Genomic DNA, 69,443 nt, shown 5'->3' with positions numbered 1-69,443 from the left:
TTCAAGTTAAATGTTTCAAGAGTTTATACATACAAAACACATTTTATAATAACAAAATATTTATAGCATGACAACTGATTCTGTTCTTTTTTTTTTAAATTTTCATGTCTTTTCTTAATTACTCTTTTTTCATTAAAACGTTTAATTTTAACCACTTAGTTTGGTTTTAATTTTAACCACTTAGTTTGGTTTTAATTTTAACCACTTAGTTTGGTTTTAATTTTAACCACTTAGTTTGGTTTTAATTTTAACCACTTAGTTTGGTTTTAATTCTAACCACTTAGTTTGGTTTTAATTTTAACCACTTAGTTTGGTTTTTTAAAATATTTTTTTCTTTCAATTATTACAATTAGAAAAATGCCACATTTGCATTTTTTTGATGTTATATTCCACTTTTATTTGATATACTATATATATAAATATTTTTTTTTATTTGGTTAACTTATTTGACTTCAATACATTTTCTTGCTTTTACTGTCAGTGTTTATATGTAACTGTACAAAAAATTACTGTTTAGTAGACAAACATATAAATTTCACTTCCTAATATTAATTAAATTTTCAAATAATATTTTATATATAAGTTAATGTAGCCTGTCAAAATTTTTCTAAATTTTCAAAAAGTGTTTAAAGGTTTAAGACGATGTTTTATAAGAGTTATGCAATAAAAAAATAAATCAGTCTTCTCGAAACTATGGTTGAAACAAAACATGAAAACAAAATCTCCTCAGAGCTCATATATTGACATGGAACATGTAAGCTAGATTTGCAATCAGTACAAATTTTCTTTGTTTAAAAACTCTAATGTTCAGCTCAAAAAAAGAAGTCGAGAGAAATCGAGAAAAAACTCCGTCGGAGTCGAGAAATAGTCGGGGTTTCGATAATGCTTTGTTATAAGTTAAAAACTTAAACTATCAAGTTAATAATTAAACATTGTTTTTTGTATTTATTTTTTGATATTGTATATTTCAATTTATAATTCATAATAAATTAAAAAAAAAAATTATATCTTTTTGTTTCTTTGTAATTAAATATTTTTTTTTTATCACAATTCTTTCACGAACAGGTTTTATCTAATAAATGGCTTGAATTCTGTGGACGGCTTGTCCATTTTAAAATTGCTTTAGATTTTACACCAATTGTTTCATATTATTTTAACTGATCGGTGAAGGTCTTGATTTTTTTTGGCTTTTTAGCTGCTGATTTTGATTCAAAGTTTTTTGATTTTCGGCAAAAAACGATGTCGATTGTGATGGTTCTTCTTGTTTGCTTTTAGCGCGATCAACTAATTTTGGTCGGAGACTATTTTCTTTTATTGCAAATATTTGATCAAATAATTTTGCAGCAGCAACTTTAATATCTTTTTTCGAAGCGTTAAAAAATGCGTGTTTTTATTTTTTTTTAAATTTCTAATTTAAAAAAAAATAAAAACACGATTCAAAAAAAATGTTTTTACGATTTTCGCATCTGGAGATTAACGCCTCTGCAAATTTAGAACTGATGTCAATTTCTTCATCTTCAATTAGCTACAGTGCTGGCAAAAAGTCTTGCAACAAGGCACAATTTTACACAAATCAATGTTTGCAATGTGTACACAAATGAAAAAAGTCTTGCAACATAATTACTTTTCATAACTACTTCCAAAAACAATAATACTTCCAAAAATAATATATTTTCACCAAAAACAAGTTCAATTATTTTTATTACATTGTCTAATCATTTTAAACAGATGTACTATTAATTTTTGGTAGGATATCCTTTGTTTTTTAACACAGCACTAATTCGTTTGGGCATGGATTCGGCAAGATTTTCACATAGTCCTGATGTAATTTCTGTACACCATACATGACGAATAGCATTTTTTAAACCATCTAATGAACTGCAGTTCTTAGCAGATACACGCTTCTTGATTAACATCCAAAGATTTTCAATTGGGTTGAGATCTGGAGAATTTCCAGGCCAATCAAGCAACTGTATGTTTTTTGATTCAAGCCACTGCTTCACAGACTTCGCAGTGTGGCATGGTGCTGAATCATGTTGAAAAATTGTGCACTGATGAATAATCATGAAATTGATTAGAGATTCATCCAAAACGTTGAGGTACTTTTTTGCATTCATAGTTTCTCCTTTGGGCAAAAAGTATCCGAGACCATGAGCAGAAAAACAACCCCACACCATTGCAGAAGGTAAATGCTTCACAGTTTTGCATGTGTATTTAGGATTGGTAGGATTAGAACTAGTAGGTCGACAAACAAAAAGCTTAACATCAGAGAACTGACGAAACATGGACTCATCACTGAACATCACCTGTGTCCACTGCTCTTCTGTCCAATCTTGATGTTTCTTGCAGAACTCAATGCGCTTTTTTCTCATCTTTTCAGTTACTAATGGCTTCTTAAATGGCCTTCATGCAGGTAAATTTAATTCCGCAGAAAGTCTGTGACGGATTGTGCGCTTTGAGACATTAGAAAGTGTTGGTATGCTGTTCTGTAGGTCACCAGAGGTTATTGAAGGATTCATCTTGACCATTGTTACCATCCTGAGGTCAGTACGCTGTGAAGTGACTCTAGGACGTCCAGACCTCTTTTTAGGAGACAGGGGGATAACCTGCTTTACAACACGCCAAATTGTAGTGCGTTCAACCATGTAAATTGTTGCAATGTCTGCATGAAACATACCACTTTTAGCAAGACGTTGAATGCATGCTTTTTCTTCTTTACTAAGCTGTCGAATCTTACCCATGATTTTCACTGAATCAACTGTTTAAGCTACAAAATTGTCTTTATAAATATATTTATACTTAAAGATAAAAATATAAGATAATAACACTAAGCCTACTGGGGTGGAAACATTGATTTGTGTAAAATTGTGCCTTGCAGCAAGACTTTTTGCCAGCGCTGTAAGTAACCTTTCCATTAAAATGTCACACTCCAAAATTGTTGTATTTTGTTATTCCAAACGAACTACAGCAGCAATGACTTCCAATAAGTCAGACAGCAATTTCAACAAATCCAAGTCAATGTCATTTAAGATGTTTAGGCAATTTAGTTTCTCGGGTGTTATTTTTACTCCTTCTAAGCTGTAAAAAAATCCACATTCAAAAGTCTTTTATTATCTCAAAAACACTGTGAATTTACAATTATATGCAGGGTCGGACTGGCTTGAAAAAACGGCCCGGAAAATTTGGTCACGGCGGCCCACTTCATTGTATGTTGCATAAATTTAATATATATATATATATATATATATATATACAAAGCAATTGGTTTATAATATATATATATATATATATTTATATATATATATATATATATATATATATATATATATATATATATATATATATATATATATATATATGTATATATATATAGGGGCGCCGAAATATATATATATATATATATATATATATATATATATATATATATATATATATATATATATATATATATATATATATATATATATATATATATATATAGGGGCGCCGAAATATATATATATATATATATATATATATATATATATATATATATATATATATAAATATATATATATATAAATATATATATATATACATATATATATATATAGGGGCGCCGAGAGCCTTCACGTCGCCCATGGCAGCGACTATGATTAACGCCCTTATTTTTCTAAATTTATCTATGTTATATTAGTAAAGGACTTTTTATTTTTAGGCGCATTATTGTTTTTTATTATTTAAAGTATAAAAAAAAATTTAAACTTCCCAGCCTAAATATTGATAAAAAGAAATATTTCTAAAATACTGCTGTAAGTTGGAGTTTAGAAATAGCAGACACAATCGCTATTCAATATTTACTAGTATAGCAACTTTTTCATCCTTTGACTAGTCAATGCTAAGACATCAATTATGGCATCGTTATTAATTCTCGGAAGAAGGTCTTTTTCATAAGACAGCAGCATGAATGACTGTAAGCTTGACTGGCTCATCAAATTTCTTAATCTGTTCAAAGTATATTTCAATTTCGAAAATGACCTTTCACAAGCAACTTGTGATGAGGATAATGGCAGCACAAATTTGTAAGCCAGAAACAAATTTGAATACGCAAGACTATGCAAGTTAAACTTCAGGAGGACAAAGTAACAACAAACAATACATTTTTTGCAAGATTTGCATTTATTTCTGTGGCTGTCACTGTTTTCCACTTCTGGGATTGTAAAGATAGTTTCAGATTCTTCGGATTTATATTGTTGTATGTTGTCCGAGACAGATTCAAATACTTTTGTGTCAAATATCAAATTATATTCATCTTCAAAAGTTATTTCGAAACTTTCCCATTTCCTTGCAAAGTCCGATAATTAAATATACTGCACATGTGTTCAAAACGCCAAATAACAACTTCAACAGCTTTTTTAGTAATGTCACCCATTACCAAATTTACAACATGGGCATAACACCAAACATGAATCTGACCTGGGGAAACTGTATTTAACCAGGTATTGAATCCATTGTATTGATCTTGCATATTAGAGACTCCATCGGTTGCATTGCCAATACATTTACTTACATCAATGCCTACCTTTTCAAAACGCCACGAACCAAATTACACATTCCTTTTCCAATTGTTGATGTGCAATTGACTATCGATATTACACGTTCATGTACAGATTCGGTTACATATCGGATCACAATAGAACACTGATCCTGTACATTATTATCTTGTGTGGTATCAATTTGAACACTAAACATACCGGCTTCTCTAATTTCTTCCACCATCATGCTTGTTAAAGATGTTGTTATTGCATCAATAACTTTATTTACAGTCGTTTTTGACAGAAAAGTGACCAAGTCGCCGCGACCTCTTCTGTTGCCAACTGAACCATGCCGGGATTTACTTTTTTGAACCACCTCTTTGATATGTGCTTCCAACAACGGATCAAATTTGCCAATTAGCAAATGAATCTCAAAAAAATTCCCATGATCTACATCTGTCATCAAGCAATGTGTATACAGACTCTATTGCACCTCTGTTGCTAAGTCCACGCTTACCAATAACTTTTAAAGTTTTTATGATTCTTTCTAAAATTAAACGATACTTTTTAACCTCTTCACCATGTTGGCGCGTATAAATACTTATAATATCTTTGGCATTGATTTTTAAAACATCCAACTCTGTGCAGGCTGCATGGAGTGCACTTCTTTCATGTTCTGATATTCTTTGATAAATATGCTTGGAATTTGCAATGTTATATCCACTAATGAACGTTGATTGATCTGAAGGTTTGCTAAATGCCAAACAAAAAGAACAAAATAACTTTTGTGTGTTTTCTTCAAAGGTCAGCCAATGACGAGGTTTATTATTTCTGAAATAAACGCTCTGGTAATTAATTTTACCGTTTAGATCAAAATTGTTTTGCTTCGGATGAAATTTAAAAAATGATTTCAAAATGTCTGCTTGTCGTTTCAAATAATAATAATAATTGTTTAGAGTTTCTTCACTTGGCTCGCATTGATTACTGTTCAATTTATATTACATGTCAGAGTTAGGATAAGAGATTGCATTGTCATCAAAACTATCTGCCGTTTGAAATTTAGAACCATATGCATCTGCCTCATTAGGTGATAATAATACCGCATCAGCGGCATTGCAAATTGGATGGAGATCAGTAATTATTTCTGTTGTTGCTACATTAGCCATATTGATATTAACAATTGAGTTAGTACTAAAAGATGTTGCAAACATGTTCGTTAACATTTTACATTTCTAGCCATCGTTCTCTAAACGTTTTTTCTTTCTTATTCGTTCTTTCTCAGCACCTCCTTTTCGTTTATTCATTTTCTATGGGGTAGAGTATGTATGCCGGTAATAAGCTAAAATAATTTGAAATTTTATTTAAACTGTTTTACACACACAATAATTATTAAATTATTTTAAAAGTAGGAAAAAAAATAATTCATTTTATATTAAGTATATGGCTTATTTTAAGCTTATGCGCAACATTTACAAATAAATTCTGTTTTTCAGTTCATACAGATGCTGATTTAACAAGGTGGAACCCATAGGATAAAGTTTAGACGGCATCCCCAGCGCCCCTCCTTTTGCATTTAATCATAAAAATCAAGAACAATATTTGTAATACACAATATTAACATAAGTAAGCGACATTTTTTAGAATTATATAGAAGTCTTATAAAATGAAAACATAAAATTAAAATGTTAATTTAATAATAATAATAAGGTTAAACAATAATATAATATTGTTAAACATTATTTATTTACAGAATAATGATAAATAGTATTCGAATTTCGAATACTAAACATTTGTAGAATTATTAGACAAATAAATTTGGTTTGAAACTGTAAATTCAAAAGAAACTCAAGCTGTAAATAACTTTACTTTTTCTTTTTCATTTTTTTCTTTGTTTTTTTCTCGTGGTACGTTGGGCCTCGTATCTCCCATAGGCCTGTAAGGTCATATAACCTATTTTAGCTTTTGCCTAAATCCGCCATTGAGTTCATATACTTGCCGAAACAATTTCAATGTGCAATCAACAAAATAAATAGCACACCAAACATAAATAGTAAAATAGTTTTTAACAACAAAATATTATCAATAATACCAACCTGTGACTTTTCTGTCAGTAAACAATAAAAAATTTAAAAGCTACGTCATTATAAAATACAAAGTTTATGATTTGTTAACTAATTTGGTTTGTTTACATAAGTGAGTTTTAGCAAATAAGCGTTATCTTGAGGCAGTGCACAGTGGGCCAGTAGGTGGACAAAATGGGAAAAATTTTAGTTGTCTAATCTTGAAAACCTATTTAATTTTAGTATCTACATATATTAGGAGAAATCTATTGATAATTTATTTATATTAAATCCCTTAGTTACCAGGACTCTAAGCATTTGAATATTGAGATAAAATAAAAAAAATAAAAAATTATAAATAAGTAATTAACGGTGACATCAACGTTGTGTTATATTTCAATTACATCTACGTTTTTGAAACAAAAAATTAGTACATGTTATTCTAGAGTATTTAGAGAAAAACCAATGTGTGAAATAAATTTGTCATAGCATGTTATCTCAGTTATACTTTGAAAATCACAGATTAAAAAAAAAATTTCTTAAGAAACTTATTTTTTGCCGCACAATAACTAATATTTACCACAATTTGCCATGTGTTGTCTTATATTTATTTGAGCTATATGATGCTTCAATCGAGTTTTAATTGATTGCTCGTCCCCTTAAATCCCCGTTCAGATTTTATGTATGTTTTAACTTGGTTGCTATGGTACTAAATTTTGCATAGCAACAACTCATTTTTACATTAACGTTGTTTTAACAGTATTTTACTTGCGCTAAATACACAATATTGGGGGTATGTATTAAAATGAGATTCAGAATTCTTATGAGGTTAACTTTTTTTGGTTACTATGGATACCTTACTTTGCATAACATAGCAACAACATATTTTCGGTAGTTGTTAGTAATTTAATTACTAACACTGACAGTAATTTAATTACTTTTAATTTTAATTACTAACACTTGTAATAACTTAATTACTAACAAGTATTAGTAGTCTAGGCGGCATATATATTATAACATTTTACTTTTAAATACAAAATACTTGTTACGATAATTATTTAGATATGGTTTTGTTAAACTTAGACATTCATAATTTTCTCCAAAAACACAATCTTAGTATTTCAAAACAAAATATTACTGAAGATATATTAAAAATTATTCAGCCAAAATTTGCTGCTTTTAAAGACGTTGATTTTAGACATGCTGTTCAACGGCTTGTTTACTTGTATAAAAAAAAGTGGAAATCTGCAAACTATACTGTGAAAAATTTTGAAAAGAAGTTTGTGAACTGGCTTAATGAATATTTAATTGTCAGAAAAAAAGACAATGAACCAACTGCAAGTAGACGTGGTCGAAAACCAGTTGCATTTGATAATAGTTCTAATAAAACTAAAAAACGGCGTGTATCTTGTTTAATTGAATCTCATTCATCCAATGAATTATTTTTTGCTGCTAATAAAAAATTTAGAGATGAATCTGTTGTTATTGCTGCCAAGAATGTTTTAAATATATCAAATACAGATAAAGCAACTAAATATTCAGCAGACGAAGCACTGGCTTTAATAATTGATGCAAGTCTGACAAAAGCTTCCTATCAATTGATTAGAAGCGGAGCCTTGGAGAAAGAATATAATATCTACCCCGCTTACAATGATGTCAGAGATGCAAAATTGAAGCGTTATCCTGCAAACATAACAGTGGAGGACTATTCAGCTTCAGTTCCTTTAAAAGATTTAATGACTCATACTTTGCAAAGAATCTGTGCAGTTCAGGAACCTGTGCTAAGGCACTTGATATTGAACGACAAAGCAATAAAAACAATGACACTAACGTGTAAGGCTGGTTTTGATGGTGCTACTGGCCAAAGCATTTATAAACAAGTTTTATCAGAACCCGACATTAACAGAGATTTAAAGCGTGAAGAATCATTATTTATTACTTGTCTTGTCCCATTGGATTTGACTGGATTTAACAACAGCAACGAAAAGGTGCCTATTTGGAGAAATCAAAAGTCGTCCTCCGCAGCCTATTGTAGACCCATAAGATTTGCATACAAAATGGAATCCAAGGAATCTGTGATTGAAGAAGATCAGTACATTAAAAGTGAGATAGAAAGCTTGGGTATGATTTTATTAGAGGTTTGCGGATCTTCTATTGAAGTGAATTGTATTATTGAACTTACAATGATTGATGGGAAGGTTCAAACAATATTATCTGAAAAAAATAACTCATACCAATGCTGTTCAGTGTGTGGTGTCTCTCCAAAAAATATGAATAGTCTTGATATCCTTAATATAGATTATACTAACAGAGAGTTCAAATATGGTCTTTCCAGTCTTCATGCATGGATTCGATTTTTTGAGATGTTATTGCACATTGCATATAAAAATGAAACAAGAAAGTGGCAAGCAAGATCTAAAGAACACAAAGAAAAGGCATCTGTAGCTAAACAAAAGATTCAGACTGATTTTATGAACAAAATGGGACTTGTTGTTGATTTCCCTAAAAGTGGTGGTTCTGGAACAAGTAGTGATGGCAATACCTCAAGGCGTGCTTTTGCAGCATATGAACAAACAGCTGAAATTCTGGGTATTGACCAAAACCTTATATTCAGATTTTACATTATCTTGGTAACGCTCTCTTCAGGATATGAAATAGACTGCTTAAAGTTCAAGGATTATTGTTTTGACACTTTTAGACTATATGTGTCCCTTTATCCATGGTATTACATGGCTCAATCAGTTCACAAAGTATTGATACATGGACATGACATAATTAAAAGCCTTACATTACCCATCGGACTTATGTCAGAGGAAGCTCAAGAGGCTAGAAATAAAGACTTTAAATCTTATCGCGAAAATTTCAGCCGAAAAACATCCAGAAAAGCAACAAATACTGATCTTATCAATAGACTCCTAGTTTCCAGTGATCCTGTTATTTCATCATTGCGTAAATCAACATCACATCAAAAACAAATCATAAAGCATTTCCTTCAGATGTTTTACAATTATTTAAACAATCTTCAAACGATATTATTGTTTTATAATTTTTTGATGTAATTTAAAATTGATAACGTTTTCTTGCACTAATTTTTGCTTTTATTATTCCAAAAACATTATTTACCTAAATACTCAATTTTTATTCAATATAGGTGGGTCAAAAATCCGATAAGATATTCAAATATCAATTTACCACTTTGTAACTAAGGAAAGTATCCGGTAACTAAGCAATATAAGTATCCATAACAACTAAATTTAAAAAATTATCACTTTTGTAAGAAGTGTGATCTCATATTGGTACTCATGCCAAATTTAGTGAATATAGCACTTATAAAATATCTGCAGATAACAAAAGTAGGTTGTTGCTAAGCAAAATAAAGGTATCCATAGCAACGAAATAAAAAAACATTACCTTCATAAAAAGCGCAGACATCATATTAGTACTCATACTAATTTTAGTGAATATAGCTCTAATATTAAATTAGTTATGAATTTTGTCCAGTAAAAGTGCATTCTGGCCCACTGTGCAGTGGCAGAAATACAAAAGAATTTCTCGTAAACAATTAATAAGACTCAGGGAAATACCCTTTCTAACGCATCTAAAACGTACGCTAGAAATCTTATTTCTTACCACTGCTTAAAAACTTACGCGACATGAATAATTAATGAATTTAAAACTCAAATTTTTGTTTCGACACACTCGAGTGGAGTCGAAGCTCTCTGCATTTTATAAAAAAGATTTTCTTACCCTTGCAAGTACTCGTAGATAAACGGTTATATGTCTTCATAATATCTGGAATTTCTAAAGCTTCTTTTAATCTATAAATATCTACTAGAATCGAAACTCTGACCACGCTTCAGCATTATCTAGCTCGTCTAGTTCAAAATGTTTTTTTTTTTTTTTTTTTAATGAATGTTTATTTTACAACTACAAAGTAATTACAAGTAACCAATCATTGATTATTGTAGTTTTTAGCTTTTTTTTCAGAGAGTGTTTGTTGTTTAAGTTTAATAGTGATTCGTTTCTGGAAACTAACTTGTTAAAGAAATAGGGACCACGATATGTAATAAAATGTAATGTAAGGTATCTTAAAGTTGCCTGTTGCTTTTGTATTGTACTTATTTATATTGTTTTTAAAAAAGTGTGCTGTAAAATGTTCTGGAACCAGAGAAAGTATATTTTGAAAAATATTTATTTGAAATATATTTAGAGCGTTTATTTGTTCCAGTAGGGGTTGAGCATGAGTAAATTTGTTTTTGTTGAATACTAGTCTTGAAGCGTGTTTTTGACGTAAGTAAAGTGGTGGTAATTTAGATTTGTGGGTACTTCCCCATGCTATATTGGCATGCATGAGATAGCTATGTATGAATGAAAAGTAGATAAGTTTTAGACTTTTTTGAGACAAAAATGGTCTTGTCTTGTAAATTAAGCCTATGTTCTTTGATATTTTTGTGTTTATGTAGTTTATGCGGGGTTTTCAGGAGATGTGTTCATCAATTAGAACTCTTAAAAACTTTGTATTCAAAGCTCTTTTGAGGTTATATTTTCTATATTAATTGTTGGTAGGTTCAGGGGTATTTTTTTAATTTGTTGATTAGAGTGAAATAGTATATACTTAGTTTTTTCTATATTGAGTGACAATTTATTTGATTTAAACAATATATTAACTTTTTAGTTCAGCATTTGTTTTTTAATAGAGGTCTTCGATTGTCTTTGACGAGTAAAATAAGTTTGTATCGTCGGCAAACATTATAGTGTTAAAGATGTTAGAGGCGTTTGGAAGATCGTTTATATAAATAAGAAACAAAAGAGGAGCAAGAATGGAACCCTGGGGGTACACCACATTTTGTTTTTAGTAAATTTGAGTTGCTTTTCCTATTTATAATAACACACTGTTGTCTGTTATTAAGTTAGTTTTTAAACCAATTTAAAGCTTGATTTTTTATACCATAGTTTTTAATTTTTGTTAGTAAAATCTGATGGTTGACGGTGTCAAATGCCTTTGACAAATCAATAAAGATCCCTAATGTGAAATTTTTTTTTTTAAATGATCTACTTATTCTATTTGAGAGGTCAAGGATTGCATGCTCAGTTGAGTGTAGCTTTCGAAAACCATATTGACCTTTATTGACAATTTTGTTAGTTTTTAAATATTTAATTTTTAAATATTTTTTTTTTTAAAATAGATTATTCGTTTTAGAAGTTTTGAGAATACCGAAAGGATAGAGATTAGTATCTAATTGTTTAAAGAATTGGTTTTTCCTGATTTATAGATTGGTAAAATGTTTGTAATTTCATTAAGGGTAATCATTTTTAGATTATCAATAATATCGTATGATAAATCAAATTCTACGTCATCGATAATATTTCCATCTTAAGCTATAAAAAAAGCGTCTCTCGTAACTCCCTAACATGTCATCTTTAAATTTAATGTAAAATTTGATGCAAATTTTCTTGTAAGATTGTTTTAATTGTTTATAGCACAGATATTTTTTGGAAATAATTTTAACTTAAAATTAAGTTATGAACAATTAATGACTTAAAACGCGCTTGTTGAAGTTTTTACGTGCTTAACGTTTTTTAAACTTGCAGTGGTAGCACACTTGCTAACGCTTGTACTAATACCGCCTAAAGATAACGCGCGCATGCTTAAACTCACTATTAATATAATACTACTTTCGATCAGCTCAAGATGGCCGCCAAAATTTATATAATTAGCCGGCAGATGGCCTATAATTAGATGTAATTAGAGGCCAGAAAAAGAGTTATTATATTTTTAGTTAAAGTTTAATTTACATTTTATTTGGAAAATAAGATGTAGCCTAACTAAAAATATAATATAATTTTTTATGCTAACTGGCCCACCGGGCCCACTCGGTATCCCGGTGGCCCAGTCCAAGCCTATATATATACATATATCGTAATATATCGTAGTATGTATATATACATATATCGTAGGAGTTGTGTTAATATTTCCAGTAAAAGTGCTCAATACAGCGTGTTATATAATTGATAGAGAAAATAATATAATGAAAGTTAAATAATTATTAAGATATATTTTATTTACATAATTTGAAGTTTCGCACAATAGCGATCATGTGATGTAACAACAACAAAAAAGTAACGTCAAAAATTATATGTAAAAAATGCTATGGAGTGTCCGCTTTGATGACATTAAAGTTTTTTTATTCGAAACTTATTTTCACTGCGGCACTTTGATGCAAGCTCGGTTCATTTATTAAGCAAATTTAATGGTGACAAAATAATGTGGTATTTTTCTGTCAAGCATAAATTGCAAAATTTACCACCAGGTTTGAATGACTCCAACACGAGTTTCGAAAGTTCAGTTGGCTTTGCTTTTATAAACAAAAGAGTTATGTTTATATCACCTGTTATTGAAAGTTTTCTCAGTAAGCTCAATGTAATAATACCCTTTTTTTTTTAAATAAGTTTTTACGTTGCGAATATAAATAAGATTTTTTGTAAGGCAATTTCCATTTTACCCAAGTGGGTATTTAGGTGGTTTGTCGACAATTGCATAATTGATTGGCATTTTTATGAGAATTAAATAGTATATTTTTGCTATGAGAAATAAAAAATAATAATAAATAATAATAATATGAAAAGCAATAATATTCTTGATGTTTGGAAGGCAGCTATAACTAACCAATAAGTTGTTTTGATTAAAAAGTTTGTAAAATTTATTGTCTTTAAGGAAACATTTATCAATAAATAAAACTCTAAAATGTTTTTGCTACGTTTGTTCTGATGTTGAGTGAATAAGGTGGGTTAAACCAGACAATGTTTCTTATTTGAGATTTTGAGAAATAAATTTATGTGTGTGTGTGTGTGTGTGTGTATATATATATATATATATATATATATATATATATATATATATATATATATATATATATATATATATATATATATATATATATATACACGCTACATTGAGCAGCCGTGGCGCAGTGGTAGCGCACATGCCTCAGAACTCAGAAACATAGGATCCGTGGTTTAAACCCCACCTTTGGGCAAGTTTTACGACATCGGTTAGGAAGGAGGCGTGAAACTCCAATCAAATGCTCGTCCGCGGTGCTCTGTGATAAGACCGTAAGGGACATCTTGGGGTACCTAATTAAATAAATTAAAAAATATAAATGTATACATAGTATTACATACATATATATATATATATATATATATATATATATATATATATATATATATATATATATATATATATATATATATATATATATATATATATATATTTTCAGAAAGTTATCGCTCTTCTCCAATTTTCAGAAAGTTATCGCTCTTCTCCAATAAAGCTCATGCTACTCAGCATAAATCTTGCAGACCAAATATTTTATAAAAATAAATTTTTTTAAGCGATTGAGATATTTCCGTAAAATATCTGGTACTGATGTGGTGTACATCTAAACGTAATATGGTGTAGATGTTTATTATACTACTAAACATAAATTCAATACTACAAAACTTTATAATGTCACCACTTTTATAAAAACAATTGTACACCACATTAGGATGTCACAACATTTACCAAAATTATCATACACCACCGCTTTTACCAAAATTATCATACACCACCGCTTTTACCAAAATTATCATACATCACCGCTTTTATTAAAATTACTAAAGAAAACTTTTATTTTTTTCAACTTTATTTTACGCTACATTAGTAAATAAAAATAAATTTCAGCAATTTTAAAAAACTAGGAAACAAAATCAGCCAAATATTTATTTAAATAACAAAAAATTTCTTTTTTATTCTCGCATAAATTATAATTAATATACAAACATAATAATTGGTTTTTATTTTCTTTTTTTTCCTGTTTAGGTTCTTGTTAATTTTCGTTTACCTGAGTGATCAGAACCTAGTTGACGCAATGTGCAACAGTTATGATTTTTGTTATAGTTGTTTGGTGAATGGCTTAAACACGTTTCTGTAAGCGTTAATGCAGCAATAGATATAGGATTTTGCAACCATGTGAATAACTCTTCTGGGTTACAAAAATTATTTGGTTGAGTGAGATCAAAATAAGGTTCTATGTTTGATATATTAGTAGACTGACGTTTTTTTTGGGAAATAACTTCTGATGTTTTCTACACGAATAAGAAAAAAATATGCTAACTTATATATATATATATATATATATATATATATATATATATATATATATATATATATATATATATATATATATATATATATATATATATATATATATATATATATATATATATATACATATATATATATATATATATATATTAGTAGAAAATCATTTAACAAAAATTTTTTTTTGATGAATTTTTCTGATGAATCTTTGTTGATGAAAGACAGTATAAAATGAAATTAAATTTTTGTTAAGTGATTGTCTACTAATATATATAATTGCTCTGTTCTTTTAAGATCATTGAGCACTCTATAGTGTAGAATACATTTATAGTTTTTTAAATATATATATATATATATATATATATATATATATATATATATATATATATATATATATATAAATTATTTCTTTTTTAAAAAATCAACTTTGTAAAAGGTACTTTTCAAACATTAAAAAAAAGCAGTCTGTATTGCATATACTTGTAAATTCACATGGTGCTCGTCGAGGTCATTTAATGGTTCTTCTTTACTTAAATCAAGTTCAATAACTTCGTCATGTTTTTCATTCTTTCGATGCATATTGTTGGGTTTTAATGAATTCAATTCACGTGTTGTAGTTGCTAACTCTTCTCTAATCCTTTCTAAAATGAAGTTTATTAGTTATGGAAATTTTCTAAGATGCGATTTTTAAACAATAATTCATTACTAATGAGTATAAAAGAAATTCTGATAAAATCATGAAACGTATATCATGAAAATAAAACTAGAAAAAGAACAGTATTAAAAAAATATATATATATAAAACAAATTTCCAATAAGTTCAAAAAAAAACAGTACCTAGTTCAAAAATGAGATCTTTGTTTTTTTTTTCGTATTGAGAAGATATTTTAATCTGCTTTTGTACAGTTTCTTCTTTTAAATCTTGAAGCACTTTGTTTTGTCTATGTAATTCATTTAGATCTTCTTGCATTCGATCTCGATCGCTTATTGCTTGTTGTCTTTCATTTAAATAGAATGTTTTCTCCTCTTTGTGCATTTCTATTTCTTGTTCGAGTCGATCTATTTTTTGTTTTAATGCTTCAACTTTATTGCTCAACTCCTTTTTTGTTTGTTTCAAAGTGCGAATTTCTTCCTCAAGACGAATATTTTTGACCGATACCTAAACAGATCAGTTGTTATAAAACGTAATCAAGATATATGTATTCTGTATTTTCAGAGGGGGTCTTATAATTTTAATGTTGTTTTCTTTCTATGTGTTTTTACTTAGACTTTTCCACAGGTTTAAAAGAGGCTATTTTAAAATCTAAACCAGGATTATGTAAAATATACTATTTTTCAAATATTCTGCTTTTTCAAAGATTCTTTTTCTGACTTTTCTTTAACTCTTTCACACTATATTTTATTATTTTTCTTTTCTATTTTTTTAAAAAAACTTAACCTTTTTAACTTTTTATTTTTTTTTAAAGACGTTTTTTGTTGGCGAAATCATTGTGTATAAAAACAAAAAAAAAAACATTTAAAAAAACTAATAACTTGTTTAAAATGCATTTTATATGAATAAAAATATATAATACTAGATATATTATATATAAATTAATAATGATACTATACATGTAATACGAGAAAAATACAAATCATCAGAGCACGCATTATAAAAAAAGACGTAGGCATAAATAAAAAAGTAATAATCAGGCCCGTAGCAATAGGGGGAGGGCAGTAAAGGTCCTTAAAACTATTTCGTGGCCTCTTAATCCAACATCAAACCCCCCCCCCCCAATATAATTTTTGTTCCTATGGGTCTGATAATTAAACCTAGGCAGAAAATATGTAATATTAATTAGTACTATGGAAAAGCATTAGCATTTTTTTAAGGAAAAAAACTGGTAAAGTGGAGGGGAGGGGGGGGGGTAGAGGGGAAGGAGCACGTGCCCCCGGTCTCCCCCTCCCCTGGTGTTGTTGGCTCTGTATTATTTCCACAAAAATGAAAACAAAATTTTCTATAATTTCTTAATTATTTATTATTATTTTTTTACAGAAAATTAGTATAATGGAGAACAAGTAAAACAGTAAAATTGGAGCACAGATCTTTACCTTAAATTTCAGTGAGATGTGCTACTGTTGAGAAAATTAATATCAGAATAAATAAGAAAAATAAATTTTAAAATAGTATTTAAAAAAATAATATAGCCATTAACAAAAAAAAAAAAAGAAACGATGAAAATGTCATTACAAAGCTTAGGCAAAAATCAAACTTATTCAATGAATGATTAGCTTAATAAAAAAAAAAAACAAGAAAATATATATAAAAAAGTTTACCCAATAGTGAAATTTATATTATAGAAAAAAACTGACTCTTGAGACTTTAGTACAGTGTTTCCCAACCTTCTTAGTGCAATGCCCGACCAAAGCTCATAAAAACTTAAAATGTCCCCCCATGTTACGTATGAATAACTTATAATATTATAAATTTTTAATAAGTAGCATAAATGATATACTGCAGGAAGAAATCACAAAAAGTTACTTATTTAACAAAAAAATTCGAGTTAACAAAGTATAACAACTAATATATAAGTAAATAAAATAAAATACATCAGGTATTTAAGTCTAAAATTATTGAAATTTAGTGAGATCCTTGTGCTTGATGCTAGTTATAAAGAGATTTTATATTGGGTTCCAATTTTGTTTGCTTCATTCTTAGATCTCCCCGTTGTGTTATATCCAAAGGATTCCTTTTTTTAAGTTACAAATCAGTTATGGCACTAAGTCCGCATTCAGCTAAATATGAAGAAGAAAACGGTAATAATAGTTTTCTTGTACATTCTGTTGTGCTTGGATATTTAATTTTGGTCTCTTAAAAAAACCATGCAATCAATCCTTTTATATTAAATAAAGTTTTAACTGACTCATCATTCTGCATTTTTCTGCTAATTCTACTTGGTGCAGCATATTTGAAATAGAAGATAAATTAACTAACATTGGCTGCATCAAGTAAGTTGGAAAATCAATTTCTTTCAAATCGGAAAATCTTCCTGTTAAATCAGCTGATAAGTTTTTTAGATGCTCGACAATATTAAATATAGCGGTATCAGTTACTTCACATTTTTGAAGACAATGAAACTTTTCAAACTGTTTTTTTAAATAAACGTCTTTTTCAAATAGTTCAACAGACGTAATAAAACCAAATATTTTTGCTTTTGTATCGACAAAAGTTTTATTTTCTCCTTGAAGTTCTTCATTCAGTATATTTTGTTTTTCAAAAGTACCGGTTAAATAACTCAAATATGCGGTAAAATCGATTGTTAACAGATATTGCATTACAGTTTTGTCGCTTAAAAAATCACTAAGAGTACCAAACTGTTCCATAAATCTTTTTAAACAGTTCCCTTTCGAAAATCATCTTACCTCAGTGTTAAGTGAAATTCTCACTTCGTTGTTTTCTTAACAAAATAATTTAAAAATGCGCTTTTGTTTCGCACTTGCTTTAATAAAATTAGTGCATTTTACAACCAAGTTAATCATTTTATTTAGAACAGATTTTCATCTTTCATCAGTTAGAATCTTTTTAGAATCTATATAGAACTGGATTTTCATCTTTCATCAGTTTTAAGCAACCATTTTTTTTGCCTATCATATCAGGAGCACCATTAGAAGCACAGGACGTCATATTTTTCATTGGTATTTTATTCGTATCTAAGTAACTTTTTAGAGTACTATATATATCTTTAGCGGTAGTGCTGCTTTTTAATGATTTGCAAAATAACATTTCTTCAGCAAAATCATTATTATCAATTTATCTGACATATGTAAGTAATACTGCTTCGCTGTCTCTCAATGTTGATTCGCCCATTTGCACCGAAAAAAGTCTTGTTTTTGATTTTTTGATAAGTTGTATTTCATCATCTTTACTCATTTCGTCAATTTTCTGCTGACAGTATTGTTACTTAGTGGCATGGTTTTCACGTCTAGGTCATCTTTTCCAAAAACAATTTTAACAAATGTTGATACTGAAGGCTTGATTAACTGCTCTCCTATTGTATGATTTTTCCCAGATTTAGCGATGAGTAATGAAATTTGATAGCTAACCTCAAGAGTGCGATTTATATTATGAGCAGTTAAAGAGAGACTTTAAACTTGCTCTTTTTCCATAGATTTTCTTTAAAATTTGAAAATAATTCAAATTTGAATTAATTTGATCTTTATTTTTTGCCTTCAAATGTGCTTCAAGACGACCTCGTTTCATTGATTCATTGCTCAAGCATTGTTGGCATAATAGACAAAAAGGTAACCGTGCATCATAGACACCAGGTATAAAACCAAATTTTAAATACTCATCCGAGTACTGCCGAATTTTTTTCTTGCTTGCACTACTCATGAGCTAAAAAATGGATTTTAAAATCAATTAGGAAATTAAAAATATATATTTTGTGATGTTTCGTATTCTTATTTATTATTGAAAGAGAATCCACGTTGGTTTTTGTACTACATTTATTTGAATATTTAATTATAAACAACTAGTTATATATAAACTGTGTGTAGTCTTCTCGACTTGTTTCTTCCAACTGTTATTTTGTTTAGCGCTATGGCTATTAAGTGAGAATTCCTCTTGCGGAATTAGTCTCTCAGGGTATACTTTCGCAATAAGTTTTCGTGCAATTCTCTTAAGGCAATTGCTTATTCCGTTATCGCTAATAGTTATTCTGAACTAGCGTTTGGAATAATTGTCCAGAGGGAATTGTTTTCGTAACAATCATTACATATTTCTTTATTTTTCTATGAGGCATCTAAATTCTAAATAATTAGTTAAATATATTTACAATTATATTTACTTACCAATTATATTTAAATATCAATTATATTTATTTATAAAATGTATTAAAAATTTGAAAACAACGATAAATTCGAACAACTACTTTTATTTCTAGTAAGCACAGCACTGCGTTTATAACCACAGCACTACTTTTATTTCAAATTAACGGTAACGCACATTGACAGAACGATACAAGCAATTGATAATCCTAGTCCAAATTCTAGCTTTCCGAATCAAATCCTAGTTTTCCGAATTAGTTTTCCGAATCCTAGTTTGCCAAAGCAAATCTTAGTTTTCCAAATGCATTCCAGTGAAAAAATTTTGCATGATGCACTTCATAATGGACCTTTCCTGGAAATTCAATTATGTGGTTAAATTTAGACTGAAAAAGTCCTTTTTTTTTCCATTGCCCCCGAACAATCGAATTGCCCCCTGAAATTTCCTACGTCTTTCGTTGGAAAACACTGCTTTAGTACATTAAAGATTTAAAAAACACCATAAGAACAAAATGTTTGGTGTTTCTCATATTATCTATTATATAAAGAAAAATAGAATGGAAAAATATTACATTCAGTAATTGTGACTTTTTTGCTTTTACATAAAACGGCTCTTAACTCTTAACACATAAAAAAACACAACCAAAATAAAAAAAATAAAACTTGATTCTAAAAAAAATTCTTGGGAAGTCAGACGAGAAAACTTTGGTTTTTGCGCTAATGGATTTTATAATCTACCGCAAAAATTATGTTCCTGCGGCATTACTCTAATGTCATAAAAAAACAATAGAATATTGTGTAGTGTGTGGGGTTTTTATTGTTTATATTCTAGCCTTTTAAAAAGATTTAAATTTGTTTTAAATAAGTCTTTTACAGTTGCATAATAAAAAAAGTTTTAAAGTAGGAAATTTTTTTTTATTCATACATTTTCACTTAACTTTTTACAAAAGCAGTTTAGTACCCTTATCATTAAATATATCTATTAAATATTTTTCTGTATGATTTTTTAACCAAAGATTTCTCGTCTGACTTCCCAAAGCTTAAGAAAAAAAAAAAGTCAGACGAAATATCGTCTGCATCCAACTCGGTTTAGACTTGTTACCGGTGCAAAGTATCGGTTTAAAAAAAAATGATGATTATAAAGAAGGAATGTAGTTGTATGTACTTATATTCTTTTAAAAAAAATTATGACTTAAACAATATTCTTGATTTTGAAAATACTGAAGTATTAAACCTGACTATTTTTTTAAAATATGATATACTTACAGATACAAACACGTAAATTATAAAATTGACATTTATTGTATCTGTATTGTTATTATTACGGTATACAGCATTAATTGTTAGCTATCTAAAATTATAAATCTCCGTAAATAATTATAAATTATTTGCGGAGATTTATTCTTTAGTTTTACGTGTGTTTTATGTTTACGGAAATTTTTGTTTTAAATTTATTAACTATATATTAAATATAATACTATATATATATATATATATATATATATATATATATATATATATATATATATATATATATATATATATATATATATATATATATATATATATATATATATATATATATAAATATATACATATATATATATATATATATATATATATATATATATATATATATATATATATATATATATATATATATATATGTATATATATATAAGACAACTCATTCACAACCTCACGGCCTTAATTGTTAATCTTTATTTCATGACAGCTTTGCCTACATTTTTTTCTATACAGGAATAATGCCACAGATTTTACTGTTTCATTAAAAAGAAGTTTTTATTCATTCGCTGAAATAATTAACTAGTACAATCAGATATAGCCATTTACTTCTTGGAGTTGAGTCAAGTCATTTCTAACCTGTTTCATGCTACCTTATGGAACTGATATGTTTTGTAATAATGATTTAACTTGTTTCTTGCTTTTTGCTTTTTGAGAGTTATCACATTTTATCAAACAGACCCTAGACCTTAGCCTTATTGTCAACTTATAGTCGGTTATTTCCGGAATGTAGTCTGTTAATCGGGATTTGACAAATTTCAGTGGACAATTCTTAGTTTTGTGGATCTTTCTAGCAGAAAGCAGTCGGCAGTTTTTAAGGATTTGTTGCCCCACCCCATTTTATTACTAAAATCGTTCCTGTCCTCTTTGGCCACAATGTAACTGGGTAACTTTGCAACACTCATTTAAAAATTTATTTAAAACATGCCAGTATAAAAAACTATAACTGTATAAACTCCTTACCATATCCTCAGATTTAAAAAAAACCTTTTAAAGCATGATTTAAAGGTTTATCTTAAAAGTATTTAAAATTTATCAAAAATGGTTTTCTTAAAAAAAACAACCGGATATTATATGTATATAATTTATATATATTTATATATATATAATATCTATAATAATTATTTTATATAATTATAATTATACATATATTATAAATTTGATTATATAATATAATATTACATTCTTATTTTAATATTCGTATATTCTTCCTTTTCGATAAATGAAAAGTTTCTAAAATAACCAAAAAAATGTTTTTCAAATGTCAACATGTGTATCAAAAAAAAAAAAAAAATTTCTTTCAACAAAATCTTACTTGAACTTTTTTGATTTCCTTCCCTAAATTTTTGATTTCCTAAATTTTCAAAGCCCTCATTTGACCTTCTTTTGAAAAAACTCGCTGTAGGGGAGAGGGGGGAGCATTAGTACATTTCGACAAAAAATTGAAAAAAAAAAAGAAAAAGAAATTAATAAAGAACTAATAGTTTTGTTATTTGTATAATGTGTTGGGAACATTTAAATATAATTTATGTTTACAAAAAATTAATAGTTAAGTGCAATACTTTTAAACGTTTTAAAACGTAGTTTTTTGTACCAATGCTCCCTTACATGCAGAGCATCGGTACACCACATGTTAACAATACATAAATAGAAACTTCATACTAAATAATCGTATATTCAAGGAAAAAGAAAACTAAAATTTGATTAAATTAATAAAACAAATATTACTTAAATTTACTAATTGAATTAAATAAATTAATAACCTACATATTTGCAACGTGTAATAAAGTAAAATACTACCGAAGTAAACCAACTATAGATGTAATTTTTAGAAAAGATATTAAAAACTCCGTACCAATGCTTACCGATTTCAATATACCTCACACTTTACCAGTGAGTGCCTCAGAGTTAATTATGTATTTATGTAATAAAAATCTGTTCATGTTTTAATTTTTTCTTGACAAGTTTAGGTTTATCATGAATTTAAGTTAATTAAAGAATTAGTAAACGCTCAAAAAAGTAACTTATTTACCATTCTCAGAAGAATGTAAAAAAAAAAATCAACATATCGGCAAAATGAACAACTGGTAAATTTACAAGTATAAAAATCTTTCAACCTAACTATATTTTCTGTGAATATTTGCCTGTGTACCAATAGTCTCCCTGTACCAACGCTCCTCCCTCTTTCCTAGAGTTTCTTTGAAATCCTGAAAGAGGGTTAAAAAAAACTGGTTTCACTTACTTGGCCTTTTGTTACCACTTCATTACATCTTTCTGATTGGACAATATTTCGTTGCATTTTTAGTTCCGATATTATTTTCTGCAATTCATCTACCTTTTTTTCAGCAACACCAGTGTTTTCATTGGCTTGAATGAGTTTAAATTTTAATGAATATATTTCTTTCTTACAGTTAGAAGCTTCTTTTAAACCGCCGTTATTTTGATTTATTTGGTATGATAAACGTTTTGATTCCATTCTTTTGAAATCGTATTTTATTGCTAGTTCACGTATTTGACACATCAGCTCCTCATTTTTTTTTAATAATTGCTCATTTTGATTGGAAAGATGCTCATTTCTTTCTGTAATTAAAAGTAGACGTGATTGTAACACAATAATTGCGTTTGCTTTTTCTGAATTGTCTTTTATCAATTCAGTAAAATAGAAAGCTTGAAAATGCGATGGTTCTTCCACTAATTTACTTGAAGTTTTCGCTTCTTCTTCCATTATTTCAATTTTTTTTTCCTTTTCTTTGAGCTCTTTTTTAAGATCTTCTAATTGGTTTTCCAAATTTACTTTTTCTCTCATTGTTTTGGAATACATATACGCACGACTTCGGTTCTGCTCTTCAAGTTTTGTTATTTCTTTAAGAAGGTAGTCTCTATCATGATCTAGAAGGGCTTTCTCAGATAAAACTAAAAAATAAATAATAAATTAAGCGTTTTTTTTACTTATTTAAACCGAAAAAATTTCTAAATTTATGAGACATTTAAAAAAAACAAGATTTTTTTAAAACAGAAACTTCTTTTTTAAAAGAGGTTTTACTTGAATTAAACTTTAAAAATCAAAAGCTATGGATAAATGAAATAGCCAGAGAGAATTCTAGGAAAAATAAAAATCAGTAAATTCTTCTTTTATTATTATAATGTCTGATAAAAAAAGAATAGCCAGTCTAATAACAAATAAAAGTACGGGAAAGTGCAAACAGATTACTATGAAACCGTAAAAAAACAAGGTACCATAATTTGTATTATTTAATATCTTTTAATCGGAGCAAATTAAAGTAATATTAGTATAAATTGAAAATTAAATAAATGAATTACCTGTCCAAGGCACCGAATAGCCAGATACAGAGCCTAAAACAAAATATTCGTTTTATTTCACTATGTATGCACTATGTATGCACTATGAAACATTTTTAAATTTTTTTAATAAATTGTTTATTAAAGTAAAGTGGGCAAAACTAACAAAAACGATAATGTTTTTAATGATCATATACAAAAAAGAGTGAAGGATCAAAAGTTGGAAGATTAACAATTTAAATTGCAACAAAATGGTCAAAAAACAGGATGTTTATTACGGTGATGAACTTCAGTAACACTGATATGTTTTATAATGCACATTGGTGGGAATAACCATAAAGTACACGAGTGCTTTATAAAAAGCCATTTATTACAGAAAAAAACTCTCGAAAAAGATTTAGGTATCAATTATACTAAAAATTTCTCGTGGTATTTTTATTGCTCAAATACTAACTAAAACTTGCAATATTCCCTATTAACGATTAGTTATGTAGTATTTAATGTATCTTTGATTAGAGAGAAATAGCGTTCTAACAAATCCCGTCACTGGAAACAAATAATAGGGCTAGTTGAAAGATAGTATGAATGTTCAAAATGTGGCATATATAATAAAAACAAATACATTTTTACATTAGGGGTCTTCCATAAAGTACATACGTAGTTTATATATATATAAATTAGTAAAACACTTATTAATTTTTTTCTTCAACAACAATTGATGAAGAAAAAAAATTATAAAAGCGTTTTTACTAAGTTGTTTATTATTGCTCTGTTCTTTAAGAATATATTTCACAATATACATAATATATATATATATATATATATATATATATATATATATATATATATATATATATATATATATATATATATATATATATATATATATATATATATTTATATATTTATATATATATATATATATATATATATATATATATATATATACATATATAACGTGTAAACCCCGTTTATTATATATATATATATATATATATATATATATATATATATATATATATATATATATATATATATATATATATATATACATATATATATAATATATATATATATATATATATATATATATATATATATATATATATATATATATATATCTTTGGCCTTGAAGAGGTGAATGACAAAAAAAAAAAAAAAAATATATATATATATATATATATACATATATATATATATATATACATATATATATACATATATATATATATATATACATATATATATATATATATATATATATATATATATATATATATATATATATATATATATATATATATATATATATATATATATATATATATATATATAATAAACGGGGTTTAGACGTTAGCTAAGGAACAAATTATAAAAAACAATTTATAGGAAAAACACGTTTTCAGTGTTCTTGTGTTTTAGAATTTCCAAGGAACAGTTTTATAAAATTAAACCCAAAAGGGTCAAACGAAAAGAAAAAATTATTTTTTATTTTTTAGTCTTATTGAAGAAAAGGTTCTTTTAAAAAAAAATTTTGTTATGCTTTCTAACTTTATTATAAAATTCGGGAAATTTCCGTATAGTGAAATTTTTTAAATTATCAAGGATTTCTCTTAGCCAAGTTTTGCTTTGAAATGGTTTGTTTATTTGCAAAGTATTATGATGCTAAATTGTAAAGCGCATTTTCTTCGATTGTTATATATTTAGTTTTAAAGCAATCTATATGCTAACAGCTGCCTGTTTAAAATTATCAAATTATCAATGTTTGAGTATATTTAATGAAACACTTTAATATATAAGTTAATTAAATCTAGAAGGAATGAAAAAAAAAAAAAAAAAATTTAGTAAGTTATTTCTGGTGATCCTTGTGATCTAGCAGCTTACGGATCGCATTTATACAAAATGTTAGACGGATTACTTTATAAAAAAAAATTCAGGTCTCTACGAGAGATGGAAGATGCTCAAATAAGCCTCTGAATTTGAAATTTTGTTGTTGTTTTAACTCGGACTTACAACTCAGTGAAATAAGAAAAGACGTAAGAAAACACCGTAAAACACATGTTGCCAAAACCTGTTATCAATTTGTACACGAATGTTACTAACAATGATGTACACTATTAGGGAATATCTTATTTAATAACCATACCGTTGTGTTTACTATACAAAGAAAAAAATTAATGCAAAAATTTATAAAACTTTAAATGGATTATAGTAATATAATATTTAAATTAAAGTGTCAGGAATCCTGACTCAGGATTGCGACAATTGGAGACTGGGAAAAAAATTAGAGTGTCAGGATTATATATAGCACTGTTTTCTATTATTTTGAATTCTTTAAAAACAGAGTTGTTATTTTAACGAAATTATTGAAATAATTGATTTCGGAAGCGTTAAGTAATAAACTATTTTTAGAGTCACAAGATTTTTTAAAATCCATTTTAAAACATTTTTTGCATAGTTTTGTCTATAATTTTTTTTAATAGCAAATGATATTACACTTTTGAATTTACTAGTGTATGTATATATATATATATATATATATATATATATATATATATATATATATATATATATATATATATATATATATATATATATATATATATATCGAAAAATGTAATTTACAAGTGCATTGTTTCCTCCCAAAATAATCCTGATAAACAATATATTGGCTTAACCGAGGGGAATGGAAAAAACGTTATGCCAACCACAAACAATCGTTTAAACACAAAAAATATCCAAAAGAGACTACACTGTCAAAATATATTTAGGATTTAAAAGAAAAAAATAAAAACTTTAATTTACAATGGTCTATTCTAAAATCTGCCCTGCCTATAATAACATTTCGGAAAAATGTATGCTGCGTTTGCAAGAAAAATTTGAAATAATTACTCATTAAAATCAGGAAAATTTATTAAATAAAGAGTCTGAATTAATTTCTAAATGTAGACACGAAAGTAAATACCTCTTTAAAAAATTATAAAAGCGAATGACCAAATTAAATTATTCCCATTCCAAAGAAATTTATTTAATAATTACTTTCTGTAACTTCCCGTTAACTTAAAAAATATAGTAATTAAAAAATTTTTTAATTTTTATTTTTAGTTATAATAATAACTTCCTGTAAAATAATTTTTTCTATAAATTGAATTTTTTTTTAGATTTAATAACTCTTCCTGATGATCCAGCAATGGTGAAACTTAACGTTGAAGAAAAAAGTTAGATAAGTGTTTTTTACTAATTTATTATTGCTCTGGGGCCGTATTCTCATCTTTCCGCTAAGCTTAACGGAGCGTTAGTCAAAAATTTCTTTTAAATTACATTAATAAAAAATTTATTTAAAAATATAATTTTTTAAAAATAAATTATTTTGGTTTAAGTTTTATTTTAACGAATTTATATAAATTTTCGTCATTTCTTTACTTTGAAATATTGTAATGAAATTTCAGACAAAAGCTCCGTTAAACTTAACGGAGAGATAAGAATACGGCCCCTGTTCTTTAAGAACATTGAGCACTCTATTTGTAAAATACACAACATGATTTACATATATATATATATATATATATATATATATATATATATATATATATATATATATATATATATATATATATATATATATATATATATATATATATATGTATATATATATATATATATATATATATATATATATATATATATATATATATTTATATATATATATATATATATATATATATATATATATGCAGTATTGGACAAAACATTTGCAACCAACATCGAACAATGCTAATAGTGTTCCTAATTTTACATGTCTTAAAAACGAAACGAACTATACTACCACAGCAAACAGTTCAGGAGTCTGGAGTCATAGCATGCCATGACATAAGCAATCAGCTGACAGGTGACAGCACACAGGCAGAATTTCGTTGACAAGTGCCATTCTGCAGCGAACAAAACAAGTGCAACTTTTTTGGTTTGTTTCATTTTCTTAAGTCTGGTCAACAAGTGTTTCATTACATCAATACAATCCACATCCAACCAAGACGTTGTGTTCCACAGAGCATTATTGTATCATCACAAGGTAAATGTAATACGGTAAGCCTTGAGAAGCGTGATTATTTATTTTTATGACTTCAAGTGCAAAAATGGCTCCCGACAGTCTTGGATTGGAACTAAGAAATAAATTTTTTGGCGACTACGAAAGTGGAATGTCACAAAAAAGTATTTGTGATAAATATCGCGTGAAAAAATGTTCCTAATATCGTTCTACGGGGAGGTTTGCAGCAGATAACAAAGGTGGAAGACCGCGTTCCACCACTTCTAGAGAGGATTCTATGATCGTCAGATCCGTCAAGAAGGATCCCTAAATATCATCAGTCGAGATACAAAAGCAATTAGAGCTGCCTGTATCGGACCGAACAATCAGACGACGTGCTGTTAAAGCCGGATTGTTTTCTCGACGCACTGCAAAGAAACCGCTGATTTTACTAAAAAACCAGAAGAAAAGACTCCTGTTTGCTACATCTCATATTGACTGGAATGTGCAGAAATGGCGAACTTTCCTGTTCAGTGATGAATCAAAGTTCAACATCATTGGGAGCGATGGCATTTGCCGTGTACGTCGACCGGCCGGAAAACACCTCAATTTACGTTACTGCCATAAGACCGTGAAGCATGGTGGAGGTGGAGGCAATGTAATGGTCTGGGGGTGTTTTTCTGGTAACGGTCTAGGTCCAATACATCGAAACGATAGAATAATGGACCGTTTCATGTATAAAAATATCCTGAAAGGTGTTATGTTACCTCATCCTGAATGGAATATGCCAATAAAATGGGTTTTTCAGCAAGACAACGATCCGAAACACACTGCAAAAGTAGTCAAGCAGTGGTTTCAAGACAACCACCTATCGGTGATGGATTGGCTGCCTCAATCTCGGGATCTCAACCCTATCGAGAACCTGTGGGAGATCGTCAACCGCAGAATTAATCGTGAAGGTGTTCGTAATAAGGATCAACTGTTTAAACAAATCCAAAAGGCCTGAGCAGCGATTCCACAAAGTTTCATTGATCACCTGATCGAATCTATGCCTCGAAGATGCAAGGCTGTGATCGACAACAAAGGATTCGCCACGAAATATTGATAGCGAAATACAGCTTGGTCAACATTTTGTCGAGTTGCACTTGTTTTGTCCAGAAGGAAATCAACTTTTTTTAATACTTTTGATTAATTTATTAGTTTTCGTCTACAAATAATGAACTCTGTGATGAATAAAACTTGAAGAACTTTGTCTCTAAGCAGTTACATAGTTATTTCTCTAAATTGAAAAAATGCAGCACTTTTATATAAAGAAACTAAATTAGCATTATTTGGTTGCACTCGTTTTGTCCGATACTGTATATATATATATATATATATATATATATATATATATATATATATATATATATATATATATATATATATATATATATACTCATGAAAAGCGATAATAATAAAATAAAAAAAAAAGCTAAAAAAATATATATAAATAAAAAAAAAAAATTATGGACCAAAAAGATATTGCAGAATGTTTAAATAATTTTTTTTACAAAAAGATGAAAATAACTTATAGATAAAATAACTCCAGGAAAAACAAATAAAATATCTTATAGATAAAATAACTCCAGGAAAAACAAGTTTCAAACTATATCTGAAATAAGTTAACTTTGAAGTTAATAAGTTTAATCTCCCGATAAAATTCGTTATGATTTTAATTCAATTAAAAAAAAAAATCAAGTTCATGATGATATAAGGTTTTTAAAAACCCTAAGGTTTTTTTAAAAACCCTAAGGTTTATAAAAAAGTTTTTAATATTATTGAATACCATTAACTTCTTATTTATAATCTTTTTTTTTAAATTGGATACATTTTTCTATAAACTCTTAAAATTTATAGAAAAGCTCCGATATTTAAACATCACCTGATATTTAAAGATCACCTGATACTTCAACATTATTTAACTATTGAGCAATCACAATACTCCGATGTTTTAGAAAAAAATTTTGAGCGAATAATACATAATAAACTTTACAACTACCTTACAAATCAGAAAGTTCTTAATCACTCTCTTAGAACATGGATTTATTATTTATAACTTTATTTATAAAATATTTATATCATTAATCACTCTATTAGAACAACGATTAGATAGATTAGTCTCGATAGATAGATTAGTCTCGATAGAACATCCAGTAGTCAGACTAGTTATAGAAATTTTAAAAGGGTTTGAAAGGAATACTTTAGGGGTTATTGATCACTTAAAAGGTTTTGATACTATGAACCATGATATTCTTCTTTACAAACTTACAAACAAATTATGGAGTAAGTGGAAAGCATTACTTACCTATTTTAAGCTTATTATCAAGGTCGGACTAGCGAGGGGATTGGGATGTACTTCCCCGGGCCCCTGCTATGTCTAAAGCTCCTGGCCCCTCTTTAAATCAAGATACACAAATAATTTTTATTTTTCTATACCTTTTAAAAAAAACTATGTGGATATGGGTTAAACGTCTAAAAAACGGTATCAATAAAAAAAAAAGTCCTTGATATATAATACAGGGAAATTTTTATATATAAGGCGGCCCTGCATCTATGTCTCCGCCCCGGGCCCCTTAATGCCAGTCCGACCCTGCTTATTATTGTTTATTATTTATATAAACAATATTTACTTATTTTCTAATAATAATAAAACTATAAGTTTGGTTCAAACTCATGAAAGTATTAAAAAAAAACAGTTAATTCTTTAAGACATATCCCAAATTCTCTCTTATTTTTAAAACCACATCGCCCTTCGCTCTTCATTTATCACTTTCAAATATATCTTGAAACTTTTTTAAATTTATGTAAGTTAAAATTTTTTTTCAGGTTTTTTCCTTAATTAAAAAGATAATAGGAAATGTATTTTGTGTGGAACCTTATTTTAAACCATTATGTGTGTAAATTAAACAGACCCCCATGAGCCATAAAATAAGCTGAATATAAAATTGATGTTTTTAATATTGAACTTGTAGTAATTGTTTTTATCATAAGTAATACCACAACACTGGAGGTGAAAGAACCAACTACGGGTTTTAAAGTGAGGGGAGGGGGCGCAATAGTCAATTTCTGAGATAAGGTATATCTTTAAATTTCTATATCTTGGAATTTTTAACAACAAAAAAACTAATTCTATTGGTTCAAAAAATACGCTGGCTAAGCAAAATAAAATTCTTGAGTATTCTGTTCAAATGTTCTAAAAATTGCATTATTCGAAATATGTTATATTTTGAGGCTTCTAGCATTCTAAGAGTATATTATCAAACGAATTATTATTTTGACGCTCATTCTCGGAGCCAGATCTGCAAAGCCGTAATTCTTTTAAACTATGATTATTAGTTTACATAAATAAATGTTTTAAATTGTCAAAATTTTGAAAGTTTGTCATATATTATAGATTTTATTAATGATGACATTATAAATCATCAAAGTTAATAAGACTAACTATGAAATAAACACACAAATTTTTAATTACTAAACACAAACATGCATACAAAGTAACTCGCGGATGAACAAGCACCGCGCGGTCCTGACAGAACACACACACACGCACACACATATATATATATTTTTTCTTTTTTTTTTTTGAATGTAGACATTATGTATGAGAGTATGTAAATTATTATTTTATGAACATCAATAAACACGAGTTTCTCTCGATACTAAATTTATTTTTTAAAAGATTATCTCGCTGGATTGTTGCGACCAGTGTCTTCAGCTTAAAAGTTTTTTATTATTTATTTTTTTTCTATCATATTTTTAAAACGGCAGTTCTATTTTATGTCAATGGGATGGTTTCATCTTTTTTTGACGAAAGTGCGCCATATAAGGTGTCTATTTATAAATTTTACAACAAAAAAATTATTTTTCAAAAATCAAATCAAATCAAATCAATATATTTTCACTTTAATAATAACTGTATATATACAATCGTGCGGGACATTTACAAACAGTTATAAACTGATGACGCGTAAAGACCTATGATGGTATAAATATAGCATAATAATAATGATAATAATAATAAGTAATAAAAAATAAATAAAAATAAATAGTAATAATAATAGTAATAAATAGTAATAATAATATTAAATACAGTAATATAATAAGTACTATCTATATATTTTACTATATATAGGTATATATTTTACTATATATTTATCTATATATATTATAGTGATTATCATAAGGATAATGCAAAAAAAAATATATATATATATATATAAAAAATATAAAAATCATAACAATATCAATAACAAAAAATATAACAGTAAAAAGAAGGAAAGAAAGGAAGAAGAGTCAAAGAAGTAGAAGTCATAGGAGTTTTGTTGTGATCCAGCATTTTTCAAGCATAGAAAAATTGAATAAGAATTAAAGAAAAAGAAAGAAAAAAAAAAAAAAAAAAAATTGTTATAGAGAATTAAGCGGGACGATTGCATAGAAAATAAAACTAAAAAAAATAAAAAATAAAAACTAAAAAAAATATATAAAAATTGGCCTTAAGAATTAAAAACACACTAGTAAATGCTAAATATTAAAAATTCAGTGTAAATTAGGACCCTCTTCCCCCTTCCCCCTACCCCTCTTCATACTTACAAACTCGTTATACTTAAACTTAAATTTACTTTTTTCTGTTTTGAATACTAATTAAAATTAAAAAACCCACTCGCTAAGCATCATCAGCGGTACTGTGAAACAGTTCCGCTTCCTCTTCATAAAGCATTTTGAACCTTTTTAGTTGATTTCTATCTGGTTAATTTAATTTCTACCGTAACTCAATGATTGAATTATTTCATTTGATCATCTCACTAAGAAGAATTGTTTAAATGTTAAACTTTTCAAACTACGCGAAGCATAAAATAGTTATTAAAAAAATTAACTTTTTTATTTATAAAAAAATTTAGCTTAAGCAAAACTAAAACTAGCGTTTATTAGAATTAAGTTTGGACTTTTCGGGGCCGGGGGCTATTTATATGTGCCACAGCGCAAAAATTACTCAAAAAAAGGTCTTCTTGACTATTTTGGGGCTCAGGCTATAGCCCCTTTTAACCTCAATCCTCCTTAACCAGAACTGGATATGAGACACGAGTATATAAATAAAAATTATATTATACTGTCTGATAAATAAAAGAAAATTTGTTTCCTTATTAAGCACTTTATATAAAAAAATTTTAAAAAAATTGTCAAAGAGCGATGTTTCAAAAATATTTCTTTTAAACGTAATTTATTTTGCTTGTTTTTTCGCGTTAAAAATTATTTTCTTTTTCTAGTTTATTTTTTTTTTTGTAATTGTCTCTCATCGGTCCAATTAATCTTTATCGCGCTTTTTCTTTGTTTTTTCAAATGTTCTCAAAACGACTAAAAAATCTGGCCAGTTTTTCGCAATTACATATTATTTCCGTGGTCAGTAATCGAGAGCGATCGCTCCCGCTTCCCGACCAAGCCTAGGCACTTTTTTTCATTTGCAGAAAATGTCATAAACGATAAACTAATAAATGTCTATTTTTAAAACAATTTAAAATTGTTAGATAAACGTAACTAAAAAAATCAATCCGGAAAGATATTTTTCTTACCTTGTTAACATCTTAACGTATTTGTCAAGGGTTGTCAAAACATTTTTCCGTTTCGAATCTATTTATAACTGCATTAGTGACTCTATACCAGAGAGTAACTCTTCTACCTTAGAACAGGAGTTAATTTTTAAAAATTTATCATTCTATCTTTATTTTTGAAACTTTTGTAAAGTATCAGAAATTAAAATCACACATTTAATATGCTTTAGCATGTGGTGAAAGTATAAATTACTTTTTAATGATGATTTCCGTCCATTTTTATAATTATTGAACTAATATCGAATAAACTTTTAAATAAGAACTATTGTTGCTTCATCAAATAAGGTACAGAAACTAAAACTTTGATTCAACAAAAAAAAAATTTTGTATGAGAATTTTATGTTACAAAATATAAAAGTGTGTAAATTTTCTTTTTTTTTTTGATTATGAAACATTCCTCAAAAAATGCAAACGTGGTACTTATTTTTACTAATCTTCATCCCCGAATAATACCATATTAATGATAACTTTATAAATTACAAAACTGATTTAATAAGCAACTTAATATAATTTAAAATATCCTTATAATACAATATTTTCTGTTAACAATCATATATATATATAATTGAAATATACATAAATGAAAAAATGTTAAAAAAAAACATACATGGTCTTGATGCTTTTTCTCCAGTGAATATTTCATAGAGATGACCATGTTCAATTTCTAGAGCTTGAAGAAAATATTGAAAAGCTTTAGGACCACGAGTAGCTAAGACATCAAGAAATTTAGATGATTTTTGTTGACGACTTGGACCAGCATTTAATATTATTTCACAATCTTCGTCGTCCAAAACCGCGTAACTTCGCAAATAGCTAAATAGAAACTGTCGATCAAGATCCAAGCATTTAATTGTCTCAACTCGATGTTTTTCTATTAGAGCTCTATAGTCAACTTCATCATCCATTTAACGAAATAAAACAACTTTTTTACTGTAACCAAAATTCAGAAAGTTCATTAGTTTCAAAAGAATTAAAAATAAGATAAAAATATTTATAATCGCATTCAATAAATACCGGAAACATATATATACTTCTAGACATATATTGCATTGTACTAATAAAAGCAAACACAAATTTTTTTGAAAATGTAAAGACAAATTTTACACGAATTTCATTTCCAACAAGTTTTTTTTAACTAAATATTGTATTTTAAGCGTTGCGCTTTTGTCTCTGATACTTCCTTTAAACGATTAAAGCAAAAAAAAATTTGCTGATTTAAAAAAATATATCTTTAATCAATGATCTTTATACAGAAACCGAAACAAAATAGGTTTTTTTTTTTTTACTAAAAATTTTAAACGCAATAAAAACGCAAAAATAATGTTATGAAATTGAGATTCTCAAAATGAAATTATTTTAATGTTAAATCGCAAAATACACCTAAAAAATCTATTCTACAAAAAAAAACCAAAAAAAAAACCATATAATTAAGATCAAATAAGTTACCCTTTGATTCATAATTTGTTTTTTTATTAACACTTAAAACTTTCTTAAACCATTAAAAATGATTGATGCGGCTTTTTCCTGAACGTAGAAGCCAAAAAAGTATTTTGCGTATGTGACGTCTCTTAGTGGCAAAAAACTAGAAAAACCAAACTAGAAATAAGCTTTTAGTTAAATTATTTTAAGAAAATTTACTCTATTTTAAACATGTAGAATACATTTTTATGGGATATATTCTAATAATGACTAAATAAATCAATTACTACATTATTTTTTTAAAACTATTTATTTATTACCATTGTAATAAATACAAACTCTTGCCCGTTAAATGACATATCTGTGCAGTTATATGCACCATAAATAAAACTCTTAACATAAATGCAAAAGCTAACTCGTCATAAAAAAGTTTTGTGCGCAAACTGACGTCACTGCGCAAATTTATTATGGCTTCACTTTTAGATTAGCGTGATAACTATTTTTCACACAAGGGTATATTTTGGAACTTAACAAAAATACACTCGCGTGAACGCAACCGGAACAAAAATTTACGGAATTTGAGGAACTTTTCTACCGTCCCATCAACTCAGAATAAATAAATTTTCCGGAACATTTATTTGTTTTTACATAAAAAAACATGCCTTTTTTTAACTATTTTTAATGCGTATCCTGAAAAAGCGTGCACATATAAGCTACTATATAATAAAATGTAATAGATGAAAATTTCGAGAGTGTGTTTTTAGTTTTGCTTGATTTATGATAAGATGTCGACAGCAAGATGGGTGTTTATTATAAAAATAACTCAAATTAGGTTTTTTATTCAAACGTTGATTGATATAGTTTATTTGAAATTATAAAGATTAAAAATTTAATATTCCTACTAAATCGTAACTTAGTCTGAATCAGTCTACATAATAACTTACCAATAAGTTATTGAGTAATATAAATTTAATAATACAGTTCATCATTATAGCCTAAGAACAGTATTGTATAGCAACCTTGGGTTACCTTTGAAACAAACATCGAAGAATGGCATTTATTCTATAAAATATTAAATATTAAATCAAGAATGCATATCTAAAAACAGGAAATAAGATTTTTTTTTTTTTTATCAATAAGATTAAAGAATTTATCGAAGACAAAAATAATAAATATTTATATTTAAAAAAATAAATAAAGTTTTTGGTTATTGTTATTAATCTCTTTATCTTTACCTGCTGTGGGAAATCGTGATGCTATCTTGTGCTTGAAAATCGTGATGCTATCCTGTGCTTGAAAATCGTGATGCTATCCTGTGCTTGTAAATCGTGATGCTATCCTGTGCTTGTAAATGATGATGCTATCCTGTGCTTGTAAATCGTGATGCTATCCTGTGCTTGTAAAAATTTATTACTTTATTATTTTTTTCTTATATTAGTACTCTTATTATTCTCATTGTTAATTTTTTTTTGTTGCTACTGTTATTACTAACATTCTAATAACAATGTTAGTAATAACAATGTTAGTAATAACAATGTTAGTAATAACAATGTTAGTAATAACAATGTTAGTAATAACATGTTAGTATTTAATTTAGTTTTATTGTTAGTCTTACTTTTAGTTTTATTGTTAGTCTTATTATTATTATTATTAGAAGTATATAATATTTATTATTATTTATTTTTATGGTATTTTTTATATATTATTATGATTAGAAAAATTCCTGTTTAATATTGTACAATGTTTTTTTTTCTTTAACATACCTATGTGTCCAAAAAAGCTTATTAACTAAATATGTAGACCTAGCATCTAAAATTTTAGAGCTTAATTTTAGCGTTTGATTTATTATAAATCAAATATGGATGCAACTAGACTGTTACTAACAGCCTAGTTTGAGTTGCATCCATATTTAGCTTATAAAACATCAACAGGATTTGCCATTTACCTATCACACAGAACAAAAAGTTTTATAGAATTTCTAAAAAATTATTTTATGGCTATAAAAGTCGTATAGAATTAATCAAATTCTATAAAATTTTTATAGATAAAATAAGTTTGTATACTCAAATAGAGTCTTTGAAAGCGCATGTATTATGAACATAAACAATAAACATTAAAGTCTATTAAACTTTTATAAAAATTATATTTTGGTCTATTGAACTTTTATAAAAATTATATATAGTGGCTATATCAAGATTGTTTTATATTGTGGATTTTTTTAAAAATGCGTTATAACATAAATATACTTAAATTTATTTTATCTTAAAAATAAAAGTCTAAGTAGCAGGTGAAAGGAATCCAACAACTTAGATAGGTCTAATAGAGTATCTTCTCACAATCTTCACTCTTTTGATGAGCCAAATCAACTTAAAGCAACTTAGTAACAATTCCTTTATTGACAATCATGTTTCCAAATCAAGTCATACTGAATTGCCTCTTTATTTAATCATTCCAATTTCGAAAGTACCCAAATACCCAGACTGATCAAATAGAGAAAAATATTTTCATGTCATAAAATTTTGTAAATACAAGTAAAAATAGACAAAATTTTTAAAAAATAGACAAAACAATAGTTTAACGTTTTAGCATATTCATAGTACTTTTGTACTACTTTACATCGTACTTTTAGAAACAACTAGTTCCTGGTCAAAAAATATCCATTGACTATGTAAAGTTCAGCAAATGTAGCAAATCGCTTGGTACAAATGAATTTTTTAAATGATCTTGTGGTGTGATTTGTAGGAAACAAAGTTATCATATCACCCTCAGTTTATCTGGCAAAAAAAAAATAATGCTCAATCAAAGTAGCTAACCCAAAGTTTGTAAAGACCTTGTTGATGGTGTTATTGGTACCGTAAACCGGGGTTACTTTGAACGTTTTTGAGATATTTTTACTTGCTCTTCCTTCACTATTGACAATATTCGGAATTTAAGAAAATGAATATAAGGGCTGAGACTGACTCTTACATAATTCAAATTCAAAAAAATATTTAAATAAAAGGATTTTGTATAATTTTAATTTAAACAGTCATTCAAAGTTACCCCTCAAATGGGGTAACTTTGAACGAGTTTTTTGTAAAAGAAAAACCTATTCAAAAACGAATTGTTATAAAGTTTAATAAAAACAACAGTCTAGTTTCATAGTCATTTATTATTGCTAAAATAATATAATATTATTTAAAAAAAAACACCCGTTTAGTATTTTATTTTGTTTAAATGGGTATGTTTTAAGTGGACTAGCATAAAATTGGTCTCATTTGCATCAGTTTCACTTACAGACTATGCAAGTGGAACATATTTACATTTTGCAAAAAAATCATTAAAAGAAATATTTTTAACAAGGTCAAAAGTAATTTTTTTTCCCTTTGAGCCTGCTTTTTCCTTGACATCAACATGGAAAAAATTGTTAAAGTACATTAATTACTGATTGGCGTACTAAAGTACGACACACACACACATACACACACATATAAACACACACACAGAAACAATATGTGTATGTGTGACTTACTGTTTATACACGTGATATTATAATTTTTAATCACAATAATATTATTTACAATACTTAATATATTATATATAATGTATGACAAAGGAAACTTTAAGTTGTTTCATGTTTTTGACTATTTATGCAATGGAGTTACTTTAAACGTTATTCATCCCTTATGCGAAAAAATATATACTATAAAGTATGTTATGCTATTGCAATGGAACATAACTATAGTAGGCAAACAAAATTCTTTAGATTTTATATGCTTAATAAATTTATAAACAAAAATTATGAAACTTAGACAACAAGCTGCTACACTAGTTGAGGCAGTGTACAAAGTATTCTGACTAATTTTTTTGAGAAAAATATCCAGAATATTTAATTCATAATAACAACCAATAAACAATGTAAAACTTTAAATAACTAAAATATAAACTATTTTTAATACTTAGATGTTTCAGGTTTGAACATTTTCATATAAACTCTTTCCATAATTACAATTTGAAAAAAAAAAAGATTTGTATTCAAAGTTACCCCGCTATTCAAAGTATTATAACAGTTTACGATAACTAATTACAGCATTTAAACTTCTTTATTAAACAAAAGCAAATACTTAGTTTAACTTTTTTGTCTTTTTAGCTTGCCCTTATCAGATACTTAAAGCATTGTCATAGGATGTGCAATAAAATTAAAAATTGCGTTAAAAGCTAAAAAGATTTAAATTATGAAAGATGTTATAAGAATGTGCATCGTGTATATCTGTCTTTTTTGATTATTTTATATGTAAAGTCATTTGTTTGAAAAGCTTATATATGCACTTTTTTATTTTTTCAACCAAATGCAAATATTACTTATGCAATTTTCTCCTGGTGCAATATCTAGCCTGTGGAGAGTTAGAGAAAAATCCTGTTTTTTTAAAAAAAGCCCAAATCAAATTAGTTTTATCTTTTGTTTTTATTATTTATCTTTTTTTAATGTTGGCAAAGACTTTTGAATTTTTTTTCAATGTTCGCTTAAACTTTTGAATTATTATATTTCTAACCAATTAACCATAAATTTAATAAATAATTTCCATAAGTTCTAACTAATTAACTATAAATTTTTTTACCTAATCTTAAAACTTTTTTTTTACCTGACTTGGCTTTAACTTAAATTAATTGCCAACATTATGTAGTAGATTTTGGGATTACATAGCCATATTCATAAAAGCCAAAATCTATAACGAAAAAGAAAATAAAAGAAAAAAAAAACACTTTTTTTCTAAGCATTATAGGCATTTTACCATTCGAATACATTTATTAAAAAAAAAGTTATATGCAAATTTGCCTGGCGTTAATTTTTAGACTATAGCTGAATCATAACGATTTAATTCTATTTACAAAAGTTAACGTTTGCTAGCAATTTTAATTTTTTGTACCGTCAAACTGATTTTACATGAGAACGCTACTAGAAACATTTGTTTTGGAATAATGTTCCGCCAAACGTCGATAATGTGAACATGGTATTAAGGATCGTCCATATATTACGCATACTAAGCTTAATGAAAATTGTTTAAAAAAAAAGATCAACTGAAGTTGGAGATCTTTTAAGATCTCCAACTTCAGTTGATCTTTTTTTTTAAACAATTTTATTAAGCTTAGTATGCTGTTGTGGTTTTTTATTTAACTTAAAGCTCTGCGAGGAAAAACTTTAGATTTTTTTTTGTTTTGTTTATTAGTGAAATTTAGCGTTGCGTAATTTATGGACGATCCCTAAGGCTGCGTCAATCATTTTTAATGGTTTAAGCTTCCGCATCAATTATCTCTGCTATATAAATTATCTCTGCAAAATCAATTATCTCTCTAGCATCAGTTATTTCTAAACTAGTAAAATGTCAGTAACTTTTTCTTCTTAGAATATAATCATTCTTTAATCAAAAGTTATCAGATAATTGTATATTAACAAATGTAATAAATACTTGAACAAAAAATGAAACTATGCTCCAGCAAGCAAACGACGTCGTATCAACGTCTAAGTAAGGTTGAAATTTTTAACGTCGGAACTTTCAACGTTGTTTCCACCTTGATTTACCGTTGATAAAGTAACGTTGAAAAATACGACGTCGTTTCAACGTATCCGCATTTCTTACCGATAGATATCAACAAGTTAAGGTTAGTAGTTCTCTATCAAGCTCAATACATATTGTTAGTTCCACAGGGTAGTGTGTTAGGTCCTACATTATTTCTATTATATTTTCATGATTTACTTGCTATGAATAATAATCTGGATTGTCATATAAAACTTTATGCAGATGATATAAAATTAAATAGTTCATATTGTGACATGGATCTAAGCCAGGATTTAGTTGTTGCTCTAAATAGACTCGTAATATGGGCAGATATGTGGCAACTAAAAATTGCTAGTAGTAAGTTTTTTTCGCTTAGAATAGCATCTCCCTCATTATGCAAAGGTATAAAGGTTAACTATAAATTAAGTGAGTGTACTTTAGCTTGGTCCTCCAACCCAAATGATCTAGGAGTTACAATGTAATGTAACTCCTAGATCATTTGGGTTAAAAGTTAAATTAATTAGTCATTTGGACTGTAACCTTAATTATAAAAAAAATTCTAATGTCATCCATCAAGCTAACTCTAGAGCATACTTAATTTTGAAGTATTTTAAAACTCGCGAGTCTTGTATCCTAGTTAGAGCTTCCACTACCTATATACGACCAGTTTTAGAATATTGTTCTCCAGTTTGGTCGCCACACCAAATTGGATTGATTAAATCAGTTGAAAGTGTCCAAGGAAAGTTTACTAAGAAACTTAGAAACCTTAGAGATTTGTCCTATCATAATAGACTACAGTTGCTTGGTTTGGAATTGCTTAAAGTTCGGCGCCTTAAAATTGACTTAGTAACGTGTTTTAAAATTTTCCGTAAACTTATTTGTTCAGAACAAACTTTGTTCTTTGAGAATAACAACAATAGCCACACTCGCACACCCGGGGTCATATTTATAAAATAAGCAAACAATTTTGTCGCTTGGATTCAAGAAAATATAGTTTTTCTTTCCGAGTTGTTGACATGTGGAACAATATGACCTCGGATGCTGTGAATGCAAAAAATATTTTATCATTTAAAAATAAGATTAACTCTTTTGACTTAAACAAATATTTATTCTAAAAGGAACAACTATTTGTTTCTTTATAATTCTGTTTCTTTATAATATTTGTAATTTCATAATTTTGTCATTGGTCTTGTAGTGGTGCATTTTTTTGAATTTATTTATGAGCACGTTGTTAGTATCCATCTTTAAATGAGCCATTGTGTCCTTTAGAACATGTATTTGATGTTTCTAATAAATATTTATCTATCTATCAGTGATGTAAAAAGTTTAACGTCGGAATTTTCACCGTTGATTTATAGTTAATATACTAACATTGATTATTCAACGTTAAAACGACGTACATACATGTACACACACACACACACACACACACACACACACACACACACACACACAGACACACACACACACACACACAGACACACAGACACACACACACACATATATACATATATATATATATATATATATATATATATATATATATATCTATTTATATATATATATAGAGAGAGAGAGAGAGAGAGAGAGAGAGAGAGAGAGAGAGAGAGAGAGAGAGGAAGTTCCTGTACCTAGGGCCTCCATATACCTAGGGCCACCCCACTTTTTTTGAAATCTCAAAAGTTCTAAGTTATGCTTCTCAGTCAGGGGATTAGTTTTGAAAAAATTTATTTTTTAATCCTATTTTGATACTCAGAGAGCGCTGCCACGGCAAATTATAATTAGAAAACGCTTTTTGAAGGCCTAAAATAACGTTTTGCTGCTTTTATCTTATATTGTACTGCTTTTAACTTATATATACTAGAGAAAATGCTTTTCTATAGGTTCTAGTAGATAATATTGTTTGTTACTTAAGTACTAAATGCGATGGTCAATAAGTTTACTCTCAATGCGGATTTGTTAATAGATGACGTTTTGCATGAGGCTATCAAGTCTCGTACCTAGGGCCATAAAGTTTTCTCGTACCTTGGGCTATATGTTTGTTTCTCTGATAAAGAATTTGTTTGATAACGATGTAGATTGCTAAATTCCGATTGGCGAAGAACATTCTTTTTTCGCGGCTGTTTTAGGAACACCATTTAACGCGTATAGTTTGTTAATTTTGCTCAGAATTGTTAGTCAATTTTGTTATTGATATACGTGTTTCATCCAAATTATATACTTAATGTTTGTATAATTATCTTTTCTTTTAAAATACTTTACAGTGATGTATATCAATGTGATATTTATATTTTAATTATGAGAGTTGTAAAGTTTGCTACACACCTTTTGTTATCTTAAAATGTTTTTGCTTTTGATATATTTAAATTAAATCTCTGTGATTTCTATTATATTTTAGTAGTAGTAGTAGTAGTAGTAGTAGTAGTAGTAGTAGTAGTAGTAGTAGTAGTAGTAGTAGTAGTAGTAATAGTAGTAGTAGTAGTAGTAGTAGTAGTAGTAGTAGTAGTAGTAGTAGTAGTAGTAGTAGTAGTAGTAGTAGTAGTAGTAGTAGTAGTAGTAGTAATAGTAGTAGTAGTAGTAGTAGTAGTAGTAGTAGTAGTAGTAGTAGTAGTAGTAGTAGTAGTAGTAGTAGTAGTTGTTGTTGTTGTTGTTGTTGTTATTGTTGTAGCAATGGTATTCAGATTTTATGAAAAGAAATAATAAGTTTCTTTCACTAAGGAAGCCACAAGCCAAAAGTTTAGCAAGAGCCACCAGTTTCAACAAAGCAAATGTTTTTTTTTTTTTTTTTTAAATATCTTTAAGTCTCTCAAAACATATGTTTTTGCCTGAATGCATCTTAAATGTGGATGAAACAGATATTGCAAATGTGCATACACCTATTAAGGTTGTAGCCCCGAAAGACAAAAAACAGATTTGGAGCTTAACTTCTGGTGATCAAGGAACTAATATAATTATTATTAGCTGTGTGAATGCAATCGGAAGTTTCAAACCTATTATGATTATTTTTCCAAGAGTGAACTTCAAAAATTATGCGCTGAAAGGAGCCTCTCCAGGAACTCGGGGAACAGCACATATAAGTGGAAAATTTTTAAGAGTTATTGAAACATTTTATTTACCTTATCAAATGTTCTGTAGATTAACCAGTATTATTACTATTGGATAACCATGGAAGTCATGCCAGTATTGAAGCGATTACTTTTGCTAAAGAAAATGGTATAATAATGCTTACTTTTCCCCCACATACCAGTCATAAACTTCAGCCATTAGGCAGAGGTATTTTTAGAACTTTACAGAAATACTACAGCACAGCTTGTTATGATTAGATGCTGTCAAATCCAGGAAAGCCAATCACCATATATGACGTTGCAGAAAACATTGGCAAATGTTATCCTTTGGCTTTTACTCCTTCAAACATTCTAGCAGGTTTTCGTGTGTCTGGTGTATGGTCAGTTAATCAAAACATATTTACTGATGATGAATATTTGAGTTCAAGTGTAAACGACAGACAAAATGCAGCATTAAATTGTCCAAATAATTCTATTTCTGACAAAAAAAAAGAGTTATTCAAAGATTCATCAATAAATTCACAAAAAAATTATATTCCTGTACAAGGCAACGATTCGTCTGCAATGAAAACAGACTTTTTTCTATCAAAATCTGTTTCATGTATAACGCCAGAACAGGTCTGTCCTTTTTCGAAAGCAAAACCTCGTTTATCTAAAAGAAGAGGTAGAAAACCAAGTAAATGTCAAGTTCTCACTGACACTCCAGAAAGAAACGCATAATCAATAGACTACAAAGATAGTCACTTAAATTTTATTTTCAATAAAATTTAAGTGACTATCTTTGTAGTCTATTGATTATGGAGTTAAACCTAATTTATAGAGAGCGGCCATAAGTACAATAGCTGGTGGTCCTATGTACAATTAAAAAAAGCTTATTGTACCTAGTGCCACTAATTTTTAAACTCTTCTACATGACGGACTTTTATATTTTAAGTCATTATACCTACAACGGGTATAATGACTTAAAATATGAAGTCATATTCAGTTGTTTAAATTTGCCACTTCGTTACATTATCAAGTAGTGTATGATTCAAGTAATAATATTTTTACATTTTTGTTTGACAATTGTCAATTTAGTTGTCATAAAATGTCGTCTAAGGAGAAGCTTTTTCGAGAACGTGTTGTACATTTTTATGAACGCCATAAAAGTGTTGGCAAAATGTTTACTGTAGAACATTTTTTGAAAGAGGGTATATCGAAAAGTACAACTTACGATATTTTAAAACGTGGTACTGATGAAAGAAAGCAAGGATCCGGACGAAAGCCCTCAATAATGACCGAGAAAAATTTGAAGAAGTTAAAAATTCTATTTTACAACAAAGATGGCATTAGCCAGCGCGATGCTGTTAGAATATTTGAGTGTTCCCAGCAGTATATGAGTAGGGCACTCAAAAAGCTTTAAGTTAAACCAAGGAAAAAGCAGAAATCGCCATCCTACACCGAAAGTTAAATTACTAAAATAAAAAAAGATTGTCGTTAACTTGTGAGACATTTTGATAACAAAAATTTCATTTTGGATGATGAAAGTTTTTTTACTTTAAGTAAACCCCAAATGCCTGGAAACAAAATTAATTACACAGACGACTCTTATGTTACACCACCTGATGTTAAATTCAAAATGCGAAGCAAATTTGAGAAGAAAGTAATGTTATATATGGTTGTCTCCGACAGAGGAATTTCAGAGCCATTTTTGAAGGAAAGTGGTCTAGCTGTCAACCAAGAAGTTTACAAAAACCAATGCTTAACTAAAATTTTAATCCCATTTATTAATAAATATATTCAGATGATAATTACATATTTTGGCCCGATAAAGCATCGTCACACTATACGAAAAGTGTTACTGAGTTCCTCCAAAGCGAAAATATTCCTTTTGTACCAAAGAATGTTAACCCCACCAATCTTCCTCAATGTAGACCAATTGAAGACTTTTTTGGAGAACTAAGTTCTTTAGTGTACAAGGGTGGTTGGAAAGCTCGAAATATTTTACAACTCAAGCGTAGAATTTCTACGCTTGAGTTGTAAAAATCCTTGAAAGAAATAGACACAACTGGTGTACAAACACCTTGCGCGAACATTAAAACAAAGTTGCGCAGAGTAGCGGATAAAGGACCCTTTGTGAAAAACCATTAATTTTATTGTATATTTTAAGTTGTCATCAATTATATATCAACCATATTAAATTGTTATGAATAAATTATTTCATCAAAATTAACATTTCTTCTCATTCCGGATTTTTAGTTGTCACCCGTTATTAATGCAAACTAATTAATATAAAGATGTGATAATATCAGTTTCATCATTTTTAGACAAGCCCAGAGCCTTGATTTGGGTAATTTAAAAAATACGGCCATAGGTACACAAACTTCCTCTATATATATATATATATATATATATATATATATATATATATATATATATATATATATATATATATATATATATATATATATATATATATATATATATATATATATATATATTTATGTAAATTATGTTAGTGTATTTTACAAATAGAATGCTCAATGTTCTTAAAGAACAGAGCAAAAATAAATAAATATATATATATATATATTATATATATATATATATATATATATATATATATATATATATATATATATATATATATATATATATATATATATATATATATATATATATATATATTGATTAACTGTTAGCATTCACCGCGAGCGGGCGTGTTTTTTTTAATTAATGGTCATCAAAAAAAAAAAAAAAATCAAAAATACAACAAAAAATTTACATCTGCACAATTAAAAGATATTATGGAAACTCATGAAAATACTATTATGAAGATGTTTAATGATAGAATTGAAAAACTTGAAAACAAATTAAACTCAGTATTTGACGAGAACAAGGAACTAAAAAAGGATTTACGCGAACTTAATAATGCTGTTTAATTTGAGAGTAATAATTATGATAAAATAGTTGCTGATGATCAAACATCAAAAACATCATTGATAAATGAATATGCAAATACTAAAATGATTAACAAATTGGCAGAACTTCAAGACAGAATTCGAAGCAACAACTTAAGATTCTGCGGGATTGAAGAAATTGAAAATGAAAGTTGGGAAGACAGTGAAAATAAAGTAAGGGAGTTTTTAAATAAACTTCAACTAAACGGAAACTTTGAAATTGAAAGGGCGCATCGAGTTGGCAAAAAATTACCTGAAAACAATAAAAAAAATACATCGATCGTAGTAAGATTTCTTAACTACAAAGACAAAGCCACGATATTAAGAAAATATACGACGATGAAATTATGGACTCAAAAGGTTTACATAAATGAAGATTATAGTGATCATACACTGGAATTGCGGAAAAAACTCCTGAACGAGGCAAAAGATTTAAGGGCAAAGGGTAAGTACGCTAAATTTGTATATAATAAATTATTCATACGGGATTTATAAAAGATATTCTTCGACCTCATTTCGAATATGAAAAAACAAAAATTATATGGATTCTAATGAAACCTTAAATTTTGAGTCTAGTTTTTATAATTTTTTTCGAACTAATGATTTTTTATTAGACGAGGAATCTGATCCTGATCTTAATCATTTTACTGATTTTGATGCTTTGCAAAATAAATGCAATTACTTTTATATCCATGTAATTAAAGGATTTCTTGATCAAAATAATATTAACACAATTCACATTAATATTCGAAGTTTAAAAAAAAATTTTGAAATCTTTAGTAATTTTATTGAAGAAACTAGTAATCTTTTAAATATAATCTGCTTAACAGAAACATGGTGCAGTTCGAATGACGTAAATTCTTTTACCAATTTTGAACTGCCGGGTTTTAATGTAATTTCATTGGCACGAAAAACAAATAAGCGTGGCGGAGGCGTTCTTATTTATATTAAAAATAACTTACAATATTTTACCCGGCGTGACATGAGCATCACTGATGCTGATAAAGAGGTTTTAAAGATTGAAATTTTAACCAATAAATTAAAAAATAAAATTCTAAGTTGTTGTTATCGCCCACCTTCAGGTGAAATTAAAAATTTTAATTCGTTTTTATGTAATGACTTTATTAAAAAAAGTAACCGCGAAAAATAATTTATCTACTTAGGGGTTGTCCATAAAGTACGTACGCCAAAAATTTTAAAATTTGACCTTCCCCCCTCCCCCCTGTTGCGATGCGTACTTTTATGTTCCTACCCCCCTTAAAAAGTACGTACGTTTCACAAATACCCCCCCCCCCCTCAACTTTTTTATGTCAATAAAAAAGTTTATTTAAAAAAAAAAAGGCGGAGGGTACCTTAGATACTTTATACGACCCCAAAGCCCTTTGTTTGCGCATTTTAATAATGTCTTTTAGTATATATGCAAATAATTTAGATAAATTTAAACTGCGTTAAAGTAAAGCGTGTGTTTGGTCGAGAGGTTAATGCGACGGTAATCCGGGTTCGATGCGCGGAGAAATCGGTATAAATCTTTTTCTTTGTTTCAATAACGAATCAATTATGAATAAACTATACTTAAGGCGGACGTTTTTTTCAGGCACCACTCTTTAGTAAGTAAAAAACGAGTCTTACGCAAGATCAGTAATATTAAAAATGAAGGGTAAAACCCAGTGCCGAGGGTAGCCTATACCTCTTAATTGGAGGGGGAGGGGGCAACAGCAAATTTTGTGCCCTTTTGCTAATTTAAGAAGCTTTTTATTTTAGCAAAACCTAGCGGTCAAATTATAAAGATTTTGAGACGCCAATAACACGTTTTTTTTTTTAGGGTGGGGGGACTCCGACCCATCAACCACGGCCCTGCTAAAACCTATTTTTTGTCGACTCAAAAAATTGGTCTTACTCATGGCTAGTATATAAGGGGTGGCATGTGTGCATGGGTCCCCGCAGGATTTTTTGATGTTCCAGATAAAACACTTTCACACATCGTGCAAACTTAAGTTTGTTTATATGCCAAATGAGGTGGCCTTGCAAAATATTAGGATGGCGGAGGCCTGGGAACAAAAAGCCCTAAAACGTTTGCCTCCCCCTTTCCTGGCCAAACGCGAGGGAAATATGTAGCAAAACTTTTAACTTTACCATCTAAAACTAAATTTAAATTTATCGACAGATTTTAATTTTTGTAGAAAAATATTGTAAATTACAAAAAAGTTATGACCATGCAAAATTTACACCTCTCTCATTTTGGGGGTCGGAAAATTTGCATGGTCATAACTTTTTTGTAATTTACAATATTTTTCTACAAAAATTAAAATCTGTCGATAAATTTAAATTTAGTTTTAGATGGTAAAGTTAAAAGTTTTGCTACATATTTCCCTCGCGTTTGGCCAGGAAAGGGGGAGGCAAACGTTTTAGGGCTTTTTGTTCCCAGGCCTCCGCCATCCTAATATTTTGCATTTTGGGGGTCGGAAAATTTGCATGGTCATAACTTTTGTAATTTATAATATTTTTCTACAAAAATTAAAACCTGTCAATAAATTTAAATTTAGTTTTATATGGTAATTTTGAAAATTTTACTACATTAGTGCCCTCACGTATGGGCAGGGGAGGGTAAACGTTTTAGGGTTTTTGTTCACAGGCCTCCACAATCCCGATATTTTGCAAGACCTCCTCATTTGGCATAGATATAAAAAAACTTAAGTTAGGAGTTTGCACAATGTGTGAAAATATCCTATCTGGAGCATCAAAAAATTCTAAGGGCGCCCATACATGTGCGTGCATAGAGGAAAACTATACCCTCTACTCCATATACGATACATCTTTTTATGTTGGCAAACTAGAATCTTTAGTCAGAATGTAACTTTTCTATTGATTAGCTGGTTAATTGTGATAAATTAGAAAATCGAAGTACGTACTTTTAGATTGAACCCTCCCCTCCCCCCCGCCATACGCTTTCGTACGCATTTTGAAGACCTCCCCACTCCCCCCTAGGAGCGTACGTGCTTTATGGACGACCCCTTATTGGGTGATTTGAATTTAAATTGTTTTCAATACCACGTAAATAAAAACATTAAAAAATTAAATAACGGCATTCTCAAAAATGGTGCGATTCCTTTGATTAGCAAACCGACAAGAATTACTCAATCAAGTGCTCCTTTATTTGATAATATTTTAACCACTGATGTTTTTAACGTATCCTTAAAAAATCATAAAATTAAAAATGACATATCTGATCATTTTCCTGTTTTCTTTTCAATAAATATAGATAATAAATTACTTCCTAATGAAAAACGAGTTTTCAAAAAGCAAATTTTTACAAAAAAAACCTTGAATCTTTTAAGGAACAATTATCTTTAATTGATTGGAGCTTTATTAACGCCTCTAATAGTACAAACTTAGTTTATAACTCCTTTTCTCAACACTCAACACTCAATTTCTTGAAGTTAATTTAAATCTCAAAGCTAAAAGTATTAAATCGCCTTGGATTACAAAGGGTTTGCGTAAGTCTTCAAAAGTTAAACAAAAATTATACATTAATTACTTAAAATGTAAAACAAATGAAAATAAAATTATTTATAAAAATTACGCTAAACTTTTTAAAAGCCTCAAAAAAAAAAAAAAAAATTATTTAAGTTTACTAGATAAATATAAATTAAATTTTAAACGTACTTGGTTTATAATAAGAGAAATTACTGGCAGCAAAAAAGTACATTTCATTCTTTGCCAAACATGGTTAAACATAATAATGAATTTTTATATGATAAAAGACAACTTATGGAAGAGTTTAATAAATATTTTGTGTCTGTAGGACCAAATCTTGCAAAAAACATTCCTATAGAAAACAGTTTAATGATTGATCTATGTCTCCCTCTAAACTCTTACTTTAACTCTTTTGAATTATCTTTTGAAGAGTTTGAAATTGCATTTAAAATGTTGAAGTCTAACAAAGCAGTAGGCCCTGATGGTATTAACAGCAACATTTTTATAAGTTCATTTGATGTTTTAAAAGATATACTCTTTAAGATTTTTTCAATATCAATTAAACAGGGAATTTTTCCACAAGCTCTAAAATTAGCAAAAGTCATACCAATATTAAAAGGTGGTGAACATCGAGAATATAAGTAACTATCGTCCGATTTCACTACTTTCTGTATTCTCTAAAGTTTTAGAAAGAATTTTGTAAAATAAAGTTTATAATCCTCTTACTATAAAAATTTATTATACAGCAATTAATATGGATTCCAAATAACAATTCCACTGAACATGTCATTTTACAATTTACAAGAAATATATCTGACTCATTTGAAAATTCTCAATTTACTTTAGGTGTTTTCATTGACTGTTTTTTTTTTTTTTTTTTTTTTTTTTTTTTTTGCTCCTTTTATTTAGCCGTTCAAATATTTACAAGTTCCGTGTTTTATAATATATATAAAAATGGCAAGGACGTGAAGAAGACAGATTTGCCTTATCACCAAGTTCATTGTTTTTTCTAGACATTTATATAAATGCATTGTAACTAAAATTAAAAATTGAAAATGAGAGAAAAAAGCAAAATGTTTCAAAGAAGTTAATATAAAATGCAAAATAGTTAAAGTCTTTCAAAGTTGTTTTTAATAAAAGTTAAAGAAGTAGTTTATTCTCAATAACATGAAGATTAACTTACGGTCATGCAATGCTATATATATTCAAATTTCAAAGTTATTCATTAAAGTAAAATTTTAATAAATCATTCAAGAAAACCAAAACCAACAGCATAAAAAAACAACATGAAAAATGAAAATATAAAGGTTAATTTATAATCAGAAGACACTATATATACATATATATAAATATATATATATATATATATATATATATATACACATATACATATATGTATATATACACATACATACACACATATATACAAACACACACAGACACACATACACACACATATATATATATATATATATATATATATATATATATATTACATATATATGTATATATATATATATATATATATATATATATATATATATATATATATATATATATATATATATATATATATATATATATATATACATATACACACATATACACATACATACTTTTTCATAATATAATTGTATATAATGTATATAATTAAAGACTTTAGATCTTTTCAGACAAACAAAGCATGCACTAATAAATAATTTTCAAATATAACATTTTTATAGATAGATTTAAAAAAAATTCTTTGTTTTTTCATTATTTAAAAGTAATAGTTTTAGCTTTGGTTTAAACTGTTCAAGAGTTGTAAGTGTTTTAATATCATTACTAATTATCTTATTATCTTATATTATCTAATAATACTAATTATCTTATATACATTAGGTCCTCTAATAGTTATTGAGAACTTGGTTGACTCATATATAGTTTTGGGTTGTACAAAGTTGTTACTTGAATATTTAGTCATGTATTTGTGTTGAATTTTATTAAATAATGGTTTGAAGATATTTGGTATTGTATTATTATTAGTTTTATACATAAAAATTAGTAGATGATATATATTTACTTGGTACAAGTTTGATATTTCTAGATTGTTGAACAATGGTCCAGAATGTGAGAAGCGGTGTGCATTTGATAATAATCTAATTGCATGTTCTTGTTTGCTAAATAGCTTTTTTGTCTTTGTCTTATTGGTGCTGCACCAGGCAATGTTTGCATGATTTAGATAGGAATGAAAAAATGAGTAACATATGTATTTCAAACATGATTGATCTAAGTATGGTTTTGCTTTATAGAGTAATCCGATATTTTTAGAAATTTTATTTTCAATCATGTTTATGTGGTCTTTCCAATTTATGTTTTTATCTAGAATTACACCTAGAAATTTCATTGAACATACTCTTTTTACGATGTGTTCTCCAATAATAAGTTTTGGAAGTGCAAGATGGATTTTATCTTTTTTATGGAGGTGATGAAAAATAGTGTAATTAGTTTTAGTTAAATTAATTGTAAGTTTATTCATATTTAACCATTCGGTTAGTTTTAAAAGTTCAATGTTGACCGTTTTAAATAATGTTGTTATATCACTGTGAGAATAAAATAAATTTGTGTCATCAACAAATAAAATAGAATCTAGAATATTAGAAGCTTTGCTTAAATCATTAATATAGATTAAAAATAAAAGTGGTCCTAATATAGATCCTTGAGGAACGCCGTAAGTAATTGACATATTGTTAGTTTTTTCATTCCCGAATGAAATACATTGTTTTCTATTAGATAAGTAGCTTTTAAACCAAGTTATGTTTATATTTTTGATTCCGTAGTTTTCTAATTTTTTAATTAAAATACTATGATCGACAGTGTCGAACGCCTTACTAAGATCTATGAAAACACCTTAAGTGAACTTGTTTTTGTCAAAACCTTAAAAATAATCTGAAAAAGATGAAGAATTGCGTGATCAGTAGAGTGCCTTGTTTTGAAGCCAAATTGTTTGTTATAAAGAATATTATTTTTTTCTAAAAATGAGTATAATTTGTTATACATAATGCGTTCTAGTATTTTCGAGAGGCATGCAAGAATGGAAATAGGTCTATAGTTAGAAATATTAGTATCATCTCCAGACTTAAAAACTGGTATTACCCTTGCAATTTAAAGTTTTTTTGAAAAAGACTCCTTGTTTAAACGAAAGATTAAATATATGCAAAAGAACTTTTTTAATATAGAAAATACATTTAACTACAACATTACTACTAACATTATCAAATCCTTGTACTTTGTTTAATTTTAATGAACTCACAGCATCTAATCATTTTTTTTCATTTAACGCATTTTCCATAATTAAATTGCTAGGAGTCAAGTATTTCTCCTTGTTAAACTCACTGTGTTTTAATTTTAATGCTAAATTTAAACCTGCATTGACAAACACCTCATTAAATGTTTTAGCAATTATAGATTCTTTAGTAATATCTTGATGATGATAGTTTAGTTTTTTTGGAAGATCATTTAGCAGAAGTGTTTTTTTTCCAATTACTTCTTTGATGACTTGCTACATTATTTGAGTATCGCCTTTAAATTTTCTTTATTTTATTTGAATAGTATAATTTCTTTGAAAGCTTTATAACTGATTCAAAGTGACTCTTATATTTTTATACCTTAATTCATTTTTATAAGTTCTTTTTTTCAGAAACGCTTCATGCAATCGTTTTTTTTTTTTTGATGATTTTATTATTCCTGGTGTAATCCAAGGGTTTATAAATGTTTTAGTTTTAATAATTTTTGTTACCACTGGGAAAGCTTTACCATAGTGTTTTTTGAATATTCGAAGGAAACTGTTATAAACAGTATCTGATGCTTGAATTTGTAGAATTTCATCCCAGTTTTCAGAAAATAGAGAATTATCAAAAAGTTCCATAGAAATATCATTATATATTCGATTTATAATAATAATTTTTTTTTTAGGGGTGTGTTCGACAACTTTATGCGTGATTATAAATATTGGGAAATGATCCGATATATCAGATATTATTATTCCAGTTTTTATTTTATTTTTTGTATATTCATTAATTATTATTTGATCAATTGAGGTTGCGCTATTCCTGGTAATTCGTGTTGGATTATTTATTGTTGGAATGAACCCATTTTGATATATGTTTATAAAATTTTTTACATTTTTATTTGTGTCGTAATCAAGCGCATTATAATTAAAATCCCCAACAAAAAAGACACGTTTGTCAAATAAAATTTTGTTTTTGATTAAATTTTTAAAGTGTTTTTCAAAAAATTTGTTATTGCCAGATAGCGGTCTGTACGCAACATGTACAATGATGTTTTTAGTGATTTTATTTAAAACTTCAATCGTTAATGATTCGCAATCATTACTAATTGCACTAATTTCGGTTAGCGGTTTAAAATTTAAAGAGTTGTGGATAAAAATACATACTCCTCCACATATTGTCTCAGAAGTTCTGACTTGATGAATAACTTTATAGTTTTGTAGTTGAAAATTTAAATTTTTTTCAACTTGACTTGGCAAAAGCTTTTGATACTATTGATCACAAAATTCTTTTTAAAAAGTTGGAGTAGTACGGAATTACTGGAAATATATTAATTTGACTTAAAAGTTACCTAAATAATCGGAAACAATTTGTTTATGCGGATGATAACGTATCATCTAATTTGTTAAATATTTCATGTGGAGTTCCTCAAGGATCCATATTAATGCCCCTACTATTTCTAATATATATTAATGATCTACTAAAAGCTTCTAACCTAATGACAATTATGTTTGCTGATGATTCTAACTTATTTACTTCTCATAAAAACATTTTTACACTTTTTAGGCAACATGAACATTAAACTAGCCAAAATTTCCAAATGGTTTAGATTAAACAAACTATCATTAAATATTGATAAAACTAAATGGATTCTTTTTCATCCTTATGGTAAAAAGCACCAGCTGCCTAGCAACTTACCCTTTCTTTTTATTGAAAACATAATTATTAAAAGAGTTCTAGTGATACATCGATGAAAATCTTAATTGGAAAAGCCACATTGCTAACTTGTGCAATAAAATTTCAAAGAGTATAAGCATTTCATACAAAATAAGAAACGTTCTAGATAAACATACCTTAATTCAGATATATTATTCTCTAATTCATTGCCATATTAAATATGCAAACATTGCTTGGGGTAGCACTTATAAAAGTAACTTAAACCTCTCTATCGGCAACAGAAACATGTAGCACGCCTTATAATATTCAAGGACCGTTTTGCTCACGCCAAGCCTCTTTTTTATGATATGAAAGTACTCTATATATATGAGTTAAAAGTTTTTAATATTCTTTGTTTTATGTATAAATGCAAGACCCACATATCACCCGTTTCTTTTCGTAACTTGTATTTACAAAGAGATAGAAATAAATATATTTTAAGGAACGATAATTTAATTTGACAACCATTTTCTCAAACTAATTTTGGAAAATTTTTTATTTCATTTCGCGGACCATTTTTATGGAATAGCATAGTTTTAAATACTTCTAAAGATTTTTCTCAAGAATATAATTTTGATTCTTTTAAACAAAATCTTAAAAAACTCATTTTTTCAACTGAAAATATACAACTGAAAATATACTTTTAAATTTTAAAATTTTTGAAAATCCCTTATCTATATTAGTATATGCATATATTTAATGATTTATATGCATGCATAGTTTATTTTTTTTCTTATTTTTAATCTTTATTGTTATTGTTATTTTTATTATAATTATCATTATATCTGGAATTATTATTTTTTATTTTATTATTAATTTTCTTATTTTCTTGTTTTCTATTTAAATTATTGTTTAATGTCATTGATAGTTGCTACGTTTTATCAATATTTTAACTATTTGTAACTGTTGGTCTCAAAAGGGTCCCGAAAGAAGAGAAATTTTCTCACGTTGGGTCTCAAAAGAAGTGAAAGTTTTATAAAATTTCACTTCATTTGAGACCCAACGTAAAGAACTTTTAAAAAACTTTTTTGTTTGAGCAACCCCCAAAAAATTTTTTTATTCACAAATTTTTTAAATGTAGTATTAATTTATTACATAGAAAATATTTAGGGGGTGCTATCAAAAATTTTCAAAAAATGTTGTTTTTAGAATTACCTTATATATATATATGTATATATATATATATCTATATATATATATATATATATATATATATATATATATATATATATATATATATATATATATATATATATATATATATATATATATATATATATATATATATATATATATATTTAAACAACTTTAAAAAGTATTCTACACAATAGAGTGCTCAATGTTCTTAAAAGAACAGAGCAATTATATTAGCATTTCTGATGAATCTTTGTTGATGAAACACAGTGTTAAATGGAAAAAAATTTTGTTAAGTGATTTTCTACTACTAATATATATATATATATATATATATATATATATATATATATATATATATATATATATATATATATATAAATACATATATATACATATATATCATATATATATATATATATATATATATATATATATATATATATATACAGACACACACACACACATACACACACACACACACACACACACACACACACACACACACACAGACACACACACACACACATATATATATATATATATATATATATATATATATATATATATATATATATATATATATATATATATATATATATATAAATAATATATGTTACTGTTACCCGCAGTACCAGGAACTAGCTAAATGCTAATGTTTATAACATAGTTTATATATTGCAACTCTGAGTTTCATGTGTTACCACAATCATCAGGCAAGTAGTAACTTGCACAATCATCAGGAAAGTTGTACGATATAGCTCTAGTTTATCTATTGAGCACTCTTTTAAGTATACAATATTATACATGATAATATAAAGGTATTTTCTTTATTCATATATATCCACTTACGTGTGTGTATATGTATATATATATATATATATATATATATATATATATATATATATATATATTTATATATATATATATATATATATATGTATTTATATATATATGTATATATATATATATATATGTACATATATATATATGTATGTATATATATATGTATATATATATATATATATATATATATATATATATATATATATATATATATTTACATTAATAAGAAAACATCAAACAATACGAATTCTCTAAATACAAATAATAATTTATTTTGAGAAATTTTCACTGGGTTATGGATACCAGCATCATCAGCTCGTAAAATATTAGTAATATTTTACAAGCTGATGATGCTGGTATCCATAACCCAGTGAAAATTTCTCAAAATAAATTATTAATTGTATTAAGAGAATTCGTATAGTTTGATGTTTTCTTATTAATATAACATACGCTCTTATACATATAATCATATATATATATATATATATATATATATATATATATATATATATATATATATATATATATATATATATATATGAATAAAAGTATTCAGTTATTATTATTATATTTATTTATAGAAATAAAAGTATTCGGTTTTTATGTCATCACGAATAACGCAATGGAGAAAAATTAAAGATATTATTTATTTACTTAGTCAGGAAGTACAATAGCAACGAATGTAGAACAAATGAATGTTTTAGAAGTTGTTTCGAAAACATTTCTTTAATCAGTGAAATTACCTATTGGTAGGACATTACTATGAATTTAAGTCTTAAAGTTTATTTTTAAATGTTTATTTCACTTTAATGGCTGTCTGTTAAAAATAAATGAATTTAGTTAAATTCACAAAAAGTAGGTGTACAACTTTCCTTGAATTAAACAGAAAATAAAATAAATCAGTTAACATGAAAATTATAAACTTCAAGTACTCATATAAAATAATATAAATTATTTTATATGAATACTTGAAATATTATTAAATAAATAAATTTTTATTTCCCTCTTTCTCTACTGCTTTATTTGCTTGACTAATTTTTTTTTTATTAATTTTGAATATTTTTTTTATTAATTTTGAATATTTTTTTTATTAATTTTGAATATTTTTATTATTAATTTTTAATATTTTTTTTATTAATTTTGAATATTTTTTTTATTAATTTTGAATATTTTTTTTATTAATTTTTAATATTTTTTTTATTAATTTTGAATATTTTTATTATTAATTTTGAATATTTTTTTTATTAATTTTGAATATTTTTTTTATTAATTTTGAATATTTTTTTTATTAATTTTGAATATTTTTTTTATTAATTTTGAATATTTTTTTTATTAATTTTGAATATTTTTTTTATTAATTTTGAATATTTTTGCATTTATTTTCTAGAATCGATTAAGCGCTATTAATCAAAAGCAACTGACATAAAAACTCATACATACCTTGCCTCATCTTGTAGTATGCACCTCATTGTTTAAATGGAAGTAAACGGAAATCCTACAAACACGAGAAAGAAGATAAAAGAAGTTAATAAATGAAAGTGATAAAAAAAGTCAGAAAGATAATACCTGTGAAGTAGAAGGTGACGTTGAGTAAAACAAAAACGGAGGTAGCTCACGGTTTGATCTCTCTAAAACTATTTCAAGGTTTGATCTAAAACTATTATCTCTTTCTTCTTCATCATCTGAATCCCCCTATCATCACACCTCTTACAACTACCTTAAACCTGACTGGGTCTCATTCCGTGACTCAGAACTCAGACGTCTGTTTATTACTGCTAGAAACCATTGAAAAAAGGTTTTGTCGCCGAAGCCTGTTATTCTCAGGTCATGAAATCTCGTATTTCATTACAAAAATTAGGCTCTCGTGACTTCTGGAGAATCTTTAATAGTATCAATAATAAGGGCAAATCTGTTATTCCACCTCTTTTGTATGGCTCAGACTTTGTCACCTCAACTAAAGACAAAGCTGAATTGTTTGCTGAGAACTTTTCATCAATATTATCTCTTTATTTCACTAGTTGCGTTCTACCTGATTTAGCCATCAAACAGATTGATCAATAGCTTGACATGCATTTTACTCCAGCTTCTGTATCTAAAGTGATTTCCTGCTCAGCCTCTTTTACAGCTTGTGGTCCGGACAACATATCTGTTATAGTCTTGCAGAAGTGTTCTCCGGAGCTGTTGTTCTGTTCTCCGGAGCTGTCGTCTATACTTTTAAGACAAAATTTAAAAGTGCTAATCAGAGTCTTGCTTTCCAGCCTGCTGGAAAGCGGCATCTGTTAACCCTATCTTCAAAAATTCTGGAGAGCAATCTGATTCGTCTGACTACCGTCCCGTTAGTCTTCTTCCTATCATATGCAAAGTTTTTGAATCTTTAATTAACAAAAACTTAATCTCTCATCTTGAATCTAATAACTTACTTTCTGATCATCAATATGGATTTCGATCTTCTCGTTCTACAGCTGATTTGCTAACAGTAATAACAGATAGGTTTTAAAGTGTATTAGATAAAGGTGGAAAGTTTAAGGCCATAACTATTGACATTTCGAAAGCTTTTGATAAAGTTTGGCATGCTGGTCTTCTCCATAAACTTTCTTTTTACGGTGTATGTGGTAACATCTTAAGGTTATTGAATCTTTCCTTTCCAATTGTAGTATAAAGGTTGTCCTTGATGGACAGCACTCTTCTTCATATCCTGTAACTTCAGGCGTTCCTTAAAGTTCAATCCTTGGTCCTACACTCTTTTTAATTTACATTAACGATCTTCCAGATATTCTCACATTTAAGGTGGCATTGTTCGCTGATAATACTACCATTTATTCTTGTCATGATAAAAAGCCAATACTCTCTGATTGCTTGGAGGGGGCATTTGAGCTTGAAAAGTATCTCACTTCTGCTACAACATGGGGCTCATGGTGGCTGGTGAACTTTAAATCAGATTAAACTTAATTTTATTCAACCAATCGTTATCGCAATAATTTAGATCTTCCGTTATATCAAATCCGTTGCAAAACTAGCATCTGCTAAGGTTGCATCTCTTTATCGAGCTCAACACTTTCTAACTTCGGATTCTATTCTCTATCTGTATAAATATTAAATCCGGCATTGTATGAAATACTGTTGCCATATCTGAGGCGGACCTTCTAATGATGCGCTTTCTCTTTTAGACAAGGTGCAAAAACGCATTGTAAACATAGTTGGACCTGCTTTTGCAGCCAAACTCCAATCTTTATCACGTTGTCGTAATGTTTCTTTCCTTTCTCTCTTCAACAAATACTATAATTGGCACTGCTCTAAAGAGCTAACGTCTCTTGTGCCATCTACTAAAAATCATTTTCGTGTTACTCGTCATTCAATTAAGTCTCATCCTTTTTTTGTGACTGTTCCTAAGTGCTACAAAAACTCTTATTGTTTAGCTTTTTTCCTCGAACATTAGTTTTTCGGAATTCTCTTCCTTCATCTTGCTTTCCTGATTCATATAATTTGCAATCCTTCAAGTCGTCCGTCAATCGTTATCTTGCTCTACAATCTTCATCTTTTCTCTTCCATTAACTTTCAACTCTAATAGTGGTTGTTTGCAGCCTTGTTGGAAGCAAAGATGTTTAAAAAAAAGTTGTAAAACTTTAAAATAAATACATTTTTTAAAAGTGTTATCTTTCAAAAACGTTTATAAAACATAAAATCAACTTTGTTTTTTTAATGTTGAAACGATGTTGATATTTCTATGCCGGATTCTTGTTTCCAAATCAACGCTTAAATGAACGTTTGTAAATAAACTTCAGTTCAATATTAGTTTATAGACGTTGAATTAATGTTGATATTTCATTGTCGATTTTTTGTTTCCAATTTAACGTATGAATAAACGTCCTTAAATCTACGCGTTTTCAACGCTGAATCAATAACTTATTGAAAACTTTCATCAGACTCAGGACAGCGACACCTCATCTAGCGTAGTAGCTCTTTGTGTTAGGGTGACACGTAAGATCCCTAAATAATTCAGTGGAAACAATGAATAACCCGTAAAAAGTATAATAAAGCTAAAGCTTGGTACAGAGATCCAAAACCATACCAAATGTTACCGAAAAAAGCCCTGTAATTTGGATCACGAGAAACTCCATAATTGCGCATAAAACAAGGCACATAGGAAAAAAGTATGTTTTATTAAAAATAGATTTTTAATAGATCATCGGAAAGACAATCGAATTCTCTCTTACAATTATATAAACCAAATACAATAAAAATTATTTACTTTCAAATTATCTTATGAAAAGGTTTGTAGAAAACAAACCTTTATTACGAAATCGAAGGATTCCATAAAATATGATTGCGTTGTAATGACATACAGTGCAAAATACATGACGTGCAAAAGTAACCGGACAAGCGCTTATTTTGCAAATCTATTAGACAAATCAAGCGGAAACACCAAAAAACTTTGAATGTAATTAAAGAAGTAATCGGAAAAAGTAATTATGCGAGAAACACACTGCCAAAAAAAAAAAAACAATTGATGAAAAAAAAATTTATGTTAAATCAATTATTGCTGAAACAATAAACAGTTTTTTTATTAATGCTGGTCCAAATTTGGCATCAAAAATTCCTCTGAATTCAACTTCATTTTAGTCTTATTTAAAAAATTACGATAAAGTTATGGATGAACCTGAACTTAAATTAATTGAATTGCGAACCGCCTTTTATAATCTTAAAACTAACAAAAGTGCTGGATTCGATAAAATTAACGTTAATGTTGTAAAATCTGTTTATAATATAACCGAACCTCTTTTGCTTCACATTTTTAATCTTTCTTTTAAAATAAGTATTATCCCAGAAAAATTAAAAATTACACGAATCACACCGGTTTTAAGACTGGCGATGACTCTATTAATTCTAATTATAGACCTATATTACCGTGTTTCTCTAAACTGCTCGAAAGAATATTGTGCAATGTACAACAGGCTATTTAATTATTTATTAAAATAGTTTATGAAAAAAAATATTCCACTGAACATGCAGTGGTTGAAATAGTCAATCAAATAACAAACACATTATGTACTAACTACTTTACATTAGGAGTTTTCATTGACCTGTCAAAGGCTTTTGATACTTTGAACCATAACATACTGATAACTTACTTTGGTTCAAAAGCTATTTGACCAATAGAAAGCAAATTATTCAATATGAGCAAAAACAAACAATTTCATATGCATTAACTTGTGGTGTCCCCCAGGGCTCTATTTTAGGACCCTTATTATTCCTAGTATATATAAATGATTTAAATTTAGCATCAGACTTTTTAAATTGTATTCTTTTCGCAGATGACTCCATCCAGTGGACATTCGACGTTGTTTCAACGTTGATATACGGTTGATTTGTGAGTCGCAACGTCAGATAACCATAAATCAACCGTTTATCAACGTTGAAAGTTTATTTAAAATTATCAACTTAATTTGACGTTAAAATTAAGAATAAAACTAAAAGTAAACGTTAGTTCAACGTCTTTATTTCGACTTCGACGTAACAAAATTACCTATACTTGCGTATTGCATTTTGAGAACTCAAATACGCATGCGTTACTGTATAATTCTTTATTTATTATCTTGTGCTTTCCTATAGTTGTGAATTTGACAACTTAATAGTGCATTTAACTTGTGATGCCGTCAATTGGATGAATATTAAATAAATCTTTTTTAATAACCGTAATATTTCATTAAATTGGAGAATCGGTTTGAACTTCTTTTTGAATTTGTTTAAGCTAGTATTTAAACAAATTTTTTAATTAAATATTATATAATATTTAATAAAATTTTTTTTTTATATATTATATATGTATAAATATATACATATATAATATATGCATATATAATATATGTTTATATACATTTATAATTTATGTGCAATACACACACACACACACACACACACACACATACACACACACACACACACACACACACACACACACACACACACACACACACACACACACACACACACACACACACACACACACGCACACACGCACACACACACACACACACACATATATATAAATCTAGGGGAGAGTTGCCTTAATTGGAACACTTAAGAAACAATTATTTATTTACCAAAAATGACTCTTTACTAACTAATGGAAAGTTTTGTTGTGAATCTGTGTATGAAAATGATTATTGTGGCTGTGATGTTTTACGAAATGATGAATTATAAAGCCTTTTTAACAATCCATGTAGTTCAAAGAGTTTGACCTACATGGATTGTATAAAAATACAAGTACTTGAATAAAAAAAGTATATATATCTGTCTGACAAATGTATTATAAATAAAGCGAATTTTTCCTGTAAAGTCGTATGCTTTTATAAGTGTTATGCTTTTATAAGTGTATGCGTTCATAAGTAGTAAACTATCTATAAATGTGAATAAAATCAAATTTATCTTATTCCTTAAACTAAATAAATTATAAAATATTCCCATTAAACTGCCAAATGTAATAATCAACAACGTTAACATTAAAAGAGAAACTTCAGTAAACATTTTGTACGTAATATTAGATAAACATTTACGTTGAAGTGATCATAAATAAAGCATTGAGAAAAAAATATCAAAAAATATTGCCATGGTATATAGGGCTAAACTATTTTCAAATAATAAATTCTGTGAAAAGATTATGTTTTTCTTTCCTTCATTATTATTTGATTTGTTGTAATAATGCATGGACAATAGGGTGTCTCAAAAAATTTGTTTTTCGAAAATCAAAATGTCGAAAAGCTCAATCGTTATCGTTATGTCTTTGTAGCATATAGTGAAAATTTCAGCCGTTCAAATCAACTCTTAGGTAAAGAAGGTGGTTTAGTCAATTTTTTTATAATATTATATTGCAAACTTATTATTTTGTAATTACTTTTTTTTATGTTAGGAGATTTTAGCTAACACATTTTTCAATTATTGTAAATGTTTTAATAAAATTATTAATATAATTATTTTTCAGTGATTTACACATTTTTATTTATAATACATGACAAAAATTATTAAAAAGTAAAAATAATATAATTAATAATTTTAATAAGACGTTAAAATGAAAAAAAAAAGATTTGTTTGCTAATTCTCTTAACATAAAAATTGCGCTCGTCCATATGAAAGTTTTACATAATAAGTAAGTTTTCATTTCATTAAAGTTTATTTTTCAATTGTTAAGCGACTTTCTTCAAATAATTTGTTAAGTGTAGATAATTATAATAAAAAACAACACGTGTATGTTATGTATAATGCGCTTTTTTTTTGCTTGGCCTAAAAAGTATTTTTAATAGTATTAATTGCTGTTACGAAACAAACTACTGTACTGTAAGCTATATTTTATACTATAAATTTATAAATATATATAATTTTATAAACTGTATTAGCTATATTTTCAGACAATGGCTTCAGGAAAAAAATGCCACAATACAATACTAGCTGAAGGTTCGAGACAGGCTGCAAGAAAGCGTAGACAGTTTTATTTGTTAGGCTTTCCACGACAAAGCTTTGCTCCAAATCGACTTCCGACGACTGGAGAAATGCTCAGAAGGTTTTACTGGCTCAACATTAGAAAAGAAACTTGGTAACGTCTAAAAAATTTCTGAATTTTATCTGTTTTTTTTACTTAACCATTTGGCATTTTCTTAGCACTACCAAGATAAACTGTAAAGTTGGATGTGCCCTTGCTTCTGGAAAATTTATCTGAAGGAATGTGTGAAGAGAATTGATGACAGACAATCAGAGGTGTTTGCATTTTGAGAGAACTAGTAAACTTGTGGGGCAAAACTGGATTCGACAACAATTTTATACTCACAGAGCAGCAAATTCGAGACAAAATTACCAACAAGATCAATGAGTACCAATCTCTAAAAAGACTCAAGACTCTAAGTCTACCAGAAGGAAGCTACTGCAAGAAAGTAAACAACTTTCTAAATGAAAGCAACTTTTTATTCCCAATTCATAAGGCCAACATCTTTAACTTGATAAAAAGGGATCCATTAAGGAACAAAAAGGCTCAAAAAGAGGGCATTGAATTTCTAAAGCACTGTCTTAAAGGACGCATGGTCAAGATGGCGGGTGTTAATAACAGATTTTGAAAAAATGCTAGTTTGGCTGTGGAGAAAATAAGAATAATGGAAGAAAAAATGCGCTCAAAAGATGAAAAACTCAGAAATCAAGAAAAAAAAGAATAAAAGGAAGGTAGAAGAACTAGAACAAAGAGAGTTTGAAGTTTTCTGGTATACAGACAGGATAGCTTTCCAGACTCTGACGAAGCTTTTATGCCTCCAACAAAGACCCAAAAGATTTCAGTGGAAGTAAAAGTTAGTCTTCAGCTAAGTATGGATGAACTTCTAAACAATTGGATCCCAATCGTGACAAGATATGGTATTGGTGTTCGACCAGGAACCTGTTTATTGACATCTCTTTATAAAGCTGGCGGTATTAACATTGAGGAGTTGAAGATCTCAAGATCAACTCTGATTAGGAAAGCACACTCTGTAGTAAAGTCAAAAGCCCAGATCATCCGAGAGCAGAACATGGACAAAGTAAGAGGCTTAAAGCTAGTGATTCACTTTGATACTAAAATTGTAAGGCAGTACACCAGTGAAGAAGCAATTTCCACAAGTCATGAGCGTTTCTTTTCCTGAAGCTGACCCTTTAGATTTTCTGCTTGGTATTTTGAAAATTAAAAGCTCCAAGGGAAGCGACCAGGCTGTAGCCATTCAAAGTATCCTCAAATACTATGAGCTATCAGATCAAGTTATTAGGGTGTGTGCTGAAACCACAGCCAGCAACACAGGAAATAACCATGGAGCTATTAGAAATGTTATTGTTCATGCTTTGGGGAGGCCTGTTCTCTGGCTAATGTGCAGACATCACATACATAAGAGACATGTGTTTCATGTCATGGAACTTGTTTTCGGTACAACAAAAAGTCCAAGCAAACACCTCTATGTTTTACTTCAGAAGCTATGGCCGCAAATACATAGAGAAGTTAATAATTTTGAAAGAATTGTCAAATTTGAATGGTCTCAGGATGCATTTAGACCAGGTACTCTTTTGCACCAACTTGCAGTTGAAACTAACGAATTTTGCACCACAGCACTTCAGAGAAACTCTTTCCAAAGAGGAGACTTTGCTAGCTACTGGTTTACTTTCTGGGTGCATCTAATTTCTTCTTTAAGCAGCCGGGAGCTCACCATGAGGCCAGGTTTATGAGTGACTGTCTTTACCTTCTTGTTCTGCACTATCATCCGAATGATTCAAAAACAGCAGAGCCTGCTGCTCTTAGGAACATAAACACTGCTACAAATTATGTTGTGTTTTTCCATGTTCTATTCTTTCTGAAGATTCCTATGGCAACTCAAGCTCCTTCAAATAACCTAAGAGCTTTTAAGATAGCTTACCAGCTCCAAATGTCAGATGATTACAAAGCCTATGCAGAGATTGGGAAAGTTCTCAACAAAAGCCGTCTACGGCACACTTGGTATCTAGCTCCCCAGCTTGTAGTTTTGTCTCTTGCTGACAGGGATCTAGATACCGACATTAAGAACAACATCCTTAACAAATTGTTGTCTTTTGCCGATCCAGAAAAAGAATATATGGTGTTTGATAAACCTGGAATCCAGCTAGTCGTTGTTCCAATGTCATCTCTTGATGATTTTGTTACTGAGCAAAGTTATCTTCTCTTTTTTCTCCTAGAAATCACTAAGGAAGAGCTTTTGCTGTGGAAGGAGAAAGGTATAGCTGCTTGCGAAAGTGAGAGAGCCCCTAAGTCATTTGTCAAGTTTTCTGCTTGTAAAAATCAGCTTGCAGTGATAAATGATATGGCACATAAAGCTGATCCAAGACTTTATTGGAAGGACACATAACGAGGATAGACTTCACGATACTCTTCAGCTAATTTCGGACCTATAGTGTGTAAATTGTTAGGGGGAGGGGGTCGTTTTTAAAAAAATTAGGCAATTTAGAATAGCAAAAACATATCATGCTCATTTTTAATAACAAAAAAAGGAAGTCAATTGCATTTAACAATTTACACCTAACTAACACTTACCCCACCCAATGTACGCGCATGCCAAACAATAATGTCTGCAAAATTTTTTAAAGTAGTTCCATATCATTTTATTTAATAAAATAAACTATTAATTTCAAATACTAGGAATTTTATTGCTTGGATTATTTAATTATTTTACAAAATAACCTGACTTTTTTAATTTTATTTATTATTTTCTAGGTTGCCCGTAAAAACAGACAACAAGTATCCACGAAAGTTACAAAGAAGAAAGTTACAAAGAAGTACCTGCAGAATATCTAACAAGTATTAAAACTGTAATCACGTTTTTGTTGCTTTTAAACTCAATTTAGAATTATTATCTGAAATAAAATTGTCACACAAAATCTGTATCTTCCTTATTCTATTAGAAATTTTTTATATCGAAACCAGTGTTTTGTGAGTGTTTTAAATTTCAAACTATCTAAATTCGGAACTTTAAAATATAATATTCAGGAAAAATTATATTATATAGAAATTGTCTTAAACCACCTTCTTTAACTTAGAGTTGATTTAAGAGGCTGAAATTTTCACTATAAGCTACTAATACATAATGATAACGATTGAACTTTTCCACATTTTGATTTTCAAACAAAAAAAATTATTTGAGACATCCTAATGGGCAACTACAAATCATACAAAACTAAATTGTAAATTAAACAAAAACATGCGTGCAGAATATTATTTGAAGCTGACTAAATTGTACCATGCGAACGTCTTCTGCGTATACATGGCGCATTAAACGTTTATAAAATCAACTCACACCAAGTTTTAATGTTCATGTGTAAAATAAAGATGAGACTATCTCCTAAAATATTTCAGTCCTATTTTGAAAAAGTAGTGCTTAAATACCCGACAAAATTTTCAGATAATAACTACATAGTCTCTAAATATAATTCAAAACAAATTATATCTTCAATTCAATACTGTGGACCTTATTTGTGGAAAAAGTTTCCTATTGCAAATACGAAAAAAATTAGTATACAAGTTGTATACCACTTTTTGTAACTGTTGTATAATACAACAGTTTAAAAATGAATCGAAACAGGTGTTATTACTTTTGGATTTTACCATATCCGATTTTAAATGCTTCTTTTAAATTAAAGTTCAATTATATAAAATGTCTCAGAACTTATCAACTTTTTTTTTTCAATAATTCAGTTATTGTGTTTCCTCTAATCTTAAAAGTTATTGTTGAAATATAATCTGAGTTCTTGAATATTTTTTCTTATTTTTTAATTATCAATGAATTGTTACTTATTTTACTTTTATACATTTTGGTTTTGAAATATATATAAATATTACTGTAAATTAAGTACTCTTTTGTTTTTAGTTTTTCGTTCTTTATTTAAATATTACTTTATTACAAATTGTTAAACATTTTATTTTTATATTTTTCAATAAATACTTTGTTTAATATACGTATATAGTATGGCTTTTGTAAATACGTGCTCTTTAATTATTTCTTGTTTTTCTTTTTTCTTTTCTTTTGATTTTGTTTGTTTACTTGATTACTTGATTATTTCTTTGAAAATAAATGTTCTTGAAATATTTCTTAAAATAATTATTATTTATTTTTACATTTATAATTTTCAATAAATAATCTGTAAAGTATAGATTTATTATAGGGTTATTGTAAATACGTACGATTGGGGCTCGGTCATTAGACAAAATAATGTCTTCTACTTGCCTTGCCAATGTTTTGATTTATAAACTTTTAAATTGTAAAAGTTATTAAACGGCGAAATAAACAAACAAATAAAATTTTTTTATTGAAATATATTCGTGCAAAAGTATCCGGGCAGAACCAAAATAATAAAATTCCAATACTTTTGTTGGCTTTTATTTAATGTTTAAAAACGGTAAATAAAATATCAAGTACTTTTAATTTAAAAGAATAAATTTTATGACGAAAAAAATGACGAATAAAATGACGAAGCAAAAATATACAAGTTTAGCTGTCAAAGAGGCGGTATTGCGTGCAAATGAACAAGGCTACAAGAAACATAGCGGATCATTTTGATATAGGAAAATCAACAATAGCGGATATAATATAAGATATAAGGAAAGAAATAACAATAAAATCTCTCTAAAGTTAGGAAGGCCTTGAATTACATCCGAAAGACAAGATAAAATTTTAATTCGTGCCGCAAAAAATAATCCACGCAAAAATGCTGTCTTGTT

General features: G+C 27.8%; 1 protein-coding gene across 1 annotated transcript; it reads right to left on the bottom strand.

Moving 5' to 3' along the window:
- Positions 1 to 14,320: 14,320 nt before the first annotated feature.
- On the bottom strand, positions 14,321 to 34,761 carry LOC101239073 (caspase recruitment domain-containing protein 11). The gene is made up of 6 exons (XM_065802948.1): positions 34,408 to 34,761; positions 24,150 to 24,182; positions 23,071 to 23,741; positions 15,558 to 15,879; positions 15,201 to 15,361; positions 14,321 to 14,704 (listed from the first exon to the last, which is right to left on the bottom strand). The coding sequence occupies exons 1-6, from the start codon at positions 34,703 to 34,705 to the stop codon at positions 14,435 to 14,437; spliced, it is 1,755 nt and encodes a 584-aa protein (XP_065659020.1). The 5' UTR covers positions 34,706 to 34,761; the 3' UTR covers positions 14,321 to 14,434.
- Positions 34,762 to 69,443: the final 34,682 nt, after the last annotated feature.

This window comes from Hydra vulgaris, chromosome 08 (assembly GCF_038396675.1).
Source record: "Hydra vulgaris chromosome 08, alternate assembly HydraT2T_AEP".
In the NCBI taxonomy this organism is placed as follows: Eukaryota; Metazoa; Cnidaria; class Hydrozoa; order Anthoathecata; family Hydridae; genus Hydra; species Hydra vulgaris.
The sequence above is the reverse complement of the archived record's forward strand: the minus strand, read 5'-3'. Positions and strand labels throughout refer to the sequence as shown.

Excerpts from the sequence above, each read along its gene's own strand:
- LOC101239073 (XM_065802948.1), bottom strand. The coding sequence starts at position 34,705 with ATGGATGATGAAGTTGACTATAGAGCTCTAATAGAAAAACATCGAGTT. Across the intron at positions 24,183-34,407 it reads AGAAAAAGCATCAAGACCAT|GCTCTGTATCTGGCTATTCG; the intron begins GTATGTTTTTTT and ends ATTTTGTTTTAG. Across the intron at positions 23,742-24,149 it reads CTATTCGGTGCCTTGGACAG|TTTTATCTGAGAAAGCCCTT; the intron begins GTAATTCATTTA and ends TTTATTTTTTAG.